At 41.1% G+C, this 72,089-nt stretch overlaps 1 long non-coding RNA gene across 2 annotated transcripts; it reads right to left on the minus strand.

The window, feature by feature from the left end:
• Positions 1 to 29,642: 29,642 nt before the first annotated feature.
• LOC114056583 lies at positions 29,643 to 35,260 on the minus strand. 2 transcript variants are annotated; one of them, XR_003571037.1, is made up of 3 exons: positions 35,168 to 35,260; positions 31,884 to 32,005; positions 29,643 to 29,888 (listed from the first exon to the last, which is right to left on the minus strand). It is a non-coding gene; the product is annotated as an uncharacterized LOC114056583 (long non-coding RNA). The 2 variants fall into 2 exon arrangements; XR_003571038.1 differs by having other exon boundaries at positions 31,884 to 32,031; positions 35,168 to 35,247.
• Positions 35,261 to 72,089: the final 36,829 nt, after the last annotated feature.

The raw sequence follows: 72,089 nt of genomic DNA on the forward strand, positions 1-72,089 counted from the left end.
GACTGAGATTGCTTCCTGAAGGCAAGAGGACTGGAAACAGGCTCTGGAGCAGTCAGTTTTGGTGTGGATCAGTTGTACCCTGACACGCTTTTACGGGCTAGTGGAAAGGTCAAAGAGAAGCCCCGGAAGATGCAGTGAGTGATACATATTGGCAGGAATTGTCTAATATATATGTTTTTGGAGTACCATCCAGGTTTTGGTAACTGTGAGTAAAAGAATGGTCTTAAATATAAGTTCAAAAAGTTGAGTTCTTGAGGTTAATGAGCTACAGAGCTGCACTTGTGCAAAATGAGATCTGAAAGAGAAATTCTTTGGCTTCACATGAGCAAATATCTTGATTTTTTTTTTTTCTGATGCTAATTGAGACATTTCAGATAGAAACTTCTAAAGAATCACAGACAAAGTATAACTTTATCTGTGCTCAAAAAGTTTGCAAGTAGGGGCTTTGCATCTTGCTTTGAGCCCTGGGCCAAATGTAAAAACTAAAATGACAAGTGGACATCACTTTAAAAACAAGCCATCTTTTGATCATGAGATGTGGTGGTGACCTGATGAACTGTGGAAAACAATTTTCACAGAAGACCTCCAAAATATGCTGTTGCAGCCTCTGGATCACTAAGTTACCAGATGCACAGTTACAGAAAATTAATAGTCTTCTTTATGGAAAGAACTGAAGTCTGTTTATACTATTTATTGGTGCTTTGTGGGAATGTGTGTTTATTATCTGGCAATGGTCCTAGCTCTTGCTCAACTCACTCTACTAATAGTGTTTTTCCTACCTGCTCATGCAGTGAACTCAGTGCTAGAGTCAGACAGTAAAACTGTTGCTTCTACCCCATGCATAATCCTGAGTAGCAAAAGAGAGGGTGTCCAGCAAAGCAAACTGATCAGAAGTTTCATCAGCTAGGAAAGTGATATACAAAGTGCCTTCACAGTACAAAGCCTGCAATTGTCTATCCATGTCTTCACAAGGATCACAAAAAGAGTATTGGAGGAAAGCAGTGAGGCAGAGTGTGACCTTCTTACACCAGCTGAAAGCTGAGCCCACAGGCTTTTTTTTGGCATGACATTGTCAGCAACACACTCCAGTGCCTTTTATCATGATTGATTAATCAGGTTCTAAGAAATTACGTTAAGCCAGAAGGGGTAGAATTTTATTTGGGTTTGGGGGGTTGTTTGGTTTTGGGGGCATTTTTTAGTATCGTTGTTTAATCTATGTCCTCTGTAGGACATAGAGGACATTAATCAAAACATCCTTTCATGTAGCAAAGCTTAAGTGAAAACTTAAGCACATCATAAGAATATTTGTAAGTATCTAATTAACAGCACATTCCTTCTGACAGCATTCTCAGAAGCTCTTAATCAGTGCTGGCTGCTCTTCTGCCATTACCCAGTGGGAGAGACCAGCTCCTGTCCCAAAGCACTGTGGGCGCTGTCTCCAGATGTGACTCCCACTGGCCTGTTCCTGGGCAGCTCTGATGGGGTGGTCAGGTGGGGCTGTATCCTTGCTGTTCAAAGATCATCGCTGATAAGGGATATGCCAAGTTTCTGGAAGGAGTAGAGGCCCCTGACAATATTCTGGCTTGCTTCTGTTTAGGATTTTCCCTCTTTATATGAGCACCATTTAATGGAGCATACCAGGCTCATGCCAGTGTTCTCAGTCTGGTGAACTGGTGAGGGAAGAGTCATATGTGTTCTCTGCCACCCTTGAAAGACTATCTGCTTTTTGGTACTTTTATAAAGATATGTTTCACGAAGGATAATTATCCTCTTAAGTCATGGGTCCGTCACTAAAGTGGAATCTTCCACTGTTTGAAAAGAAATGGGATGAGACTACTGGGAATAGAACAAAAAGGCAGAGAAAAACTTCAGACATCTGAATGCAGCCAGACCTTTGCCAGCTGGGGAATGATCTCCTTGAAAAGCTTTTATTTCAACAGTATGACAGATCCAGAGAAGACAAAAGGGTTGTTAATTTTTTTCTTTTCTAAAGAGTTATGGCTGTTTTCCTCTGTGTTCTTTGTTTGTTTTGTTTTGGTTTTTTTTTTTTTCCTATGACTCCCCTTCTTGTACCCCACACTGACCTGTGTAACTAACCAGGAAATCAGCAAGTCAGGAGGTGGGAAATGTAGTATAGTTTCTGGAACCACAACAGATTTGAAATTGATGTTGATGGTGCAGTGTCAGCAAGCTTAAAACTTACACCCCTAATGACTGATTTTGGTAGATTTTTTAATTTTCAGAGTTATTTATAAGGACAAAGGCCAGTAACATTTTATTTTTAAGAAAATAGGGATTAACTTTAAATTTTGCCTAAAGTAGACTGACCCATCACATGCCATGTCTCTGTGTTTACCTGTCTGTTTCCATGAATCTTTCACCAACAGTTGTGAAGAAACCACTTTTCCTGCTTGAGGATTCTGAAGATCTGTAAGCCGCATTTTGGTCTTCAAGGTTCTTGTTAAATTATTCACATTGGGCTGAAGCCTACTGGTTTTGTTTTAATTCACATCCAAGGGTAATAAAAAAAAAATTCAATACTAAATTTGTAAATATTTTTGCTGCATTGCCAATCTATGACATGTTCAGGTCTATGACAGACTTGTGAGGAGAGCTGATGTGTGTCTCTAAGCAGTGCATGGAGAGTACAGGTATTAAAAATCACATAGGGACATTTTTGTTGTGACATCTAGTATGGCTTTCTTCCCTTCCTCTTCCCATATAGATGATGTTTGCTAGTACTAATGCAAAAATCATGCCACTTACCATGATGTCCTCTTGGTAGATCTCCTGCACTGACTCTCATGCTCTGAGTTAAGTTAAATACTAGCCATTTATTACTGTGTAGTGCATTTCCAGCAACACTAATCCATATGGATATGAAATCCAGAAGAGAAAGTGCTTCCAGATATGCTATTAATAGATGTAGCATTTACCAGAACAAACATCCGAATAAATAAATAAATATTGATATAAATATAAATATAAATATTTATTTATTCTTCATCAGATTGTTTATGTGGTTTGACAAACTTAATTGATTGCTCTTGCTCCAATGATGACTCAGTTCTGTGCTCGTTTTGTGGCTTCTTTTAGTTGATATATCTACTGGTTAAGCAAGTGCTCAAAGGCAGTAGAGGGACACAGAGTAAAAGCCCCAAGTCATTTGGCACCAGGTTTCTGAAGGTCTCCATGTATTTAAATGGGAGCCAGGCACCTAAGTACTTAGAAAAAAGAATCTAGGTCTAACTTCTTAGTGTACTGATCACATATAGCAAACACTAATTTTCCCTAAATTCTGAAAGCACGAGGCAAGCTCTGTGGATAAAGTAATGCTAGTGGTGTGTTTGGAACAAAAATAAATTACAACTGGCAATTAAGCCACTGCTGGCAGTGACCATCTAATTGAAGCGACTTCATTTGTTACACAAGCCACACAGGAGCTCATTGCAACAGACTGTAAACTAATTGCTACACTTGTGTAAAAAATTAGGGAAATAATGAGGTCTTTGTTTTATTTTGGATGCTTCTACTTTTGTGTACCAAATTTAAGAGGGACTGCCATGAGAAGGCCAAAAGATTGGGGCAGAAATAGAGGCTTTGATGGAGGAATCTGTGCTTTTAACTACGCCTATGGTGTAAAAGGACCTTGTCAAAGCCTTAGATAATATTAGCAGGAATCTACAGTTTTAAAGTTGGACTTTTTTTTTTTTTCCTGTTGTGCTGAACACTCTCTGTTGCATTTAAAATGTATTTTGTCTTCAACAGAATGGTTGGGAATCTCTGCATAAAAGAAGGAAATGTTGGTGGGTGTTGTACATTGCACGTATGGTTAGTTTTTATGGTTCTTGACCTACAGCTGAAATTCCTCCTCAGAGAAGAAGAGTCACAACCTAAAACCACAGCAGTGTGCATTCAAACCAGGCCAGAAATAGGGACAATGTTTCAACCTCCTCTATCTCATGACAGGTTGCTTGATGCAAGGGTGCCTTGAGGAAGACAGCAATTGCCTCTGCTGCCACATTCATCTTTGGAGAGTCTCATGTTTAAACACATTCTTGTCAGTTGTTTTGCCAAGAGGCAGATCTGTGCTTCATATCTGGAGAAAACCTTATAGCTTTTCTCTAGGATTTCTTTTTCTGGAAAAATAACATGCCTGGGTAAGATAGTTTTTTTGCTGAGAAGACAGGAGGTAGAAGGCAAAAAAATCTCTCAGAGGTATTGGTTGTTCTTCAGGAAAAAAGGTGATGCTTTTGCTGACTGGTTTCTTCATTCAGATCTTCTCCAGCCCCCTCAGAGATGGGACCAGCCCACTTCAGCAGTGCTGATGTTGTTTTATTTGCTACAGCTCGGTGCTGAGATGCACCTGACAACTTTGCACATTTGCCCCCTGGAAGTTCTGGTAATGCTGACTAAGGTGAGGAAAGTTTGTATTGAGCCTCAGACAGACCAATTGAAATTTGAAGCCTGTTTCAAACATGTTTCTGCTTTTTATCAGGAGTTGCTTCGGTGCCGAGGAACTGAACTTCCCTTCGGAGTACTTTTCATGGGCACTGTAGTGATTAAATTATATAGCCATATCTTTTGAGCTGGAATCAAAGATTTTCACATCTTTTTCTTGTTCTGGATACAAGAATAGATCTGGGGAGTGTTCCTTTGGCCATTACATAACCAACAGTGGCAAAGATGGCACTTATTTCTGGTGATTAGACAGTAATTGCACTTAGATGATTCTAAATAAAAAAACTTTAATAGTTCTTTTCAACAGTAATGAAAAAGTTAATAGTAATATTGTGTAATTTACTTGTGATGAGAGTGTACACTGAGGGTCAGTTAGTGCTACTGCTCACTTGGGTTTTGGCTCATAAAATGAAATTATATGACTATATTATGTCTCATCTGGCTTTTAGGATTCATTGAGCTAGAATCTAGTTTCAGTTTCCTTAAAATAATTACCAGGAATTTGCATAGTTTGATGACGTTAGTCAGGATTTATGCTGATGTAACTGAGATCAGTTTCAAGCTCAAAGGTTTGCAATTACGGTGCAAAAGGATGTAAAAGTATTTGTGGGTTGATTATTTAGTACACGGTTTGTTTTTGGCCTCTCCTTGTAGGTCAGCAGTGACAGATTGCACTGTCAGACGAGCTCGAGACTGAGTGAGTTAAAGAGCCTGGGCTTGCAGTGCTGGATTTCTCAAGGAAAAGGTTAGGTGGTAATGGTGAGGTTACTACACCCTATTTCAATATACATTCCTATCAGGGAGGGGACACTGAGAGACACCAACTAAAATACAAGCTGCATCGAAAACGTGAAGTTTCCTTGACTGTAACTTTGTCTAATTTTGCCTATGATGGAACATTTTGAGGACGCTTTTTGCTCGCCTTACAACTGGTGAGAGCTTTGGCAGGAATTATATTCTCCTTGTGTATACTTCTAAGCAAAGATATGCCAGAATGTCAGCATCCCAGCAGGATACTGTCTGAACACAACAGTAAAGCAGTGTCTGGAAGGGATTGGGAGGACAAAAAGAGACTGAATGCAATTAAATTGTAATAGGATGATGATTAAAATTCCCCTGGCTTCTGAAATGAGTATATAACTTCATCTTAACCAAAACCGTGTGTCCATTTTTCAAGACAGTAGTTAAGAACAGCTGAGTGAAAATGGTCATTCATATCTTTGACTAGCCTTACAAAGGTGCATACCTGAGTGGTAGGAAATCTGCTATCACCTTCTCACTTAAGAAAAAAAGAAAACCATCAAAACCAAAATACCACCCTATTATCAGTCCAGAGTTTCAGTGGTCTCTTTTTACTCTGATACAAATCCGTAAATTAGAAGTAAATGTGGATGTCAATATTAAAACAAAAAAGATCTAATGCTCTGAAGAAAGATTAGGTTGCAAGACACAACAGGAATATGTAAATCTCACAGTACTGTGGACCTTTATTGTACATTAGTTTTATTGGGAAAAAAATAGTTAAAAATAAGACATTTTATTTCATGTAGAGTGAGAAAAGTTTTCACAGTGCTACAGCAATTTCTGATTTAGAGCCCATAATGCTGTGAGACATCTGGATACTTTTTTTTCTCTAAATAGGTTGACCCTTCTGCAGTTCTCTTGAGTGAAATTCTGGCTTCATTAAAATCAAAAGCAAAATTCTTATTGACTTCTGTGGGCCAGGATTTTGTCTTGGCACACTTTCCATAAGAACCTTTCGTCTTTCAGACCATGGCTCTGTGGAGCACTTAAACATATGGTTACCTCTCAGAATGTCTATTTGTTAGCAGAAAAACGCTCTTGAAAATACGTTCATCATCAAGATAGGTAATACTAGCACCACTCAGAGACATAAGCTGAGAGAAAATACATTTTGAAGGAAATGTGCCCACTTTATTTATTTTATCCTGTGAACATTTTAGCCTGCTTGTAAGAATCCAATGGGTGCACTTTTTCTTTAGATTTGCCTAGTAACTTTTCATTCCTGTCTTCCGTAAAAGCAGGAGTGCTTTGATGAATATTGCTGTGGAGATAACTAATTCCAGTAATTCATGAACTGTGTATTAAAAGTAGAAGAAAAAAGGGAAGCTAAAGAACCAGAAAGTTAAGTAACCAGATTAAAGGCATGTGGCTTGTAAAAAGGTTGTGCTGTTGCTGTAGTTCTTCCAAGGAAAAATTTCACTAGTTGCCGTCTGCTACTTGTTTTTTTTATGCTGTTCAGATTTATAAGACAAAAAAAGGTGAAAATATACATATATTTGCTGCTACTTTCAACATTCTGCAAAAAAAAAAAAATGGGGGGGGGAACATTTAGGTCAAAAGTTACTGTTCTGCTGAAGAAAGGGAATTGCAGATTGCTGAGGGTATCAGTATCTGCTTCTCTGAGTGACTGGCAATAAGTGGATGTTACAGCTGAAGAAAAAAAAATGAGAACATACTGCACCTCAAGTGAATTGTCCCAAATATCATCTTCCCTGCTTCAGCTTTTTACTTCTGGTGAAAGCGCAGTGATTTCTGGAACTTATTCTCTGACAAGCCACAAACTGTTGCTTTGCAGCCCTTGAAAAGGAGTTTTCAGGAGTATTCAACATGATGCAGAACCAAGGGCAGTCACAGGCCTTGCTACAAGAGACTCAGAGGTCACCAGATAGTGCTTGTCTGTGAAAGCTTATGTGTTCTAGTCATATGGGTAGGGACTGTAGGTCAGCAATTGTCAGTGGCCCATACCTGGCCCAGGAGTACAATCAGAGCTGACTCCAAGGAGCTGCTGTGAAGAAAGACACTTAATACCATCAAAGGTCTACCACTGGTCACCAAGATTTTAATTAAAAATATATCTATATGTGAGTATAGTCATAGTAAAGGCAAATTTTAAATGGTGCATCTCTTGGAAGAAATGTGAATATTTTATTTAAATTAATGAAATCTGCAGTTCTGATTTGGAAACAGCTTCACGTATCCCTTCTGCACGTACAGGCCTTTGCATTGAGAAATCTGTGGTAGAAGGAATGACTGCTGTAATTTGCATACATCTCATTAGTTTGTTTATAGAATGCCCTGAAGAGAGACTTTTTGTTTGAGTCAGTATGAGCAGATGGAAATAAGAGACCTAATAATAAAATGTGTACTTAAGAAAGACATAAAATTTTACATGAAGGCAGAGTAAATTGAACATGGGTCCCAGTTACTTTTAAGACAGGAACAGTTTTACCAGTGTGAACAAGAGAAGAATATGGCCCAATGGATATTGGTAATTTGATTTTATGTACAAACACAGAGACGCTGGGAGCATACAGTATTGATAATTAGGGCTTCAGGGTACCAGATATATTGCATATCTCCTCAGAGCTATGGAGTGCATGCATGTTGAAACCAAAAGTTAAAACAATACAAGCAGTGAGAAAATTTGTGAAATCTACGTTTTCCTCAATTCCCTGTAATAACATGCCATTTAAATTCTAAGAAGACACTCCCCTGACATTTCCATTAACTGAACCCAGTCTCCCAGGAGGAGGTGAAAGGGAGGAGAATGGGTGTTCACGTTTCCTGTCTGCAGTGAAGCATTTTCTCATACCTATGACTAAGGAGGGAATTTTGCAGCTGAGGCTGTTTTTCCTGTCTGTCTACTGTGTTTCTTAATACACGATATGAGAAAACATTGCTTAACTTTGGTCACTTGTCCAGGGGAGAAGAGAGCGAAGGGAATGCACATTGGCACCAGTGTCTGGTGCAGGTGTGAGGGGTGAACTTGTGACTCTGCAAAATTTTCCCAAGACTCAACCAAGTTTTTGAGTCCTTCTGTATTCATTTTGACTTTTAACTTCCTTTCAGAACAGTGATTCTGTACCAACTTTGTTGTGTCTTGTTCTCCTGCTCATCCTTTTCCTGTGGTACTGAGTTAGTGCAGTCTGTGGCAAACTGCTGCTGGTTATTTCAGAGCCTTCTTGGATGCAGCATTTCTCCTAGACACTTCCTAGGCTCTTCACAAATCTTTCCTACTGCCTGTACTCCCTGTACCTGCATTCAGATACCCTGGAGGGAGGATGAGTATAGACCCCTTAAACACTCATCTGCTTTTGAGAGGCTCTTTGCAGCCGTTGGAGGCATCTCCAGTCCTACCCAATGCCTGAAGTATTGAACCTCAACTGTCTCAAACCAGTGTATTGCTCAGATTGTCTTGGTTTGTCCAGGGGACATAGTTACACCAGTGACATAGTTACACCAGTAAATTCTAGACCAGATATAGGCTGTTTGAACACAAACTTGAAGGATTTATGTCTATAAGAAGACAAACAGAAGAAAGCAGGCTTTTGAAATGTGTTAAACCTTAAACATCACTGCAGAGAGGCTGTATTTAGATTCTGAGCTTTTGAATCTGAACTGGGGCAGGTTGCCCAGCATGGTGAAGTGTCTGCTCTTTGGTGTAAGCAGATTAGCTGTTATACAGCCCCATGTAAAAACAGGGAACATAGTCTATTCTTAGTGATGGCTTCCCCTTTAGGAGTAAGAAAGATCCTTAACAATTCATGAGCAACCAAACAAATCTTCTCACATGTGGCTAACGGCACAGCTCATGTCTTAATAGACAAATTGTCTCCTGGATACTTCACAACCCATTCAAGATTATTTATATTCTCTCCCACATGAGATGACAACATTTTGCTGATGGTCGTTACAGCAATGGCCTACCTGGAATAGCAGTGTGAAAGAATCTCTGATCTTTCATTTCGCAGACGGCAACCAGAAGCAAAGAGCAGACCCAGCTTGCTGGGCCAGTGTTATGTCTCCACTTGGTCCACAGCACCTACTTTGAAGGTTCTGTTTTGCACAGTGGTCTTCTGAACTGTGTACAAGAGCATGAGGAAGGCAAACCTGTTTGCTGTTGGACTTTGAGCAAATAGAAAATAGGAGGACTTTAAAGAAATTGTACTTCTGATGAGTTTAAATAAGATAAATATTGCATAAACCTGCTGGCTACCTTAGTTATTTATGAACTCACAGGAGTTTAATTCCTGAAGCAGTTAGAACTCAAACCTCAAAGCTTTCTGTAACTGAGCCCTGTGAATTAATGTCATTGAATAATCAACCTATCAATATTTTCCTTTGGCTGCAGAACATATATGCAAAATTCTGGGAGTTTTATCAGAGAGGACTTGAAGATATGGTATATATGACTGGGTATTAAGCACATCTTTAAGTACTGCTGGTGTCAGGCAAGCTTGACAAATATATATGAAATGTGGTTTAATGTCATCTACAAATTTTGTCTGAAAAAATAAGAATGATAATCAATTTCTGACAGTATCTCTGTAACAGCCAAACTATAAATGTAGGGCCAATAAAGCTTTGTTTTGAATTCCACTTCCTCAGATATTTCAGAATGGGGAATTTTACATTGTCTGTTCTAGCTATGGTTAGTCTTGAAGAAAAGAATGTGTTCTAATTTTCTGTAACTCAATGTCAGAAATGGTGAAGTAGGCTAAGTAAAATTATTTGAAAATCTACCAAGACCCATTTCAGGCATAAAACTGAATGTCAGATTTTAGAATCTTGTTTAACTATAAGACCAGTTCTTCCATATGCTTTCAATAATTCCAAAAAATGCTTTTTGAAAATAACTTCAGGTTATTCTGCTTACTCTCTGGAATTCTTTATATGAACTTTGATTCAAAAATATTGCTGTTTACAGAGAAAAACATATGGAAAGAGTTTCACATATTTTTTTTTTCTGTGTCATAGCTGGGATAGATTAGCATGACTTGGGTTTAAAAAAAAAAAAAAACAACAAAAAAATCCAAAATAATCCACCCCCCAAAAGAACCCAAGCAAGCCCCAGCTCCTTTACAGTAGTACTTGCTTCCAAATGAATGGATCTGATTTCCTTTTTAATATTTATAAGGCAAGAAACTACTTCAGTTTCCTTCTGTTGAAGTTTATTAGGTTTTGTCACTCCAAAACCCAGTGTTTCTCATCCTTTGAGTTACAAATCCTTATTGCACTTTCTAGCAGGGCTAAGAGATTTTCATTCTGCATTGCATGCTGTGCTTTTATCAGCTCTCAGTTTGGAGCTGTGACTTCGGTTCTGCAAGGTTTTGCCCTTTTTTCAGCCTTCAAGGAGGCACAGGGAGCAGGAGCATGACCATCTAAACTCTCAGCTTATGTCTCACAGCATTGTAACACATGACTTTGTTACTCTTCCATAAGTTATACACTGCTGTCATCAGAGCCTGACCTCAGGTTGACTTTCAAGTTTACAATATTTATATCTAAAGAAGCTGAATCAAAGTAAGATCGAAACATGAAAGTAGACAAGCTGCCGTAACCTGGAACGACTTCTAAATATGCTGACTCACCAGGCACCCCATTAAGAACAAGGACCGAGTGGATTTTTCTTGTTCTTAGTTCTGCTTTAGAAAACCTTTTCAGAGCTTGTTTTCCTTAGTTTGTCTTCACAGTCAAGCTCTGTACTGTTCTGACTTTAGAAAAAAGACTCAATCTTCAAACTCAGCAGAAGAAAGAGAAAATTATCCCTTTTCTCCCCCTTAAAAATATATATATGCAAAGCTTTGGAATATAACAAAGTAAACAGTTTAAGTCAGCAAGCAATACCAATTGCAAATTAAACTAAATCTAGGCCTTGTAATAAAGCTGTTCTTTAAAACGAATTTTTAAAAGCTTAAAAATAAACGAACAAACACAACACCCAAATCACTAAATTGTTCTCTGCCCCGTTGCCCCTACCCTGCTAGTCTGAGAAGTGCTTTTGTTGTGTTATGGGAATTTGATGGGCTGCTATCTGTGCAAGACTGATTCTCTCCAGCACCTGTCTTTGCTCCACTGCAATGGCTGCACAGGGTCTGGTGCAGAATCCTAATGGAGATGCCCACCATTGACTTGTTCACACACACCAGTCAAGAGCTTATTAAGTGGCTCACTGTTCTGAGTTACTTGTTTTCAGTGCATTGCTTTTGCAAAGAAAAAAAGGTAGGAGGTGAGGCTAAGCTGACTGACAGAAAAAATGGAGATCCTAATGCAGCAGCTGGGATATGAAAAAGAAAGTGGGTTAATCTGCTGAACTACTGACCAAAGTGCGCCTGCATTTTGTGCCCAGCAAGGCCTGGGTCCCTTGAGATTGTTTACAAGCTGGGATCTGTGGCCTAGTCTGAGCTCATCTTAAGAGGCATTAGCAAAATTGAAGACTATTCTAACCAAATGATCTGTCAGAAGCCATGGAGTTGCTGTCTGTATCTTATGAGGTCAGTGCAAACCCAGAAACACAGTAATGGCAGCCTTAGTTTAGAAACTTTAGCTATTTATTGTTGCCACAGTCCCAAGTCGTCCTTTAAGGAACATTTTGTGACAGCAGGTATCAGAACTTCACCGCAGTCAGAGGTCCAATTAGGAATGGGGAATTCTGAGCTTAGTGTAACTCTCAGCCTATCTATTTCTATTAGCCCAGCAGTTTTTAACTCTTGTTATTACATTTTGCATCTAGACAGACTTCCTGGCTTTTCATGAGATTTCATTCTTCAATCTAGATAATGCAGGAGATGTCTGAGATGTAACTATTGAACTCATGAGAAAACAGGTTTTAAAACTGAAAGCATTTAAGTCAAGCAGAGTTAGTGATATAAAAAATGAAGGGCAGTATGCTGCCAAAACCATATTGATGATTACAGGTATACCCTGCATAGGGTAATATATACTTAGAAGCAGGATGTAAGTATTTCAGTAATGTAGAATGAAAACATGCCATTTGAAACTGCTTCACTCGTCATCCCTGGGTTGATGTATGCTTCTGTAATAAAAAGCCCATACAAAGAAATTCAGCCTGCATCTTGCCCTGTAGTTCAAGCTTGGCAGCTGACAACAGATTAGATTTTTCAGAAAACTTAGGAAAAGTTGGGTTTCAGGTGCAGGAATGTCAGGAAATATCTAACTCATGAGTACAACTTAAAATTCTTCAGTCAGCAGCAGAGAAAGAGAAAAGTTCAGAAGGAAATTCAAAATGAATGAGCAGCCAAAATGGAGAGGGAGGCTAAGAAGGGAAGCAATTTAAATAGATCAGAAGGATTATGCCAGAGTGAAGAAGGTATCTCTTATACAGCAAAACTTTTTCCTCCTCCATTATCCTTCTGCATTATAGTATCTCTTGTCAACTAGTGAGGGAAGGAAGAGGAGGTGGTAATGAAAATAGCTGGCTTAGATTTCTTTTTTTCTCTTTAGATGTTTGATTCCCGCAGCATTGCCTGGCTCATGGAAATTGGTACTGACAGGCTGAGCAACAGTGAGGGAACAGGAGTTAATCTCTTGAATGACCTCTTAACTCAGGTATTGCCAATATAGAAATTAATTAGAGGTCTTTCAAGTAATTGAGATCCATTACTATTACTTAATAGACCACAGTGCACAGAAATCCTTCATTCTTTCTTGAACTAATAAGGTATGTGTTCCCATAAATCATTTATATGGCACCATAAATATATGCTCTGTGTGCCAAGTGGTGCTGGCTAAGGTGGCAGAGGTGTGTTTCCTGGGAGGCAATGGGAGCTGGCAGGGACCCAGCAGATGCAATGGGAGCTGCCTGTCTGCCTGCAGCTGGCACGGGCAGCATGGCACTGGGGCTCTGAGCAGCCTTTTCAGCGGGCTTTCAGTAAAGCACTTCCTGTGTAGCCATAAATATGCATTAGGTAGGGGATGTGGCCCTGCCTTTGACTACGTTAGCGAGCCACCACCGTCACCCCCATGTAACTGCCCCTCAGTCTACTGTACTGGAAACCAGGCACTGCAAACTGCCTCCTGTATGAGTGCTTCTCGCCTTGGAGATGTTAGGAATGGTATAATTGACAGCATTTAGCAGTTAGACAGCACTTTTTACCTTCCAAGCTGAGTATGAACATTAAGTAGTAAACATGTTACCATAAACATGACAAATGGAGATGGAAATAGCACAGTTGGGGTGAAATTGATAAGTGACTCAGCTTGAAACTTTGGTGAGCAGAGATATGATCCAAGCTCAAGCTGCACTGACTGAGAGAGATGCAAAATGGGATCAATAAGAAATAGCAGACTACTGCTCTGCAGTTGGGTGGTTTCTAATTCAGTGTCAAACTTTGATCTCAAATGTACCACCAGTAGCTGGTGAGGATGGGGCAGGAATTTAGCTCTTGCTTTTTACTCATTCAGTGCTAGCAGGTCACTCATGCTTCTTTTTATGTCAGCGTGGGACTTCCATCACAACAAAGTGTGCCCCAGCATTTGTGACTCTTTACCAGTTTTATGTAGGAGTAAGCTGTGGGAGACAAGAGCTGTATTTGCAATCAGGACAACTGTAGCATGGTGCCCACAGACCTGAGATGTGGTCTGGAAGCAGTGTCAGTGTGGCACTGTAGAGCTTCAAAGAAACTGCAAAACTGACTGGGGAAGCTCTGTGAATAATGAAATGGTGAGATCAGACTGTGGCTGAACTTCTGTCAGTGCCTCCAATTGTGGGTTTAACGCTGGCTCTGACATGTTTGCTTTGCATTGCATTTCCATCCCAGGGAAGAGATTCACAGAAGACCTGGATGAAGGTTGTAAATGCACAATTTCCATGTGTTTTGGACGATCATTCCACTGTAAACCTTTTGGGGTTTAAAAACAGACCAGAGAAAATCTTTTGAACTAGTAAGAGTCAAAATTTAAGGATACATTCAGGAAAAGGAGTATATATGCCTACCCTGCTCTTTTCCTTCCCTTGAAGGTCACTCGTGGCCATAAGTGTCAGCATTAGGATGCCGATTTAAATGGACTCTTGGTTTGAAGTCTTATGGCCATTCTTTTGTTTTGGTGTGAAGGGATCCCCTAGCAGTGAAATTACCTGTGAGAGGGCCTGACCAGTCATCAGGTGGCAGCAACTGAGCTACTGGGGGCTTTTCAGCCATTCTCAGTTTTCAGTGGTGAGGAATGACTACTCCCTGTCTCTCCAAACCTAGCAACTTTTCTTTTTCCCTCAAGAGCTCCTTTCCAAAAGAGCATTAGAGATGCTGTTTTCAAACACTTAGCAATGACTTTGTCTATTGCTGGCTTCTGTACATGTCTGGCATCATTGAATATGTGCCTCTCGAGCAATTAAACTGTAAGCCAGAAGGCTAGGATTCAGAAAGATATCCAGATATTCAGAAAGATATGTTTTTTCAGAAGGGGCACTGATGCACCCGAGGAACCAAAACTGGGGTGAGCATTAATGCTTGTTCCAGCTTTCAGGAATTCGACTAAAATACAGATTGCAGGTGGGGATCCAGTAGCTGGTTTTCCTGGCAGTGATTTAGTGGCTGTTAACAGGCGTGTACAGCTAGATTTAGGGGTTTGTTTGGATTTTTTTTTTCTACCCATAACAGTCACATGTTTCTCCAGATAATTCATAAAACACATTAAAAAACATACATCTGAAAATGAAGTTATACAGAATCCCCTCTGACATAGCTCTGGCTCATATGTGTGTTTCCAGCTGGCTCTTCAGAACTTTATTTATCTGGGCTTTTTTCAAAGTAATGTGTTAATTTTTCTGTTTTGTCCTTCGGTGTGCTTAATTTGGCTAAGGAACTTACCGATGAAAGACTATTAGGACTGGATTTATCAGATCGTAGAGTTTGTCCCTGAGATCCTGGAGCTCAGGAAGTTTACCTGGTGAAGGTAGATGTTTTTGGTTCAAAGCCATATTTTGCCACAGGCAGAGTAGATTTATATTTGTCTCCCATTTCTTGATAGCAAGTCCTTAATAATCAGGAAATAAGTACTTCAGGACTTCCTTCCTACAATCTCTATTGATGGAGCTAGTCTGCAGTATTTTGTTTTGTATGAAATTTTAAAATAGTCATGGAGACAGAAAGCAAATGAGCAGGGAGTCCTTTATAACCTGGAGCTGAGACATTCCCCTGAGAAAGAAAGGATGTGGGTTGAAGCTCTTTCCAGCAGAGGGGAGATACCCCCAAACGAGTTGATATTTTTTAGAAGAAATAAGGAAAAGTAATACATTTCTATGACTGGAAAAATTTTTTTCAAGATTGAAAGTATTTGGCAGTGTCAACCCAAATGCACACAACTTTGAAACTGCTTTCCTTTTTTCCCAGCAAATTTTCTAGATTTGTTTCTTTTTTACATAGTTCTAATGGAGAAATTGATGTGTAAGTGCTGAGTGAGTGGGAAATTCTTGTTACTATCCATTAGCATTTGATTTATGCATTTCTAAATAAGTACTGTACTCTTACAAACGATTCAGACTAATTAGCAGACGGGGATTTTGAAAAGCAGATGTTATTTATGAAAGACGATAGACAGGAACTTATGGAGAATAGTTTGTAACCAAAGAATAGAAGTAGAGAGACCAGCAAACAATCTGGTGGTTTTTTAGTTCTTCTACTAAATTTAGAAGGCAAAGCTGCATTTTTTCCAGTGCTGTCAAAAGTGAAGTGCCTTATAAAATGGAAGAGATTTAAAGTAACTCACAAATAAATAGCTGCTGTAGCTAGAGGGAAGGAATCGCTTATAAAAAGGAAGAAAAAGAAATCCTACAGTCTGAAAGAGACTTAGCTGAGTCTAAATATGAACTTTAGGGTCACTGAGATTTTTTTCTTGAAATCCTACATGCCACACTGTAGAAGCCAGAAAAGGGAGATTCACTTCAAATCCACAATGTAGTGAAGGTGTTCCTTTAGCATTTTAATTGAGTCTTGGTCACCATTAGTAGCCAATCAAAACCAGTGAATCAGATTTCTGACATAAACAGAAGTGTTGAGTAATATGCCTCAATCTTTCTGGTTAAAAATTAAAACATTTCATTGGAAGGTCTTTACAGGTAAGCATGTAGATGGGATTTTGGAGCTGTCATTTCTTTATCTGCCACAAGTATTGAAACAATTATTCTTTATTTAGATATTTTTCATTTTACAATTTTAAACCCTGTCATTTATATCTCATATAGGTCTCAAAGGTCTCAAAATTAGGAAGATACAATGCTAACAGAGTAGTCATTATTGTGGATGCCTTTGCCATAACAAAGAGGGGACAGAACCAAAAATTGTGAGGCTTTCTAAGCAAGGAACTGTGCAGATGCCTGATGAGAAAGGGTTTGAGTAGCTTAGAATTCAGTAGATAGGAGAAAAAACACAGCTCTTGCAGTGGACCAAAACAAAGTATCCCAAAATTATGATTTTCCTTATGCTATGAAAAACCATTTTTCACATTTTATAGAGGCGTGAAAATCCCCTTGAACCATTGACACTACATTTCTTTCTGTCTTTCTTTCCACAGAAGTCAAAGTTTAAAATTATCATGATGGAAGCCAGCTTGCATTTTCTCCTGTTGATTGAAGTGGGAGCAGGAACGGACCTTCACTTTATGATTCAGACAAGTCTTGACTAATTGAAGCTACAGACATGTATATTTATAGCAAAGGTCAGAAGCTGAATTGTAATACTCACTCATAATTAAAGAACCTGAGTTAAATTTGGTAAGAAAATATCATCTCCTACCTTGCTGCAGCAGCTAAGCTTTATTGAAAAGCCTAATGCATTTTACACCATTACAGAAAATTGGAGCTTGAAGTTTTGATTCATGTCCCGAGCTTAGCTTGCAATTAGCAGTCCTCAGATAATGTACTGCAAATCTTCCTAATAAACCTACAGAGCCTGTTTTTTGTTGAAAGCATTGGGTTGACAGAAGGCTGTTTTCCTCAATGCTGGTGCTTTTACAAGCTGTGTATGCTGTAAACATGTTGTTAATGTGACAAAATTGTTTACTTGCTCAATAAGGAACCAAACGTTAATGACTGGGAGAACCAGCGGTGTTACAGCTGAGTCAATAACAACAGGGCCCAGAATGCGAAAGCAGTAGGTTTACAGTACATTGAGCTAAAGAGACAGGCCACCCTGCAGATCATCAGACATGGCTGGCTCTTGAAAGGCTTCTTTCATGGATTTCTGTGGTAAGTGGGTAGTTTGGATAAAAAAAAGGTGAGTATGACAGAACACTACTGGTGTAGGCTTGTAGATCTGTACAAAGCTACTGGAAGAAGTGTCTTGTAATTTTTTGGTTCCTTTAAAGGCAAGATGAAGTACAAACAAGCTGACTGAGAACATGCCTGAGTGGGCATGTTCTCAAGATGGGTCTAGATCCTAGGACCTTAGTTCTTTCCCTTTCTAAGAAGGAAAGCTTGTTCAGGCACTGGTAGCTACATGACGGGGATTATAACTTTTGCTGTCTCCTTAAGGGAACTCCTGCATCTGTCCTACATCTCTGCCTGTCTGTGGCTGGAGAGTTTGCCCTTCACACTGCAGAAGTAGTATTGTGAAATTTGATTTGATATCAAGGTTGTACCCTTGAAATCTCAACTCCTATCTCCAGCTCTATCACTGTCTAGTAAAGTACTAACTTGCTTGCAAACCTTCCATCTGCAAGACCCAGGTCATAGTCATTACTCCAATAATACTGAAGGGAGAAATGCTCCAGTGAGCAAATTATTAGAAAGATACAGAATCTGATTTGGCAAGTCTCTCTTGAAATTTGTGGACTCCTTAAACTGGCCCTGGCAAGACTATTTGAAGTAAATACTGTCCAATGGAAAAAAAAATATTTTGCCTCTAGTTTATCATTCTGTAATAATTCCAATCAACTTTCTTGACAACACGATGCTGCAAGTGATTAACATTTTGCACTCCACCAAAAAAATCAAAAAGTTCCTCTATTAGTACTCTCTGCTATGCAGTAGTTCTATTAGACTGGTTTCCTCAGCTTCACCCAGCCTCTCAGGTGTTTGCTCCATTTTCTTCTCGCTGATTTGGCCAGAACCCCCAACAAACTTCCTCTCCTGAAGCACAAAAACAATAATTCAGCAGAGTAGTGCTTGTGAACATATATCATGATAAACATTCCGCTTGGCATTCAAAACAAAACCCATTCTTCCATTGTTATCAAAGTATTTTTGGGAATTTTGTCAGTCCCACCTGGAAATGTACCCATGTTATTTTCTCTTTTGGTGAGCTCCTTAAATATTTCCCTTATTTGACCACAAGTAAAAACCAGAAGTATCAGTAAACTCATGAGAAAATCTCTTCTCATGTTGCCTCCAAACAAATTCCACAGCCCATGTGAATCAGCAAGATTTCTGAAAACTGCTTAAACTTTCAAACCTTTCTCTGAGTTCACTCATCTCTGCAGAGCTCTGTCTATCAGAACTAGGAAACCTGAGAGAGTAGAGAGTGTTCCTTTATTACTACTGTTAATAGTGCTATTAGTAAGTGGGAAAATGGTTCTGATGCATTTGTAGAATTTTAGGTAGTCTGAAAACTACACACAGTGCGAACTAGGATAAGCACACAAAGGCATCAGAAAAGGGCCATTTTGGATTAGTAGGTAGAGGTCAGTGATGTGAAGTTCAATGAGGCAAAGAGCCAGATCCTGCTTTTGGGTCACAATGACCCCCTGCAATGCTACAGGCTGGGGGCAAAGTGGCTGGAAAGCTGCCCAGTGGAAAATTACCCAGGAGTGTTGGTTGGCAGTGGCTGTACAGGAGTCAGCAGTGTGCCCAGGTGGCCAAGAAGGCCAGTGGCATCCTGGCTTGTATCAGAAATAGTGTGACCAGCAGGACTAGGGAAGTGATTCTTCCCTTGTACTCAGCACTTGTGAGGTTGCACCTCACACACTCTGTCCAGTTCTGGGCCCCTCAAATCAGTTACAACCTGGATCTAAAAAATACAGGATTGTGTGTATTTATAGATTGATCGAACTGACAGTAGGGAACTCAGATGTTAGCATTTAGGATTTTTTTTTTTAACCCCCCATGAGCTTATAAGTTTAAGCTTGATAACGAAGAGGAAAGGAGAAAAGAAAGACAAGTCAAGCCTTTCAAATAGTCAAATTTCAGCTTCAATCAAAGAATGAATAGTCTATGTGCTCCTCAGAGAACTTCCCACCACTGGGAAGGGATGGAGGGATACCACAAAAACTATGAAGAATTTCTTGAGAGCTGAGGAACAAGTATACCCTGCCAGCAAGCCTCCAGAGGCACTTTGATTTTGATGCCCATCACAACAAAAAAATACTTGGTTCATCCATTTTAGGGAAGCAGCATAAAACTCACAGACAGAAACAATATTAATAAGACTTTATTATGCAGTAGAGATGAAAGTTTGGCATAGCAAATAAATAGTCCGTATCAGGTAAGGTGAAAAACGGAGCCACAGCTCCAGAAATTCTCAGGTTCTTATGTAGTCTTTAAGCTTTTTCATGTCAAAGGGAAAAATGAAGCTTATTTAAAGGTCTGCAAGTTTCAGTTTTCATGAAGCCAAATTGAGATAAATCTGAAAATTTTTATAACTTTAAAAGAACACTTACTAAAATGTTCCTGCCATTCACCATAATATGGAGTGAGTCAACTTGTTCCACACAGTGACCTTAACTTTTCTCATATTCCAGCAGATTTTATACAATCCCAGGAGTGTAGGTACAGTCCTGTGTATCATAGTCATTCTGACCCACCACTCTTGTTTCTGGCAAAATACTACTCGCTAAATACCATGTCTGTTAAGTCTTTCTTAGTTTAAGAGCGAGCTAGATGCACATACTGTCTAGTTTCTTGTAGAGAACCAATGAATTACAGTTTTATTTGTATTTTCAGAGACAACAAAATTATCGAAGAAAGCAACTTGGTGACTATAACTGAGATAGTAATGAAGATAAAATGATGATGTTACTAACATATTTGAAGAAGCCTGGGGGAATTAGCATAGCTTGGGGGAAACTGACCTGGAAAGAAATACTCTTTATGATTGAACATGAAAAAATTGTATTTTTACCAAGTATGATGGAGAAATGATACATTTCTCTGAGTTTGGATGGATAAGTGGGGTGGATGAGTTAAGAGGAGCTGAAAATTGAGTTTGCAGGGCAACTGGGGAATGGATGAATTCATTTAACCTCTTTTTCAAACAAGCTTTTTGCAAAAAATGGGTGTTTCTGTTGTTATCCAAAATTTTAATACCTCCCTTTATTTAAAGTAATTCAGTTTTATGGTTACCAGCTAGCTACAAGTACAAATAATAGTCTGAATTGTCCTTGGAGCCACTAACTGTATCTTTCTGTCTGTTCCCTAAGAGGATGCCCTGGATTTAAAAACTATGTATTAGCACAAGTAAGAGAAAAACCACCTTATTTTATGACACTGACACTCCTTTCCTTCAGCTTGTTCAGAAAGCTCATCTCATTCCCTTCAGTGGTATCCCACCAGCTTCCTTGTGAGTTCAGCACTCCATTTGGCCTATCCTACTAGTCTTACTGGGCCCCCCCATTTCTGGGCTGCAACACCACCATCCACGAGAAGCTGGGTAAGAACTGAAGCAATATGACATTGCTTAAGTATCAAGCATCAGTGGTCAGTTTTAGCTATTTGTCTTCCAGGTGTTTGTTTTGATGGATGCTGTTTTAACTTTTGGGTTTGTAATATGGTCTTCGTAGAGGTTATTTGAAGCTTTTGGTGGAACAAAGAACAGAAGGGAGTAGAGCTGCTGAGGAACAGGCACTTTGTGGCTAAGAAGCAATTTCCTTATTATTTTTAAAAGTCTGCTTCGAATAGCTATGGGAGAGCTTACAGACAAAATGATTGAGCCTGTTTTTTCTGTGATAATTGCTGATGAGGAGGCCTTGGAGTCAGTGATTTTGATTTTCTCTTGTCTACATGCTTGTTTCACAAGTAGTCTATGTGAAGTCCACAGAAACATGCCCCAGCAGCATTTTAAGCTTCTAAGTGTACTCAGCTTCATGATACTGGAAATGTTGTAGAGACCAGAGCCAGAGAAGTCGTGTTGCAGGCTCACTAGATAGGAAGTTGCAGGATCACTAGATTCAGACCAGAAAGACACAAGACATCATCGTGGGGTTGATTCCCTTCCCTATCCCTATTCATGAGTTGAGATAAGGAAAAGGAGAGTGGGGTCCTCCCACAGAAGACAATTCTCCACAAACTTCCTCTATGTGAATCCTTCCCATGGACCATAGTTCTTCACAAACTTCTCCAACGTGAGTCACTCTTCCACAGGGTGCAATCTTTCAGGCATATCCTGCTCCAACATAGGTGTCCCACACAGGTGCAAGTCCTGCCAGCAAACCTGCTCCAGTGTGGGCTCCTCTCTCAACGTGTCTGAAGGTCCCTGTCAGGACCCTGTTTCAGGACAGGTTTCCCATAGGGTCACAGCCTCTTTTAGGCATCTACCTGCCACAGCATGTGGTCCTCTACAGGCTGCAAGTGAATCTCTGCACCCTTGTGGACCTCCATGGGCTGCAGGGGCACAGCTGCTTCACCATGGTCTTCACCATAGGCTGCAGGGGTCAGCTCCAGCACTTGGAAAACCGCCTTCCCCTCCTTCTCCACTAACCTTGATGTCTGCAGAGCTCTTTCTCTCACATATTCTCACTCCAGTTGTCTCTGGCTGAAACTTCATCTGCACAATAACTTTTTTTCCCTTCTTAAATATGTTATCCCGGAGGCACTACCAGCATTTCTAATTGGCTCAGCCTTGGCCAGCAGCAGGTTTGTCCTGAAGCTGGCTGGCATTGGCTCTGCTGGATGTGGAGGAAGCTTCCAGCAGCTTCTCACAGGAGCAATAGCCACCCCACTACCAAAACCTGACCACACAAGCCCAAGACACATCCATTACTGTAACTGCTGCAGGTTTGACTACCCTCTCGCTGAAATGTTTGCTCACAGGATGAATCATTTACTATTACTAGAAATTACACTTTCCAGTCTGAATCATATATTTGCACCTCTGAGGTCTCCCTAGGCAATCAGATGGAAAAGCCACTGATGCATTAGCAACAGGAGGAAATCATGGGCAAAATTCTGACCCATTTACAGAAAACGAACTGCTTATAGCCAAAATAGGCCACCCTGAAAACAAAACATGAAAGTAAACTACCAGAAAAAGTAGAATGCGTCAAACTATTTATTCAAACAGTTCTATCAGGCTGTTCCAGTTCCCATCCATATTCACTTTCCCCTAATATGATTATAACAGTCCTTTGGTCTCTACAACTTCCTGAGGAGGAGACATGGAAATGGAGGTGCTGAGCTCTTCTCTCTGGTGCCCAGCAACAGGACATAGAGGAATGGATCAAAGCTGTGCCAGAGGAGATTCAGATTGGACATTAGGAAGCATTTCTTTACTGAGAGAATGGTCAAACACTGGACCAGTCTTCCTAAAGAGGTGGTTGATGCCCCAAGTCTGTCAGTGTTTAAAAGCCTTTAGGACAATGCTTTTAATAACACTCTCAAACTTCTGGTCAGCCCTGAAGTGGTCAGGCAGTTGGACTAGATGATCATTGTGGGTCAGCTCCAACCGAAACAGTCTATTCTATTCAAGTGTTCTTTACCAGTTGTCGGCAACACAGTTTTATGTGGAAACGGGCATGAACCAGAATTTCAGATGCAAGTATTGTTGGGTTGTTGGATCATTCAAAAGAGACGTGGAAAACATTTCTCTGCTTATCGCAGCCTCTCATCTACATGGCTTTGAGCACTCTTATTTAAAAGTTGATATAGACCTACAATCTGGACTTTGTAACCTATTCAGAAGTAATCATGGATGTGAGAAACTATACAATTCAGAGCAAGCGATCATCCTTTTTTCTAAGTTGCAGCCAAGCAGCTAATTTTGCCCAGTGAGAAAAGGGTTTTCTGAGGCGATGAAAACCTTTGGCAGCCTAACTTTCCAGATGAAAATATCCAGTTCCCAGGAAGCTTATAGTGAGGTGTTGAGATCATTCATCAAGTAGGCAGCATGTTACCTGTGGTCTGCAACAATCCAGAGCCCTGAAATAGGATAGCAGCAATACTGAAGGAGCTGTGGTGAAGTCTCAAAAGTACCAAGAAGAGGCTAAATCAGCCAAAGCTGCAAATCTCTATGGACTGGAGGGGAGAGGAGTGGCAGCAATAAGAAAGTCATGATGACAACCCCTGAAGCACGCTGCAGAACAGAGGAGCTGTGTCAGAGAGGCTGTTGTCATGACATTTCTTTGGATAAACATCTGGAGTCCTTGGGCTTACTGACGTGGTGCTGCTCCAAGAGCCAAAAACTGTCTCTGCTTTAACTGAAACCCTATTGCTTAAAGAGCATTCAGCACCATCTCAGCTCTGAAACTATGGCCTTGAATGAGTGTAGTGTCTCCATGAGGAGGCATCCCTTGTATGAGATTCAATCACATTTAGAAAAGAAAAATAGTCTTGTGGTTTAATCTGAAATGAGGTTCTTTGCCCTTGGCTCCTAGAGACTGTAATTCTGTCCTCTGGCAGATCACTTTGGAACAATCTGATTTCAGTGGCACATAACCAAAACAACTGCCTTGGCCCCCAGGCTGTGGATGTGGGTAAGAACCAGAACACGTTATGCAGTACACAGAGGGAAGGGCACAAGATTACCTCTCTCTGACTCTATGAACCTGACTTTTATTTTTCTTTGCACCCAGGTTAAAAACAAAAACAACAAAACAAAGCATCCACTGATTTCAGCTCCAGCCTCCAGAAAATGTACAACCTTGTTTTTCTGTGTTGTTTATCTCTCAGAATACCAGCTCTAAAATTGCCTGTTCCAACTTTACAAGTGCTTGACATCTCTGAAAACTGTCTGCTGGGGATCTGGAGTCGAATAGAGATGCACATTCTAGAGGAGACACCTAATCTTGGTCTTAAATGGGATTACGAGGCTGAATTAAAAAGCTGCTAGTTTTAGTCCATTAATATACTTAGTGCTGTGTGCCATACAAGTATTTATATGGCTTTCTGGGAAGGACACAGCTCTGTCAGTGCCACATGTAAACTGCAATTCAGTAGTTTTGTCCCACTGGTGTTCAGACAAGAGGAATGCTTTGTGTGTGCTCTAAGTGGATTTAATTCAAGTGTGTTGAAGAAAAAGCTGAAGAGTAGAAAAGATCATCCACTACTAGGAGAGCAGGTTATCTTTCTTCTAAAATGCTTTCTTTATTCAAAAGTACAGAGAGTTCTGTGTTTTCATTACATCTTTGGTATTTGTCACTGAGTTTATCAGCTTGATTCTAATTTCTCTGTCAGGGTTTGGTAAACTGTAGACTGTTCATTTAACTCAGCAGCTTTGAAAATCATTTCGTGAATACTGTGTATGAGTCACTGCACTGAAGGGAAAAGGATGAAAAAGAGTAAGTGTGGTGGAGTTCTTAAATGTGAAAGGGCAGACAGAGGCACCCCCATATCTTCAGCAACCCAGGGACTCCTCCAGGACTAGAAGACCAGTACTCAGGAAGTCCGCAAAGACAGAGGCCAGTAGAATCCAACTTCGTCACATCCAAGTCTAATCAGGTCATTTATGGGAGCATCTGGGTTTGGCAGCAGGCTTCTTGTCATTAAAGAAAATTGATCTGATCCATGAAATGATATCCAAGAGAAGGAAGAAGACAGATTCCCCCCCAGACAGCAAGTCTTGCTCACAAGTTCCCACATCTGCAGTGTTCCAAAACTTGGGAGCCCAGTAGGACCAGCTGGAGCTTATGAGTATTCATTCTTATATCCCTGAAAAGAGATAAACCATAGTACTTCAAATTTCCTTCTCCTAGAACAAAGCGTCCTCTAAAGTTTCTCATGAGGGTTTCCTCATCTTTGAAGAAGAAGTAGTGTATTTTGTATGGAGGTGTTTAACCACTGCTTATTGCTGGTTATCATTCAGTCTGACTTATCTGGCCAAAGCATGTTTCTGCCCTTCTAACCTACTACACATGCCCTAGCCCTAACCCCCAACCCTAACCTAAACCCTAACTCTTCTTCAATTAACCTCCAACACACGAGTTCCTTTCCTTCTGATCTGGTCACCAACACTTTTTCTCCTTTAACCATAAGGATTTTTTTATATGCATCCACAAGTCAACCACATTTTTCACTTTGAAATGCTGTCTCTCTTCAGATTCTCCTTCTTTTAATTTTTGTTCTTTCTGGCCTTTTAATTTTTATTTTGCTGTGTACATCAGGCATATTTCTGTTCTATAATACTGCTTACATTGCTATAAGCCACCCCTTGTTTTAGGGTGCAAAGTCTGTGGGCTAAAAGGGAGCATACTGTGGGGCAGTTTTCTGGACTTTGTTATCCCAACCAAAACATGCATTCAGAAATAAAATCAGGCAGCAGAAAGCAGCCCAGTTTGTGCTGCGAGTTAAATCAGCTGACAACAATGACCCTTTTAAGTCCTTTTAGGCTCTTCGATTTTGCGTATCTGTACAAGCTTTTGTGTACCTGTGTTTTTCCAGTTGCAAAATAGCTCCTCTGTCCAAGGATGATGAAAAATTCCACTCTAACTTTTGAGCTCATAAGTAAAGACTTTTATCCTCAATTACAGAAAAGGTAAAGAGATGGCCACTGCTACCACACAAGAAGTATTAATGTATGTCTGAGGCACATTGGACCCCTAGGTAGAGAGACATCAATGGAAAAAGGAAGTTTAAAGACAGATGACAAGATTGAAGAAAAGCTAATTGCCTGAAGCAGTTAAACTAGGCTAAAGATGTGTGTTGTTGAAATTTTCATCCCAAGGAAATTTTGCCCAAGGGAGACCTTAGTCCTCAGCATGTTGTTAAGAAGGGGAGAAACCTCAAGGGAGGAATTCAAGGAACAATTTGGGAATCTTAATTCTAGTGAACTGCCAGGGCCAGATGGTGTTCATCTCAAGCTGTGAGGGATCTCAGCTCCAAAACTGGAAAGTTTCTGACAAACACATGCAACATATTCCTTAAAATAGGAATTCTTCCTGGTTGCTGTAAAGGTGTCACCAGGGAGCATCACTTTCAAAATGCAATGAAGAGTGACCTTGGAATTTGCAGGTGAATGCGCAATGACCTGCATAGAGGGGAAGCATTTCAGGCCAGTCAGAACGGAAACATATACTTAGAAAAACAGAATTACATCATCTGACCAACAACACAATTTCTACTGAAAGTCCTCTGCTGGTCTTTGAAGTTATTTGAAGACTTTATTTAAAATTTTGGGAAGAAAAATCTGACATATGTCATCCAGGGTTTTAGGAAGTTTTGATAATGCTCTAACATAAAATTCCCTTTTTCTTATGCTAGACAGGTAATTTTTTGTTCCACATTAAATGCTGGCTAGGCATCAAATATTTTAAGTCCTGGCTGGTTTTCAAAATGTAGGTTGCCTAACAATGGCATGCAAATATATTTGCAGGGATTGTATGATTTTTTGGTGACTTTAAAGGTGAGTTGAAGATGTGGACATTATGTATCATTATCCATGTTTTGAAAATCTAGAGAAGCACATGAAATTTAGAAAGACTTATTTCATTCTTACTTCATTTATTCACTTCAGTGCACAAAACTGTAGATAAAATTTAACTGCATGCATACAGACTCATATACAATAGGAAGAAAAACCTAGTTTTTCCAGAGATGGCAATGAACTCAAACAAGGAATCAGAGATCTAAGAATGGTTAATGACATCTGTTCAGCCTGCTTCAAGCAGGCAAAAAGAGCAATGAGCAATACTTGCTTTAGGTTCCCAGAAAATGAAAGCTATAGTCACAAGCAACAACATTTGGAATATCCTTAAAATAAATGAAAGGAAATAATTCTGCAGAATTCAGTGCTAACAGCATGTCATAAAAGGTAAAGTTTGCAAGATCTAAAGGATTAGATCATCCTGCTACCATTAACAGCTTTACAGCAGACAAATTATATGACCAGTATTAAATATTGAATTCTGGGTTATAAACTTCACTTCTGTGAGGTGAAATGAAGAAAAATACTTTCCATAAAATTGTACAGTAGGAGAGGCTTAATTTTAGTTGGACAGAGATTGCCTTCCTCTAATACAAAAGAGTGACTTGAACTGGTAAGTCACTCTCCAACTTTGCTGTACAATTCTGGTGACCCATCTTAAACTTTTGTATCTCCAAGGAAAGCAGTGGCGGTCTGTTGGCTTGCACTGATTCCACGTGTTTCCTCATTAGATGGTGGTATCTTATGGAGAATGGAAGTTCAAACGAAGTCAAATGAAACTGTCGGCAATCAGAAATATTGTCTGCCTCCTTCACCCTTTTTATATTATTTATATATTATATTATTTATATATTATATAAAATAAATTTAATTTTATGCTTTATGGTAATGATTTCCAAGGCAAATGTAACCCGCTCTGCTAAGTGTTTTCAATGACCTCTCAAAAGCAAGATGTAGTTACTTTAGAGTCTAAAGGTCAACTTCAGTCTCAGAGTTTCACAACTTTCCAAAATACTGAATTATATTTTAATATGCGATAGAAAATGCAAAAGTATAGAAATTGTTTTTAAAATGAAGCTGGAAATAAAAAAATAGAAGAGAGAATAATTTATATCAACCACAAAAGTCACTAATGTAACTGCTATTTGCTATTGAGTGTCTGATTGCCCTTTTCCTCAGCGTATTCCCACTTCTCACTAGGCCTGAAGAAGTAGGCTTCCCTCCCCTCCCCTCCCTTCATCTCCTCTCCCCTCCCCATTTTTTTAAATTTTATTCCTTGAAAGACAGTTATAAGACATTTTACAGCAGAGTAGCCTATTGATGTAGTAACACATGTAGTTCTTATTTACCACACATTTACAGACATTTAAAGATTACTATAATTTTAAATCATTTATATCATATTAAATTATACCTGCTGAGATCTGATAAAGACCTACTGAAGCAGGTAGGTCAGCTGAAAAAATTGCTGAAAGCACTTTAGGGGTTTACCAACATGTGATGTGTCAATATTCAACCATCATTTGGTATTTAGTCTTAGTTTAAAGTCACCTTTGAGAAAGACTTTGACTAAAATTTTCAGATGCAGCAACATCTGTTTGTTTAAGTACATATATATATTATGTATATACAGCATATATACACATGTATATGTACATGAAAAATACAGACTTTAAATATTGCCACACCTGGTTTCAAGAAAAAATTAGCAGAGGGGCTTACCTTTGGGATTTTAGGACAGAAAGAATCACTCCCTGAAGGAAAAGTCAAGCAAAATGTTTTGCCTCAGTGACACGTGTTCTGAACCTATACGTACAGTCTGCTCTCTCTCTCTCAGAAAGTGCCATTTCTCCATATAAACAGTGGAGGACAAAAAAGTCCGCAACAACCTTGCAAATCATTAGTTATACTAGTTATTAGTCAGGTGTTTGTATGTGAATAGCTCCTGGGTTTTTCTATCTGGATAGGTAAGAATACAGTGGTTTGAGGCAGCAGGCGTCCCTGATGTGATCATGCATTAACAAGTCTCTTATGTCTGGAAAAATAGCAAAGTAGTCAACAGAGACATAATTGTCCCTGCTATTTTTTTCCCAAAACCTTACCTTCCAGAAATTAAAATTGCTTTCTCTAGACTGACATAACACAGTAAGATATCCTTAATATTCAGTCTCAGTAGTAACTAATTTGTCTCAGTGGCTAAATTAGAAAGCACCGCAAATAAATCATGTACTATGTTTAGAGCCCTTCTGTCTGTCATGATTAAGACTGTTGTGATAAAGGTAATGGATTATTCCTCTTCACTTGTTGTAATCTCTGAGAGTATCAGCAGCCACAGGAACTGATGTGACCAGTACAAACGCAAGCTCTGACGTAGTAGTGACTCTGTGAGGCTGATTTTCAGGTTGAGGAATAGTCTGTGTGGAGCAGTTGTTTTGAGTTGTCCTTGCTTTGTTTTGAAATCCACTCCAAAGCACTCAGCACAGCTGACAAACAAGCTCATTTTCTGGGTGTGGTTCCCCAGGGCTTGGTAAGGACTACTGCGAAGTTCTCAGGGGAAGTTTTTTTGGAGTGCTATCGATAAGCCAGTAAATTGTTTTCACTAGTTTCTTGGTGCTAAGGGTGATTTTCAGTCATGTGCAGCCAGGGTTAAAAAGACCTTGCTTGCCATGAACGAAAATGACATGAGTGGATTTCTTTTACTAAGATTTTGCTCTTGGAGGCGGTGGGGCATTATTGTTCCACTTTACCCTTCCCTCTGTATCTCAGTCAGCTGGGGTCAGAGAAGCATAAAAAATACAAGAAAGGATAAGCAAAATCCAAGAAACCAGTCAGGTATTTAATACATAAACAGGCTTATATCACAAAAAGGGAAAGAGCCGAGACGTACACGTATGGCTCTGGTTTCCTTCCAGAGGTTTCTGAAGACCAGGAGTGCTGTTGTTGTTCACTGAGACAGCTGACCTGGACCTCTGCCAGGGAAGGGGGCAGGCAGAGGAGGGGGTGTGTGTGTTTGTCTTTCCCTCCTCAGAATGAAATATGTCTTCTTTCCTCTGCCATTGGCATTATTTGCAACCGTGTCTGTTAGCAAAATCACCATCTCCCCTGTGGAATGATGAGGTAGTTCAAATTCCAAGCTTGAAGGGATGGGCTGCTGCACAACATTTATTTTTGTTTTGCTTTGTGTTTTGATAAGGTTTTTCTTTTCAGTGCACGTGGGGAAGTGTTCTAAATATGTCTTTTATTTCTGTCATGGCAATACCTGGAATGTTCCCATATGATTTTCATTTGCATATGGCTATAGAGTATTTCTGATTTACTCCATTTGGTAGCCTTTAGCAGGCTCTGATCTGCCTTCAAGGACAAAAAGTCTTTCAAAAATGTTGTGTCATCCTACAAATAGTCTCTAATTAGTTTAGTGCCTATTTAAAACTTAATAGTTTACAGTACATTTAATAACCTATGAAAAGTAACTGGTTCTTTTTGAACTAATTTACCACTGCTACACTCACAGACAGGTTTTTTTAAGGATAGGATAAATGTGTACGTGTAAATATATATAATAGCCAGATACAAATGCACATATTCCAGCATTCATTTTAGAGCACTGAAACATTTAAAACATTTGAGAAAAACCACCAGACTTTTTGGCACATAAAGACTTCTTCAGACAAGCTGATATTTTTGAAACTACCTTTTCATTGCTCCCCAGGGGTGCTTAAGTACTCTCCATGTTCAGGGCATGGGGGCAGTGGTCTGCAATCAGTAGGATAAGGGACAGAAAGTCTTGCATCTGCCACTGTTTCAATGAGTGCTCGTGTGTGTGTGTCAATACTTTATGCCAAATCAGTCAGCAAAGGGATGATTTTTGCTTGTAATAGTTTGCTGTGTGCCGTTCAAAACAGCACAGCTTCCACTGCTGTCCTGTTCAAAATGAGCTCCCACTCACTCAGTGGCACTCCTTACTCTAATATACATGTTCTTCTCAGCACTCATCACCTGCAATCTGGATTGAGCCACTAAAGGCAGGTGTCAGCAAGCAGCAGTGTGGTGGCTGGCTGGGCTCCAGGGGCCATTTCTCACAGCAAGTTATCATGTTCCCTTGTGCCTTTTGGGAACACACACATCGTAGTGCATGTTGAGTCAACATGTGGCTCATGCTTAGTCAAATCCTGTCTCTCCACTCCCAATCCCTTGTGTGAATCTGTGTGGTGAGGAAGATGACAGGCCTTACGTTCTCCCTTTGCACAGGTATCAACCCAATGCTCAGAAAATGGAAGCAAATATTTTTATCAAGGTCACTGTGAAACTGCGTCGTTCCTCAGGCATAGTTGCCTCACCTCATGTATGAGCTAGGTAAGCCTGGAGAAGTTCAAGGTTGTCTAGGAATACACCATTTCAGGGGAATCAGACTCTATCAACTATCTTGTCACTTTATGGTGGCCTAAAAGGAAATTTGTGTCTGAACAGTATTTCTTTGTAAGAAAATCTGTCTGAGTGAAGCAGCATTATTGCCCTTCTCCAGACACAATTAGCTAGGCTAAGAGAAGCTGGCTCACTGCTTTTCTACTTGCTTTTACACACAATAAGAAGAATTACATTCAATAACTGTTCCCTACAAGAGTAACATGTACAATATTCCTTACTCATTCCTACCTCTGTAGTAATGAGGTGAAATAGTCCATATCTGAATGGTCTTAATACATACTAAAAGCAAAACCAAACCTAATGTTAATGACAGCACCGGGTTGAAGGGAGATCTGAGCTGCTCTAGGCCACAAAAGCTCTGCAGAGACCCTTCTAGAGTCTTTCTTTTAGCAACTGGGGGACACATGGTTTAGATTACTAATGTCACTGGGCCCAGCAAACACTGTAGAAACTTGTCCCATTCCTCGCTATTCAAGTAACTGATTTGACATTCAGCAACCCTCAGAAATGAGGCAAGCTTAGAAACACTCATTCCTAACAAGAGCTAAGCAGGATGATGAGGAGCACTAGCTGTGAAAAACACCAGGAAAATTGTTTTCATGAGTATTTAGACCTCTGAGAACTGTTCCTCTGAGAACCTCTGAGAACATGTGCTCTGTTTCATGTGCTTACCTTGCTAAATGCTATACTGGAGGCACACTTGGTTGCATCAGCTCCATGGCATGGGTCCACCTGTGATGTGGAAGCAGTGTTCTTCTATAAGCAAGGAGAGCTGCTTCTGCTATCAGCCACACCTGGTCATTAGTGAGCAATTTTGTAGCTGTAACTGTAAGGCACTGACATTTATTTAGTGATAACAGTGTTTAATTTTACGTAGGATTGCTTCAGAGCCACAAGTTCCGCAGCACCTACTAGAATGGGATGATACACATATTCATGTGTTTCCAGAGAGGAGCACCAGTGTGACACCAGGGTGTTCAAGGCAGGGAAGAAAGGGGGATTAGGAGAGGAAAGAATTGGGATGAAGAAAAGCACTTTGAGTTTTTTCCCTTTATTACAGGCAAAGTTCATAAAGTATTCAGCACTTGAACTCTGAGTATGTGGTCAGAATTTCCTCTCACTTCTGAATGACCTACTGCACAAACATTGGCTTGTTGACATATAATAGCTGCCTTCAAACAGGATATTATTCAGCACTCTAAAATAATCTAAAACTCATTAAAAATAGCCAGGTTAATCCCCATCACCTGTGAGTGAGGAATAAAAAATAAATTATTCACAACCCATTACTCCCCTAGTAAAGCACCACAGATTTTTGTGACTGTTAATGTGGCTGGAATCAATTAAATCACTGTGCATTCTTTGAGAGTCTTAAAGTATTTTTAAGTTTGGGCTTAAACATGGAGAGTGACATACTTCTCCCAGTAAGAATTCACCACATGTGTTTTAAGGTGTTTTGCACCAATAAAGCCTTGTTTAGAAAATAAACCCATTAAGGGCAGAAAGGAGAAATATTTCCATTTAAAGAAGAAGATTTGGTTACACAGAGTTTGTTTTTTTGTTTAGATCATACCAAGTGAGCTGGTAGGAATTATGAGATGTGGATATATACATACAGCTTACTGTAAAGAAACAATTGCATGTGGTTAATTTATATGAGATAAAAGCAACATAGGCCATAGTTGTGGAATACCAAAATCCTTCTGACATGAAGAAATATTAATTGGACTTATTTCAGTTTAAACTTTAATTATTTATCTTTAAAGAAACAGCCTACAGAAATGTGTAACAGAGCAAAACAGCTATCCCCCTGTACACCTCTTCATTGTCATCAGGACTGGATCACCCACAGCCAGGTTTTTCACCTGCCAACAATTAAGTGCCTCTTCCTGTAATCTGCACAACCCTTCAAAAGATACTTATTCATAACCTGTTTTCAGTTTTTTATTGTGTGTCAAACGGAGGCAGAAGACAGAAGTGAGCCAGAAAAACATCTTCCTGAACAAAGGGGGCTGAAAGGTCAATTGTTTCCACCCCCCCCCAAAAAAAGGGGTGGAGCGGTGGGGGAAAACAGTTTGCTTTGTAGAGGCAATAGAAGTTCACACTTTTTTTTCCCTTTAGGATATCCCCCCTTTTTGGAGGTGACTGCACAAGCTAACTGACCTTTCTGGCATGATATGTGCTGGATAAGAGACATATTTGGCCGTTTCAAGCCTCCTCTTGTGCATGTTCAGTAGTAAGGCAGACTTCACAATTACCGAGAGGGTCTCAGTTAAATCAACCTTTTGTGATGAGGCAAAAATACTTCAGAGGCAGCCCTCTGAGGCTGCTGGGTCTACTATTGCCTTTTCCCCACCATTCCTGACCTCTCTGCTCCCATCTGCTCTCCAAAATGTACTTCTGAGAGGTGAAAGGGGATACTTTTGTCTGTGTGTTTTACTGTTAGTGATAACAGTAACAGCTAATCCCACAGCATTTAAAACACAACGATTCCAGTTGTACATCTTCAAAGCCAATATTAAGACATTTCTTTTGCCAATTAAAAGAACATAGATTGTCAGGCGTCTTTGGAGTCAGGTGTGTAGCATGTTGAAATCTGAAAAGAAAGCATTTCACTTTCAGCCCTGACAGTCAATAAAGCCATTCTGGGTTTTTCCAATCCTTCATATCCAAAAAGGGTATTACACTGAGCTAGTGACTGGCCTTGGAGAAGGAAGGATTGAAAGAGCACAAACTGACACCTTGCGTGACGCTGACTCAGTGGGCCAGCTAGTGTGCATCAGCTTGGCTAATAGCTGCAAATGGGTTCCTCTGGAGCCAGCTCCTTGTTTCATGTATCTCATAGGATTATAAGCACACCTAAACTAAACTTCAACAATTTAGGATTTTGGAAACACTTTTAATTCAATCTTTTACCCTATGAAACCCTACTGCTGTTAATGCTGGAGATATTTCAGCAGTTTGTCTGAGCAAGAGCTCTTGCTTATTTTCTTATTCATTCCTGATCATTTTGGCTTCCTTTCATTTGTTTTGAGAGGGCAGACAAAATTAATCCTCACAGGCACCAAAGCACCTCAGTTTCTGAAAGGCCAAATCGTTTCCATGACTCCAGTTACTCCTCTTGAAGGAGCACGAATGAGAAGGATTGCTGTGGGGAGAGAGGTTCTGGCCAGGTAGCCCATGTGGTAGCAGAACAGACAGCAGACAACAAGAAGGCAAGGGAGAGCAATGGTCATCTGTCATGAATACTGGCATTTATGAGGGAGAGTAGTGAATGGACTGGAAGGGAAGAGTGGTGTTTTTTGTGATGGTGGGAGAGGGAGGATGCAGGTGAGCATAGATGTGGTGGCAAGGTGGGATCTTTGGCTAAGCATGAGAAAAGAATGTGAAGCAGGATTGTCTGGTTAAGAAAAGGTGGCTTTCACTGAATTTCTTTTTCTTTTTGTGCTGTTATATCTAAGTCATCCTAGTGGATTTTGTCATTGAAATTTCAAAGCTTTACCATTTGAATCACCTAAGAATGTTATCTCACAGATACACCAAGGCTTCCTGAGTAGTGACACTCACCTACCAGAACTCCTGCCGTCTACAGACTTTCACTCAGTGTGCTGGTTTGCTTATACCATGGTCTTTACTTGAGAAAGACTTGATCCTTTTAAAGCATGTCAAGACAACACTTCTAGATTTGGTAATCAGTTATTGATTCCCCTAGATCCATACTGGTTTTCTGTAATACTTTGTAACACTGTTTGTACCACTTCTGGGTGTATGTCTGGGTGTTATAAATAACACTGTTCCAAAACCTCTTTGGTTTTGGCACCTTTTTAAAATTTTCTTTTAATTTTATATACCTAACATATGCCATTTTTTTTTAACCGTGCTTCCTGAAGGTAAAAAATATGTTTTTATTATGGCAGACATCAGGACAACAGCATCTTGACCACTTGAAATCTCACCTGTTTGTTAAGGGTTCTTCTAGCACAAATTCATCTTAAAAAGTGGGGAGCACGGTGAGAATAGTGGTCTTGAATTTTCTGTCAGCTACAGAATCCCACCGCAGAGACTTAGTAACCGGTGAGGTCAACAAGGGAGGGAAGTCCTGGGTGGAGTTTTAACCATTTCCAGGCGCCAAATAACTGACAATTCTAGACAGTGTTTGGAGCAACTGCTTAAAGTGACAGCCGTGATGCCACCATGGTGAATTAAAGCAAATGCATCTAATCATAAAGCCTTGTGTCTGCTCCAGAAGGGTGACCACAAACACCAGGACTTCTTTCCAAGCATGCTATGCTATGCTTTACTAGTAAGAGACATTTAGTAAGGGTATTTTGCCTTTTTTTTTTTTACTTAGCACAAAACCAGGCACCGTCAGTTAGCAGCTAGTTTACAAGACTTGTTTTAAGGTTTGGGTTTTTTTATTTCAATGTGTTCTTCCTGTTCCTATGCAACTGAAGAGGACAATGCAATGGAATTGACTTTCTGGGGTATCTTAGGCTGAGAAACACAGTGGACAGAAGAAGCACATGTACGTGCTTGTACCTGGAAACAAGATGAGCAATTTCGCAGCTGGATCTGATTAATAATTAAACAAAATAGAATGATACAGACTGGGGCATATTGTGAATAACCTCCTTTTGAGTGGAGGTCACTTTTTCTGTTCTGTATTTATGTTCATCAATAAAGCCACATTTGCACATTAAAGTGTTCGTGTGAGTTTTGGGAGATCAAAACTGGCATGGATTACAGATTTTTAAACACAGCCATTCCTAGGAATAAACCAACTGAAAATTTCATGTAGAGAAAACTCAATTAATGATAGGTATGGCACCAAATGTCTATTGTAAGGACACTAAAATCTATTCAAATTATCAAGTAATTAATCTTGTTTAAATTAAACTACACACAAGATGCTTCTGAATGCTACCACTAAAACTACAGACTGGGAATTAGGGAATATCTGATAGTTCATTTAAATGTCAAGAAAGAAAGAAGAGGGATGATAAGACAGGAAAAAAGAAGGACCACAGTTGTTTTGGTTAGGTCTTGGGTTGGTCACTCTTCAATATGTTGTTCTGAAAACCTTTTCAAGGGAAGAATTGGCCTCATTTGTGAACTCTGTGACCCTCAGTGACAATGGCAGGATTCTGTTCCTGAAATTCACTTAAAAGGTAGGAAAGGCTTCTTATCGTAAGAGGCAAATTTTTTTTTTTTTTTCCAAAACAATGCAAATGGTGATGTGTCACTCTCTGAAGGATGAGGTGTTGATACAAGCACATATCTACCTCATTTGATGGTGGAGTGGTGAGGGAATTGAGATCATATTCTCATGTTTAAAATAGGAACTCAGAGTTATATGAAGCTAAAACTGTATATTTTACCCTCCATAGTTCTTTGGTCTTAAAATTGAGCATGGTTTGCAATTTATAATTTATGACCATGTTCCAGCAAACAGTTTACATTATTAATCTCAAACCCCAGGTATTAACAAGAATATTAAAACGGAGGAGGCATGCTCACAGTTATTGTTGCAGTGTTAGCTTTAATTAAAGTAACATAGGTAGAGTTACAGTGCTAGCAACGATAAAATAAGTAAGCTATTAGAAAAGAAATCATAACAACATTGTCTGTCCTGGGGTTATATATATACATATATATGTGTGTTTGTGGTGGGTTGTACTTAATTCTATTTTTGATTTAAAAATTTGCTCATCCAGATAGTCCCCAAAGGCCAGGATTTCCAAAGTTACAGCTACAAGTTTCTCTGAGTGACTGTAGCTGACCCTGTCACCATTATGGCGGTAAAAGTAATCAACAGCCAAATGCCTACAAGCTGCATGTACTTACTACACAGCAAGCTCCATGAGCCAGGATAAGGCTTTATAGTGTCAAAACCACCTTCATGAGCTCATAATCTGGAAGGTGCTCTTAGTTTCATATTGAGAATGAGTCATGACCAACACATCTGCTCCTTAGGCTGACCACTGTAGAGCTGAGTTTTTATAAAAGAAAATTTAAGTGATCACATCATTCTGAATACAGTGTGCCCCTCTTTTGCTTCCAATCTATTGCTATTATGTCAGTGAGACTTAGCTACTGTAAGCTGCAGGTTGCTTCCCATAGTCTGAGGACAATTTAGTAATTTATTAATGTAATGGAGCTTAAACAGAGGATTCAGTCTTTTCAAGCTGAAGCTTGGTAACACTGAGCACTTTCATTTCCTCCTTTCACAGGTATGATCACTGCTCAAGTGCTCTTTGTGGAAAATTCTTCATACCTTTTTATGTGCTCATAGTGAGAAGATCCTGGCCTGAGTCTATCATCAACTTAATATATTAGAGATATGATTTCATCTACATAATTTGTGTGCCTGCAGGAAGTCATTTTCCTACAAGTACCAGAGGCAGTTCTAGGGAGCCATACCTTAAAGCCTGCCTGCACCTTTTAGTTTAAAGATACAGAAAAAAGGTAGCAATTTGCACCTTAAAGATAGTACTTCAAAGGACAGAGAGAAACCTTTAGTGTCAAAAGTCTCTCAGGACTTTTATTTGTGTAATATCATTTGTTTATTCTTGACATATGTTTTACTTTGTATGTATAAAAATGTGTAGGTTTGTACATATACATTTGCAACAAAGGATGCTGAAAGGATGAAGGTCTATGGATTTCTATAAAGAAACTATAAAGAAAACAAAACACCTAGCATTCATACTATTGCCATCTCAAAGTCAAAAATACCTATAAGAAAACTAAGCAAAAATGTTGCTAATTTCTCTTAGTCTTGGCTCAAAAACTAGCTCTGGAGTTTTTCAAAGTCTTCTATTAATAAAAAGTTTATGTAGCTTTTTATTCATCTAGTAAGTTCCAATTTCTTCATGATTTTATTGTAAGAGGTAACTGTTAGAGGGCCTCCACAACCCTTATTCTCTGGGGAAAGAGATCACTGCAACCTGAGCTTCCAGCCTCATCCTATTACCAAACATTAGGTGTTGTGAAATGAGACAAGTACATTCACAGAGGTTTTGAAAGATGTGCAAATGAAATGAAGAAATGAAACGAAGTAGATGAATGAGTTCAGAGAAACAGCCCTGCTATAGTGACCCCCTGGACCAATCGTGATTTGGTCCTGCTGACAGGTGGGCCAGGACCAAGGCCCCTCCACCCCAGACATCACCAGCCTGCAGCTCCAGTGGGTCTGTGGGCTAGACTGCATAAGGCTGTTGCTGTTCTCCTGTGACAAAAGTGCTCCAGTCTCCATTCACAGAATACACAGCACACAGTTTAGCCTTAACCTACTCAGCCTAGGATTTGCAGCAATCTAGCTATTTGAACCTTGGCTGCAAAGGCTCCACAAGGAATTAGCTAAGTTGGGTGTGATTCTTGAGCTGGCTTGCTTGCCTGTGACCCATATAAACTGCAGTCTCAGCATTCCAGCAGCACAGAAAGCTGGAAATCACTGTATCTGCTTCTAATGAATGGAGGCTCTGTCCACACTTGGCAAATTTCTTCAGCTCTGCCGGTTAGACTAATAAAAGATATTATCTCTCTCTATGAGTTTATATCCTCGCTTATATCCTGAGATTATCACAGCTCTGCCACTTGGAGGTCAGACAGAGTAACATTTTGAGATTAGGTAAAGCTACAGTGATACTAGAAGAAATAACTTGAGAATTATGTTCTTAAACCAGCGCAAAGTTTAAGGCCGGGGAGGGGGGAGCTGACAGAGCTTTGCAACTCCTAAGTGTGATATGGTTTCATTTACTGACATGATGCACTGCCAGAGGTTTTCTACCAGTGAACTCCTTTGGCATCATGCTATGGAGTGTTTGTTCCCAAGATGCGTGCTATGCCTGGTCTTGGGCAGGGGCAGTTGTTTCTTTTATGAAGACCTGCTTATTTTTGCTGGACTTTGAAGCAAGCTGGTCTTCTTAGAACAATAGTGGCATGATCTCTTGAAAGCATTTCTGTGGACTGAGGGGAATTTTGAAAGCTATTGTGTGCATTTGTTGCATGGATTTTACCTCTCTCTACTTCTTACTGGCTAAATCATAAGAAATTGAGGATTTTGTTTCATACTCTTCACTGACTCAGTCATATTTTCAAAGCTATTTATTTTTAATATAAACAAACGAAACAACTTGCCTTGCCTTTTCATATCTACAATCCCCTCTCTCCTCCATGTATGCAAAACAGTGCAGCAGCCTAACAAAATACAGTGTGTGGTGTTTCCTGCTGTGACCCAAAAAAACCACTCATGTGCTGTAGTCCAGCCATGCTGGTTTGCTGCTTTTGGCTATGGGCAGTGGATGCTTTATGGCAGCTGACTTTTTTATTCCATATACTCACATTATTGTGTCCATCTTCCCTGCCAAGGCAGTTTCCTCCTTCCTTTGTCATTTTCCCACATCTTTCCCAAACTTTTTTCGTTTCCCCTTATCCAGCCTTACCTTTTGTTTTGAAATGCAAAACCAGCTCACTGCTTTTAAATCTTTCTTTCTGTTTCTCTTCTGGTGCACTTTTGTTGGATTTGATATTTGTTAAGTCCCCTTTTCCTTTTATTTGTCATATTTAATTTCTAAAATACCTATGATTTATGTGCTATTTGCTCTATTTTTGCATTGCAGTCCTGTTCAATACTTTTCCCTCTTCTGTTTTTGTCCACTTGATCTTTGGTAAGACACAGCAGTTTGCAAGCATTACAGTAACAATTCAGCTGAATACACAGTATTATCTGACTGGGAAATGGCTGGATTTCCAGGCATGTTCTTTCGTCAGGCTGTATGTCTCAATATTCTGGTAAAAGTCCTTATAGTACAATGTGTCATATAAATGGCATCCTCCTTTTCCATTTGTTATCCATTAAAAAACAAAAACAAAAAACCCAAAACCAACAAAAACGAGAACCAAACCAAACCAAACAAACAAACAAAAACTCATAATAATAGCACAAAGAAAACCCTGAAGAAAATCAAAACCAGCTGTCAGTGAGTTTATTGCAAGTTAGCAATAGTCAAACCTCACACAGAGCAACAACTTGTAATATCTGTAAGATATAAAGTTTTTTCCAGGTGTGCTTTCCTTTGAATTGGATTTGGCAATGGAAAGGGGATTGGTGGCTAAAATCATTTGTCTTGTTATGGTGAGTTGCAGAGGTCTAAGCCACGTTCAAATCTTCTGCATGGGGAAGGGTGCAGGAGGACTGTTTGTAGGCACCAGGACTGGGAGTTGCCTAAGTTGAGTGGTACACTTTCTTGAGGTTGTCAGACCTCAGGTTTCATTGGTGTCTCTCCAATCCTCTCAACTTTTAATTTTTTTGTATAGTACTTTAAGTTAACAAAACAAAACCTATGTCTCAAACTTTTTATGTGTCACAAAACTGCTGGACTAGACTAGAGAGATTCTATCAAGCATGTGTAATAAGTAAGGGGAGAGAGGGGAGAAGAAGAGCAAGGAAGGTGTCATCACAAATACATTCCAAATTTGTCCATTAATACATAAAATATTCTGAGATATTTATAATAAGGGTGCAGATTGAAAAGTCAATCCAACTTATTAGAAAAACTTTGAAATATTTTATAAAACATGAGCTTGAATTTATAAGTGGTGGGAAAGTTAATCTCATGCCAATTTTCATTTGATTGCAGAGCAATGGTGTTATGAACTCTGCAGATGCAAATCAACAAGTAGTATGGACATTGCACTTATCTGAACTGTTTTACTCACAAATTCTGAGCATGAAACAGATTAGATTGTAACACAAAAGCCCCCTGAAACTTCAGTTAGGCAATAAAACCAGAGATCAGTGGAAGGAATGTCTGGGTCCTAGCTACCCTACATCCTGTGTCATTTGCACTGGTGCTAAATCAAAATGAAAATGTGTCAGTTTGGATTATTCTGTCCACTTCTCAGAGCTGCAGCAAGTAATGGAGGGTGTGATATACCAGCAGTTTCTACACCAGACTTTTAGATTCATTACAACCTTGTCCGTGAACTGGGCTTAATCTTGAAAATGGGATTCTGGATCTCTGTTTCCAGAGTGCAAGATGCCCTAGGAAATAAAATTAGAGCTCCCTGTTTATCAGTTTGGTTCCATTCAGTTATGAGGACCAAGAGAAGGCAAAGTGAATTGGCTTTCTTTTGCCATGTTCTGCAAAGCCCAATCAGACATGCAAGGAAATCAAAGCCCCCTGGTAGTAAAATCCTTGCTGGCCTTACTGGCAGGAGGAGCAGAGGAGAGGCACAACATGCCAGTGGCATTTTGCTGTCTAATCTCAGTGAGATCCAGGGCCACTGAACAAATCTGTGGAACTGAAAGTCTGTTCCTGAGTGACCAGATAACCAGCCTCCAGTTCCCTTTAGCCACTTCTTCCTCTTTCATCACCCTGAGTTTCCACAGAAAAATAATTTCATACAAATTTTAGAGGAATATCCAGTTAATCAAAACACAGCAGGCTGCCAGCACAGCCTGAGCAGAACAGTGCTATCACACACCATGGTACTTTCAATTCTGCTGCTTCATTCTCTTGACAGAGATATTAACAAAAAGAGGAAACAGGCTATTACCGTGACAAAGGCTTTGACAGCACAGGGAAAATGGCATGTTAACTCAGCACCAGGCAGGCTGAAGCTGGCTAGTAATAACCATGCTCCACTCATGACACTCGAAACCTTCCTCATCACTGTGTGCATGGGTTTGTCTGCTGTGGAGCAGGGCACATTTTTCCCTGCAGCAATACTCACCTGAGTGCTTAGACATAGCAGCCAAGAGCCCCACTTTTAATAGCATGGGATATTAAAAAATCATCTTCAGTCTGTTTTGTATCAGATCTCAAACCCTCTAAGTTACAGCCACTGGTGTCTGGACAAAGCAAGTCAAAAGTTAAACTGTAATGGACAGAGGGGTGCTTTTATTTTAATGGGGAGTCAGCTTGCTCTGTACGTGCAGAAGCACTGTCATTTGCTTTTACTGCAAGCAGATGTTGGAGTGTGTTTAACTTGGAAAAACCCATGAGACCCAGAATTAGCTACACAAATAGAGGTAATTTGGAAAATTGGGTATATTTTAGCTGTTTCAAGATCCAATTCAGATTGCAACAAACAAGAATCAGTTTTCTCTGGGGCTCTAAGAAAGATCTGATCATTCCTCCAATCATTTCTCCCTTACTGAGACCTGCTAATGATTGATGTTTGGGAGGCCACTTTCTTTGCTCTCTGCCAGTTCCATGCCTTGAATTGCTGCAGCAGTAGCATGCCATACTTAGCCTTGACATAGTGGGTTTAGCTACAGGTGCACCAGGCAGCAATTCTGCACCCATGATCTGTCTGTCAAACCTCTGTCATTAAACTAGTCAAAAGATGAGCGATTACAGCTTTGGATGGTGCTCCGGCCGTTTTTGAGCTATAACTTTAATTCCTGTTGCTGTTCTCTGGAGGCTTGTATCCAAAATAATTTTCCTGACCTCCTCTCTTACAGTCTGTTTAGGTCCTGAATTCCGTAAGCCAGGAACTGCCCTTCTGCCCGTGGGAATAACTGAGCTCACTGTGTTCTGCATCAGTGTGAATAGTAACACAGATGTACACCTTTGCATGAAGGTGTAGCATCTTCTGTTACATCAGGACATATAAATGGGAAAGGTAGACAAGACTTGGAATATTTATCAGGTCTGACAAACAACAGCAAAGAAACCTCAAGGGTTTAAAAAGTCACGTTCTTTGGAGGGTTTCCAACTACCCAATCATTTTAAGTGATTTTTCTGGAAAACTGAATAAATGTGAGCAAATTCTCTGTTTTGTTCTTTTCCTTAGTAATTGAAATTGGTCTGATTAAGTCAACCCAAGCCCAGGCTGCTGGCCAGACCCTCTTCCACCACCTCATATTCCTGCTTCTTCCACTGTGTAGGCACTGGTGCAGAGACAGACATCTTGAGATCTGGTTCAAGGAGCTGATCTGTCTTGAAACAAATCACTAGCTCCCCGCTGCTTGTTCCTGACGTCAAAGTAGCCCCATGTTCATGTTAACAGAAGTACTTATATGGCCATTCAGTGGACCAGGTTCAGAAACTGATCCAGCTGAAAAATAAGCATGAAAACATAATGCGTTTTTCTCCCAGCTGAACCAGTTTCCTAATCTGATGTGCTGAGCTCCTGAGAAAATACAGTTAAATGTAGAACACAGGACAGGGATAAGAACGAGATCATTAGAGAAAAGGAGAAAGAACCTGAAGACGTGCAAGTTGAGCTGCATCTTTGGCGCTAGAAGCAGATCTAGGCAGTGGGGGAAAGTAGGGCATTGCGGCAGCCCTGGTTCATCCTGGGATGAGAGGGGACTCTCCTGCAGCATGCCTGTGAGCAGACACATATCTCATCGGGAGACCCAATAATAAATAGTTACACACTTAGACACAAGGTTTTCAGAACAACCCTGGATGTAAATAGAGAGGTGGTGATCTCAATCAGGAGCTCTGAATAACACCTCCTTTTCTCCCTGCCACTGCCTGGGAATCGCACCTGTGGGCTTGGGGAAGGAGATGTGTAAGGACTCCTGCAAGGGGGCAGGCTGTGCTGTGGCTCACAGATGTGACCTGTCAGTGGCTTTTCTGCTGTCCCCATGGCATGATGGGCAGTTGTTGTTTCCTGCTTGGGCACACTGCTGATGGTTTTAGTGGGTTTTCTTATGCTGCAAAACAGATAGGAGAGAGAGGGAACATGATCAGAGAAAGGTTTAGAAAACATAAGGAAGGAAGAGTTCCTTGCTATAGATGGGAACAAATGCTTTGACCAAGGGAGGATTTTGTCTGATGCAGTGTCACCACCTCCCCTCTGCACCCAGGGCTCTGTGGGGCAACACTGGACAGTGGGCATGTGCATGCTGCCCATGGAGTCTCCTCACACCCTCAGTTCTCCAAGGAAACCTCCCAAGGTTTCCATCAGCCCTTGCAAGGAACTTGGGCTTGCAGCACTTCTGAAAAAAGGAACCAAATGGCTTAATTCTGGGTATTGCCTTCTTTTGGCAGCTGCACTGGATGCTGATGTTGCCCTCTTAGTGTCGCCCCACTCTGTCCCAGCACAACATCCAGCGTAACAGTCAGGAAGCTCCAGTTCCATGTTTTGTAAATAAAACCCAAAACCAAACCAAACCAAACCAAACCAAAACAAAACAAAAAGCCTGCCCCCCTAAATCCTCCAACAAACAAACAAACAAACAAAATTCCACCAACATAAAAGATTGATCTGGCTTTTAAAGATTTTTTTTTCAATGTCACTCCTAAGAAGAGAAAGTTTAACTCAGGTAGATAAGGTGAATGACTGCACAATTACAAGAATAACAAAGTAGGAGCCCATAAAATCTACTATAACATGAATGTTTATCTGGAAAATAAGTCAGGGTATTTTCCCAGATGGGTAAAATTCAGGAGAAAACTAATAGCACTTTTGTTTTATCTACTGTTTACTTATACCACAAAAATAAAATATAGCACAAACAATATTGACTGTTCAGAGACATAGCTGCAGCCATCAGTATAGGAAGAAAGATTGGTAGGAAACTTCTCCTTTCTTGAAAGTAAGTTTGAGTGTCTGTAAAGTATTTAATGATGCTGACATTCAGATGGGCACAGTGAAGCTTCAACGCAAATGTCTTCTGGAGATGAATGGAACTACTTATGATTCAGAAATATTATTTCAGCATACGATAGGTCCTATTTTCGGACACCACATCAATTGCACCTTTTTTTCACGATAAAGATTTTCCTCACAAGCAAAAGCATAAAGGTTATACAAACCATCCACAAAAAAGAAAGTTTATATATTTAGAAAAAAAAAATGATGTCAAAGAAAAGCAAAAAGGTTTACTGAGGAGTTTTATTTTACTCTGGATGGAAGTTTTGGTTAGCTATAATAATTGCTCTGCTAGCAAATATATTCTCTCTGCTTTCCTGCTGACACTATCTCCCCTATTTTATTTCTCTGACCTTCAACCTCAGACTTTGTATGGTTTTGCTTTATGCTGTGGCTGCTCCAGGTTGTTGCAGAAATTGTGTGCCTGTCTATTTCTGCTTAGTAATCCTGTGCCATCTGGAGCATGTTTACTCCTTTTTTTTCCTTTTACATCCCTTAATGTCTGTTTCTTTATTGAAAAGAAACTATTTACAAGTTTCTCATACAAAATATAAACTCTAAGAGAGTCCAGAGGAGGGCCAAGAAGATGATCAAAGGGATGGAGCACCTCTGCTATGTAGATAGGCTGAGAGAGTTGGGGTTGTTCAGCCTGGAGAGGAGAAGGTTCTAGCGAGACCTTATAGAACCTTCCAGTACCTAAGGGGAGGCTACAAGAGAGGGGAATCCCTGGAGAGGGACTTTTTGCAAGGGCATGAAGTGATAGAACACACTGAAAGAGGGTAGATCTAGGTTAGATATTAGGAAGAAATTCTTTACTGTGAGGGTGGTAAACCACTGAAATAAGTTGCCCAGGGAAATTGTGGATACATCATCCCTGCAAGTGTTCAAGGGAACACTTGGATGCTGCCTGGGGCTTTGAGCAACCTGGTCACTCTGGGTGGCATCCCTGCTCATGGCAGGGGGGTTGGAAGATGATCTTTAAGGTCCCGTCCAACCCAAACCTTACTTTGTAATTCTATGATTCTAAAGTTGTTGACAGAAATTGCCCTGACAGCAGCAAGCATTCATTGTCCTGCCCTGCTGACTCAGGGTTACTCACCAGTGCTGGAGGGTGTGAGGCTTTCAGAAGAAAAGGGGACACGCTGCCTGCAACCTTCACCCCAGCAGCCACTGCCAAAGGATTTTGAGGTGCTCATTTTAGGTGTATGGAGGAAAGTTGGTCTCCTAACCTCTAAGAAACACTGTGAATGCGGTGTGGATACGTACATGTTACAACGGGGAAAATGTCTTTCCTTAGGATAGTTTGCCTATGCAAACAAGTTGCAAAGGGGTGTAAGAATTGCCAGAGCTGGCATCCACAAGAAATGTTGCTTTCAGGTATGCCATGGAAACTTGAACTGAGCAGCTAGTCTATATGCATATCAGAAAATAAGCAACTAAGGTGCATTTTGTTTTGATTTGTCTTTTTCTGAATATTCTATTTGGATTTTTTTTACACAATCAGATCATATAAAAGGGATTGTATGCTGATGGTCAGGGAAGCCGTATTTACATGATCACTGAAATTACTTATTCAACAGGAAGGCAATCTAAGAAATTCATCATTGTTTAAATTTTAATTCAGTGACAATGTAACCTCTGGAAAACACTGCTCACATCTATAATTAATAGATTGTTATGCTCTGTAGTTTAAAATTTGATATACTTTCCTCAAACTCCATGAAGAAGTGCTCCATGTGATCTCTTTCTGAATTCACAACAGATGAAAATGGCCTGGTTCATTTTGTACAAGGAGGTTCATTTGTAGGGAAATGCAGATCCAGTTTGCTGTTTGCTGTCTAACATAATTTAGTCAGAGCAGCCCTCCCTTTTTCTCCTGACAGCAATTCTCCCTCCAAAAGGAGGTTCTGGCAGTCTGCTTTTGTACAGAGTAGACTCAAATGTAATTATGCTGCTATGACAACTCAGTCTTATAGCACTCACAGTCCTTTTTCTTCTCATCTTTGTAGTGCTGCTATGAGTAGAGACTGATTCTGTTTTCTTCCAGTATTAATAGAAATGCACGTCAGTGAAGTCTAAGTTGTACTGGTATAAGGTCGGAGTCAGTCCCACTCTATTAAGTACTTTTGTCTTTAAAATTATGTAGTGAAAGGAAGGAAAACATGTAAGGTGCTCCGTCCTTCCCTTAATGAAAGTCATGTTAGTAATCCCTATTCATACATCTGCATGGGGAAGAAAACCTTCTCTATTCGAATAACCACATGGACAGAGAGCAGCCACAGACACAACTCTCCCCTCCTCACCTTCCCTCAGGAATAAGCCACATCATTTCTTCAGAACCCCTTGTTGCAGTGTTTAGTTCTTGCAAAGGGGTCCTGTCTATGCTTGCATGCAGGCTTCTCCTGGGGCTGGGATGGCTTACATCCTGAAAGCGAGTCACTGCTATGCAGGGAGGCCAAGCAAGGAAAGAAAATAAACTCCAGAGAAACTTCTCCGAACACTGTGCAGTGCCTCTCAAGGAAAGTAGACCAAGGGGCTGGGCTATTCATGGGAAGAGCTGATAAGGGGAACCTGGTTGGAATGATGACACTGGTCACCCAGGATGCTGGAGGAATTAGCTGTTCGGGGGGGAAGAATATCTGAGGAAATGTTTGGTAGCTGAGGAGTGTTTTATAGAGAATGGGTACATGCTTTCTATTCCCTCCTGTCTATGCCCAGTCCTTGTATGGGTCTGATCATGCCATGAAAGCAGAAGCTCTGTTGTAATAGGTTTCAGCTTCCCCTTAGACTTCCTCATCCAGCCTTTCAGGCAAGCAGCAGAAAGTGTCTTTCGAGGGTCACCTCAGCACAGGCATACTAAGGAAAAATGCTTAAGGCCAGCCCTGAGGGAACATGTGGTTTTGTCATCAAGATATCTCTGTTAATTGCTACCAAAGCCAGAGGTTTTCCAAGTGTTTACCTTTTATGAGTTATGTCCAACAAAAAGTTGTAAGTGTAGCCAACATAACTTAATTCACAGTGACACCCGGGGAGCGGTGGCAAGGTGCCGGAGGTGTGATGGAGAGCATTTTAGTTTCATGTGGCTTCCTGAAGCTCCCCAGAGCACACTGAAAACAGTCCAGACATTTTTTTCCTTTTTATTTAAGGTAAAAATTATTCCCTTTCCAGCTGTGAAAGCAACTGCATAGGCCAGAACAGAAGGTGTTTGTGGTAAAAAGACACACAGGCTTAGTCAGACTATGTTGATCTTTTTTTTTTCCTCCCTAAATTCTCCAAGGAGGAGATATGCCAACATCAGAGAGCAGGAGAGACCCAGACATTCTACTTATTTTCTTACTCCTGACCCAAGCCCTGGAGGAAGTAAGGACTTATGTCACGTGATGTCCTCTCTCTGTCACTCAGCCTGGGAACTGAGGTCAGAAAGACTGTTCCTAGTTGGTGCGACTGAGACAGTGATCAGACCCAGTGAGGGGCACGAAGGAGTTTGTGGGTCACTGCTTCCGAAACAGATTCTTGTCTGGAAGCAGTGACCCACATCATACCTGTTTCAGAGTCCCTGAAGCACCATGGCCCCCACCCCCATGTGCTTTTTTCTCTCTACCATGCAGTCACGTTGCAGTGGAAATGTATTTCCCCAGCTTCTCCTTCCCCAAAGCACCCACCCAGAAGCTGCCATGTCAGATCTGGGGTTAAACAGGGTGAACATGCAGGGTCTTACAGAGGAACCCACCTATGGGGTTGCAATAAATCCTCAAAAACAAGGTAAGGAATAGCAAGTGTTGATTTCTGGGCCTGTGTAAACTGTGTAGTTTGCCACCTTGCCTGTGCAGGGCTGTTTCTAAGTTTAATCCTCCATAGCCCTGGAGAAGAGGTGGGACCTAGTTCCCTATATGAGGGAACTGTGACAGCCACAATGGGTCCGGACTTCTGTCATGCTCTCCCACCCTGAGTGCTTGGTTCTGGGTGATCCTGGGTGCTACAGAACCTGAGCCTCCTTCCCTGGCTTCACCCTTCAGGAAGGTCTGTCAGCATGGGCATCACGTGCATCCACAGGTGGCCTGGCAATATCAGACACAGAAAAGCTGCTTTCAAAATGGCATTCGGCAACCCTTTCTCTTCCCCTCTGCCCTTGCCTCAGAAACAGAGAACAGACACCACTGCAGGTGTTTTTCTTGTCTCATTTCAACTTCTTTGTGAAGTGGCAGTGTCAGAGAGATGTGTTTCCTGTGAAGGAACACCTCCTTTTCTGCTTGCTCCTTGACATTTCAGTGGATGAACTAAGAGGATTCTGGCCTCTCTTTTAATCAAGTAATACAGATTTCATTGCACAGGCTGGTCACTCTAGAGCTCACTACAGCATACGAGAGATGTCTTGTCTGAAACACAGACTTAAACCCAGCACTTACTGCACAAACACTGTTTCTGTCTGAGGCCCAGTGTTTACTTGTTCATGTGTTTCTGGCCTGCCATTATGCTGACTGCTAAGCACTTCTTGGACCAGACCTTCTCTGGTGGGTGGTTCTTTCTCTGTCTTGCTCTCTAGACTTCTTGTGTTTTGCAGACTAGGGGTTTGTCTGAGATACTCACAAAAACCAAGACAGATCCTTGACAAAGTAACGTTTGTTGTGGGAATTGTCCATGGCTGAGTGATATGGGGGGAACTTTCTGTGAGCTTCATCTATCTAGCAAGGGCAAAAGGACTCTAGCCCATAGATTGTCAGAGTTGATCAGGAGGGCTTTAAACTAGGTTTGAAAGGGGAAGGGGTTGAAACCAGGCTCTCCAGAGATGAGCCTAGGGGTGGAAAGCCTGAGTTAACAGTGAAATCAGCAGCCCAGCTGAAGTGCATGTACACCAATGCACACAGTCTGGGTAACAAACAGGAGGAGCTGGAAGCCACTGTGCAGCAGGAGAGCTACGCTGTAGTTGCCATCACAGAAACATGGTGGGACGACTCACACGACCGGAGTGCTGCCATGGGTAGCTACAAGCTCTTCAGAAGGGATAGGCAAGGTAGGAGAGGTGGAGGGGTGGCTATATGTGTTAGAGAGTCTCTTGACTCAGTAGAACTTGAAGTCAGTAGTGATAAGGTTGAGTCGTTGTGGATCAGAATCAGGGAGAAGGCCAGCAAGGCTGATATCCTGGTGAGAGTCTGTTACAGATCACCTAATCAGGATGATGAGGGTGATGAATTATTCTATAGGCAGCTGGTAGATGTCTCAAAATCACTAGCCCTTGTTCTTGTGGGTGACTTTAACCTGCTGGATGTCTGCTGGGAACTCAACACAGAAGAGAAGAGACATTCTAAGAGATTCCTAGACTGTATAGAGGATATTTTCCTGCTTCAGCTGGTAAACAAACCTATCAGGGGTGGGATCCCACTACCAGGGGTGGGGCCCCGCCAGACCTGCTGTTCACAAACAGAGAGGGGATGGTGGGAGATATAGTGGTTGGAGGCCGCCTGGGCACAGTCACCACAAAATGATAGAGTTTTCAATACTCAGGGATGCAAGGAGGGCCATCAGTATAACTTCTACCCTCGACTTCCACAGGGTGTATTTCAGCTGAACCAGAAGACTGTTTTAGAGAGTACCTTGGGAAAAAGCCCTTGAAAACAAGAGGGTCCAGGAGGGATAGACATGCTTCAAGAAGGAAGTCTTGAATGTACAGGAGCAGGCTGTCCCAGTGTGCTGAAAGGCGAGCCAGCAGGGAAGATGGCCATCCTGGCTGAACAGGGAGATTTTGAAGGAAAATAGGGGAAAAAAGAGAGCTTAATGACTATGGAATAAAGGGCCGGCTACTCATGAAGAATGTAGCAATACAGTTAGGTCGTGTAGAAAGAAAATTAGAGGCACAAAGGCACAATTTGAACTCAATCTTGACACTTCTGTTAGGGATAACAAGAAGTGCTTCTACAAATACATCAATAGCAAAAGGAGGGACAAGGAAAACCTCCATTCTTTGTTGGACATGAGTGGGAACATAGTCACCAAAGATGAGGAAAAGGCTGAGGAACTTAACACCTTCTTTGCCTCAGTTGTCAACAGTAGGACAGGTTGTCCTCAGGACAATTGGCTTCCAGAGTCGTTAGACAGAGACAGAAAGCTGAATAGCCCCTCTGTAATCCAGGAGGAAACAGTTGGTGACCTGCTGAGCCACCTGGATCCTCACAAGTCTATGGGACCAGATGGGATCCAACCTAGGGTGATGAGGGAGCTGGCAGAAGAGCTCTCCAAGTCACTCTCCATCATTTACCAACAGTCCTGGCTCTCTGGGGAGGTCCCAGACAATTGGAAGTTGGCAAATGTCATGCCAATCCACAAAAAGAAAGGGCTGCAAGGAGGACCCGAGAAACTACAGGCCTGTCAGCCTTACCTCAGTGCCTGGCAAGGTTATGGAGCAGATCATCCTGAGTGCAATCGCTCAGCACCTACAGGATGGACAAGGGATCAGAGCCAGCCAGCACGGGTTTAGGAAGGGCAGGTCCTGTCTGACCAACCTGATCTCCTTTTATGATCAGGTGACCCACCTGGTGGATGAGGGAAAGGCTGTGGATGTGTCTATCTGGACTTCAGCAAAGCTTTTGACACTATCTGCCATATCATACTCCTGGAAAAGCTGCAGCCCATGGCTGGGACAGGGACACTATGTGCTGAGTTAGGAACTGGCTGGAGGGCCGGGCCCAGAGAGTGCTGGTGAATGGGGCTGCATCCAGCTGGTGGCTGGTCACCAGTGGTGTCCCCCAGGGATCAGTGCTGGGCCCAGTTCTGCTTAATATCTTTATTGATGATCTGGATGAGGGAGTTGAGTGTACTATTAGCAAATTTGCAGATGGCAGCATCTAGGGGGGAGAGTTGATCTGCTAGAATGCAGGAGGGCTCTTCAGACGGACCTCGACAAGCTGGAGAGATGGTCTGATTCCAGTGGGATGAGGTTCAACAAGGCCAAGTGCCGGGTCTTGCACTTTGGGCATAACAACCCCCTGCAGCGCTACAGGCTGGGCACAGAGTGGCTGGAGAGCAGTCAGGCAGAAAGGGACCTTGGAATTTGGATTGATGAGGATGGGATGATGAACAGGATGAACAGGATGAACAGGAGCCAACAGTGTGCCCAGGTGGCCAAGAAGGCCAGTGGCATCCTGACCTGGATCAGGAACAGTGTGGCCAGGAGGAGCAGGGAAGTGATCCTTCCCCTGTACTCTGCATTGGTGAGGCCACACCTGGAGTGCTGTGTTCAGTTCTGGGCCCCTCAGTTCAGGAAGGATATTGAGGTGCTGGAGCGGGTCCAGAGAAGAGCAACCAGGTTGGTGAAGGGACTTGAGCACAAGTCCTGTGAGGAGAGACTGAGGGAGATGGGGTTGTTTAGTCTGGAGAAGAGGAGGCTCACTCTCTACAACTACTTGGAAGGAGGTTATAGCCAGGTGGGGTTTGGTCTCTTCTCCCATGCAACCAGCAGTAGGACAAGAGGGCAAAGTCTTAAACTGTGCCAGGGGAGGTTTAGGTTGGATATTAGGAAGAAATTTTGTGCAGAGAGTATTCAGGCATTGGAATGGGCTGCCCAGGGAGGTGGTGGATTCACTGTCCCTGGAGGTTTTTAAGATGAGACTGGTTGTGGCACTCAGTGCCATGGTATAATAACCACAACGATATTGGATCAAGGGTTGGACTTGATGATCTGAGAGATCTTTTTCAACCTGATTGATTCTATGATTCTATTCTATGATTCTGTGTTCCCATTGATCTACTGGTCAGATGGTTTGCCTGCTGCAGCCTGCTGCTGTAGAGGTTCCCAGAGAACCTCTTTCCTTGGAGAAAGTCTTAATGCATCTCCATATGCATGGCAGCTGTTCTTCTCTGGGCAACCAGTGTTCCCAAGCTGATTTTATATCATGTCCGTTTTACTCCCAACCTCCCTTTCCTCTTGCTCATACTTCTCCCTACACCTCCTAGTTCCGAAAGGGGCATTAACCTGCTTTACCTCCAGACTGTTCTTAGCTCTGAGGGCACTTGCCCTCAGTATCCCTGTGTGCCTTCACTCTTGGTAGCAGGTCCCTGTCTGCTGTGCTGCAGCTGCAGGTAGAGCTGCACCTTGGCACCATGCACTGATTGCTTCAGCCTGTTAACCTGAGTCGTTCCTCGGAAGTAAAAACCCTGTTTCTGTCTGAGATCAGAATACCTGAGCATGTTCATTACTGAAAGTATTCTGTGTTCACAAGAAAAATAGGCATATGAAAGCTTTATGCTCTCACAGTTCTGATTCTTCCACAGTCTTGTACCATCAATCATGTCCCTGCAGAGACTGCAAAACAATGCCCAATGCTGTCTCTTGTATTTACTTTGTGTAGATGCTAATGATTGTGGGAGCAAAATGAAGTGGGCCTTCCCAGAGGAGATAATACCATTTTGTTCTAAGAGGCAGCACATAATAGATGGGATGTAAGTGCACTTACTTTCTTGTTTGTGCTTCTCATTTCTTCTTTACTGTTTTTTTACAGAATCAAAGTTAAGAGTGACTAATACCAATTGAAGGTTGTGTGCAAGACAAAGATTTTCCTTTTTGAGGGTTTTGTAAGAGAAGAAATGGGAATCACACTCTTCTTCTCTGTAGCTCACATCACAGTCTCTCAAGAGGAGGTAATTTTCTTGTAGGTGATGCTCATACTTATCTTAACAATAGCAATTTGAGATCCATAAATGAAAAGTCAAGTGATCCAGCATCATAAGAACTTGGAGCTCATTGGGATTCTTGCTTAGTTTCTTTTGTTGGCTTATATGTAGTTGGACAAACAATGTTTCCTGGTTCTGATTCTATGGCTCTGTATTTCACAGCTACCATAAAAGCAGGTACCCCAGTGATGGGAACCATATAAATACCTGGATATATGATAAAAATATTGTTGCTGAGCACTTCAAGGTGTGTTTTGTATGAGGAAACACTTAATCTGAAGAATAAGAGGTTGTTAACTTTTACTATACAGCATATGCAATACTAGAATTTATTAGTCTATTGTTCAGTAGAAGCACAGTAACTGATGTGCTGGTTTAAGGTTTTTTTTGTTTTGTTTTGTTTTGTTTTTTTTTTAAATCCATGACATAAAAAAAGTTCCCAAACTTCCTGCCTCAGTTTTCCTGTTTGTAATATGTGAATGCTGGTGATACTACATGAAAATGCAGTAAATTAAACAGTAGAACACAGGTGGAACACGATTCATGTGTGTCCTTGAAAAGATTTGGGTTTTCCCCACATTAATAGAGGACTGATTTCTAGTTTAGCTGCAGTAAGGTAAGGGCTTACAGCAGACACCACTTATAGCACTTCCCATATGCTGCATTTGAGAGTGAACAGGAGAGTTGGTCCAAGTAATCTGTACTGTGGCACTCTTCAAGCTGTCAGTAACAAATAGTTAATAGAACACTGTTGTGTGGATGTCCAAAGCTGTTCCCAACCAAATAACGTGCATGAGGGATTGATACAATTGCTTTTTGCGTGTACACAGGCCCTCAGCAGGCTAGAGCTCACACACCGCCAGGGGCAGTCACTGCTGTGGGGAGCTCACTGCTGCTTGTGCAGTGCAATGATGAGGGGAAACAAATAGTAAGAATAGAAACAAAGGCAAAAAGGTGGTGTTACCACTGAGACAATTCAGCAACGCTGTCTCAGAGAGCTGAACATTCATTATTTGCCAGATACAATAGTAATTAGTAGAAAGTATTGACAACCTTTTTTTTTTAATGAATGTCATCCAACACAATTTTAGATCATTGCATTTACATTAAATTTCTGTTTTAAATTGACATGTTTAGCCCATAGCTGCTTTCAGCACTCTAGATGAGGAGAATGCCATTTCTTTACCTCTCTGCCATTTGAGGGAAAAGCAGTTGTTCTTTACACAAAATCTCTATGAGTGGCAGCAAGGACTTCCTTGTGTGATGTCTGAATTTTTAAAAATTTTGAAGTGCCAGCTTCTTCTGCATAAAAGCTGCTTATCCCTCAGTTGCAAGAACTTCAAACAGTTTGCTGACAGTATCTAGACAGCCTCAACTGAAATAACTTGAGATGGCTATAGCTTCTCTTGGCAAGTGGGGGAGATTAACAGCAAATTCCCGCAGTGATGAAGATCATTATACTGAAGTCCCTCTCTGCTGTTGATCTCTCCACATCTTTAGGCACAACCACCACTTCCCACATAGCTCTGCCTTGCAGTGAGTGTGTGTTGCTGTTGTGCAGATCCATCTGCAGCAGCAGCAGCCTGTCCTTCTCTGCTCTCCTAATGCTGGGACTTGACTCAGCCAGGAAGTGCTGTTCTGCAGTGGTGCTTACACATGGCCGGTGATTGTGTCACACTGCTTCATGGTAGTTTGCAAAGCTAAAGTGCTTCATGCCTCCAGAGCAGTAGAGGAGCACAGTTCATTTATGTTTTGTTAAATTTGCATGAGAGGCAGAGAGATGCATTTTTATTATTTTAGTCTGGATGTGTGCAGCACAGACAGACAGCTTATTGAATTTTCTGTTTATTTTTTCTATCTCTCAGTGAATAAATCTTTTTCACTTATCAGCTGTATGCGCATATTCTCAGGCTCACCAATATTTGGCATTTCAGCTGACTCTTCCCTTTAAATTTCACCTACCTATTTCATATCTGAAGGATCTACCTTTACTGCAGATGATACTCATAGACATAAAATATAAGATATACATTGATACCACAACCCCTGTTTTCTGGGATCTGAAAGGAAAAACATGCTAAAGGAATAGGGGCCTGCAGCAGATGAGAAGCTGATCCCTGTGACTGCAGTGTGTATAAGACGCCTGAGCATCTGGAAATATGAACCCTGATGTCTGTGTAAATAGTCTGTTGCAAAAACAGTACCAAAGTCTATTGGCTCTCTATCTCTCTATCCATGCCCTATTTCTACTGGAATAAGCAGAGGCTACATAGTGGTTACAGGCAAGGAGTTTTTCACTGAGGGCTCTTGGAGACAGATTTTGGATGCTGTTATAGCACAATTTCCAGCAGCAGGTGTTAGTAAGACTTAGCCATTCTTTCATGACTTTCATCACTCTGCATGCACGCACAGGCAATGGGTGGCAAACAAGCACTGCAGGCTCATAGCAAAGTGCTTGTCTCCTTTTCAACATGGTGCAAGCACTGTATGTCTAAGAAAATTAAAACTCCTTTCTAACAACAGGCTCAATAGCAAAAGTTTGTTTGTATGGATCCCCAGTTTAGAAACTGTGTTTTTACCTGGCTCATGGGGAAGTCTGCTTTTCCACCACAGGTGGAATCAAGATAGGCAGCTTTCACAAACCTCATGAAAACTTTACTTAGTGGGCAGACCAAGAACTGGTTCAAGACTGAACACAGAACACACTTTTTGAAAGGAGTAAAAATACTGTGAGGTGGGACACTTGAAGCTGTGAATGTCCTGCCACTGGAAACTTTCAAGACCAAGTTGATGTGTCCCTAAACAACCTGCTCTAGTAGAAGGTGCCTCTGTCCATGGCCAGGAAATTGGAATTAGATGGTCTTTAAGGTCCCTTCCAACCCAAACCACTCTATGATATCTTCTGGTTTTCATGCTTGAGCTGATAGTCCCTGCCTGACTCAGAGGTCCCTGCAAAGCTCCAGCAGACTTGCTGCAAACTGTTGCTTTAAACCTAGAGAAAAATGAGCACCTGCAGCCTCTTGGGCCTTTTTTGGTAACAGGTGCTGTTTGTCAGCATGCTCTCTCTTTCAGCTTACGAGTATTCCTTTCCTTTTTCCACCTTGAGGTTACTTTTGGGTCCTTTCTTTTTCTATTTTCATGCCCTCTGTGACTGAAAAGAATTGTACATGAGAAAAGTGGAGGACTCAGCAACTTTCTTTCCAGCACCCCTGTGTGGCAGTGTGCTGGGAAACCTTCATGAAGCCCTTTAGCTCCAAGTGCCACCATACTTCTCTGCTTTATCTTCCTCCACCCTATGCATGCCATGAGGTTATTGGTGCAAAGGTGGGCCCACAAGCAAAACCTTCTTCCCTTTGAGCAACCTACTCTAGTGCAACGTGTGTCTGCCCATGGCAGGGGTTTGGAACTAGATCATCTTGAAGGTCCCTAACTTCTATGATCCTGTGATTTCTTCCCTCTTTGCTGGCAACCCTATATGCAGACAACCCCAGGCACAGCTGTGCCAGTGCCAGCACAGGGGAAATCTCTGCACTGGCAGAAGGTAGTTCAGTAGAATCTTTCCTTGCCAAGCCCTAAAGCATGCCAATCACTGGTGGAAGGTAAGTTGAGAAATGATTTTCGTCTCTGCCAACTCAACATATGAGATGGTGATACTCTTTGTGGTATTTTAGAAGTTAAGAAATATTATGTGTACGCTGTGAGAAAAATCCTACGTGGAAATGAGATTGTGTGTAATGTATGCTTTCCTTTACAGGACTTTTTGAATTATTCTTTTTTGTTTTAGGAAGTCTGTGGAATTGGAGCATAACAGAGGAAGATAGGACAAGCTGAGAGGAACAAACTGAAAGGAAAACCTGCAAGTTTGTGGTTATCAGAGCAAAAGGCAAAAAGTTAGGATTGTATCTATGTGGTTGTTAATCTTTCACCAACTCACATTGGCTATAATGGAACTATTGGTTCAGTCTGTGCCACTACCATCAGACCCTCACTGAAGGGGAAGGGGACATTAGAAAGCTCCAGAAATTCAGGGAGGTGGGAGTGAGACAAGCCAGCGAGGTCTTGTACTGCTCTGCATATAAGTTTACCCTCACAACCACTTCCACCACCTCTGTGTCACAGTCTCTTTGAGATTAGCCCAACTTCACCACCAATTCACATAAAACTACATGAAAAAAAGCCACATTTCTTTGCTGAAGCAGCTACCTCTTTAGTGTTCAAAATGGTGGCTTCATTTCCATAATGTTAGATGGCAGCATCGTAAGCTCTAACGGCACATGTATCAAAAGTTGTCAGCTTTTCCTCTCCTGCCATGAGCCTTGTGATTCTTGCTGTGTGCTTTATTTTCTTGTGGTTAGCCAAAGCTTGCTTGCAAATTTTTCCGGTTTAGAAATGTCCATCATTTCCTGTGCTCTTTAACAACAGAGGAATGCCAGCCAAGTCAGGCAGCCTTTCCACACAGCTCTTTTCTCATTCACACCGAGGGTGCTCTCGGTAAACAAGGTTGCTGCCTCTCGCTGTCTTGAAGCAGACTGCAACAAGACTCTGCTTTATGCCTGTCCCCTGATAGGACTGGGGGATTGGAAGGCTAGAGGGGAAAACTGGCCTGAAAACATCAAAAAACAAACCAAACCCAAACCCCAACCAACCAAAGAGAACTCCACAACTTTTTCACCAGTTGTTAAAAAAGATCCTGTATACTTATGTGGAAATTTTCCTATTACTGTTATTATTTCAGCTTGTAGTTGGCCATGGGAACAATTCCAAAGAAACCAGTACTCTGGGAAACCTTTTGTTTTCCAGTAGTGCTGTTATTCAAAAGCAATTAACATAAAAAACATTAAAACTGTCTAACTTCAGAGACAGAAGAATGGAGGAAGGAAATGTGAGAGTGTGTGTGTGTGAGCAGGCAGGAGGGAATACAGCTGTCTGGGGTAATGTAAGAGGCAGAAGGAGGAGACCAGGGGGCTCAGGTCTGCATAGGATGAGTGCAATTGCCAAGGAGAGTCAAGGTGGTGAAACCCCACACTTGGGGGATGCAGGAGCTGGGAGGACTGCTGGGGGCTGCTGTGACCTCTGAGGGTAGCATAAGCCAAGGAGAGGTGTGGGGCCTGGGCTAGTGGGAGTCCGAGGAGTAAGGGTGGAGGTGCCCAACTGTCTCCCCATTTTTCAGGCCAGGTATGAAATGTGTGTTATGTTTTTTGGCAGCTCTGAGCGCCTGTTGTGATGAGGTGCAGCTGTGGTGTCAAGACCAGGCTTGTTCTCAGCAGCCCAGGGCAATATTTCTGAATCCTCTTGCTTCCCACTGACAATGCTGGGGCAAGGCATCAGCAGCAACAATGTTAAGAGTTTTATTTTTATTCATCACAGTGCAAGTTTTCTCCACCATTTCTCTAGTGAATTTTGAACCAGCTGGATGATTTCAGTCTCACTCGAGAGGGCAGAGGGTCAGTAGATATTAAGGTATTGTCTATTTGTGTGGAAAGGGAGATCGATCAGGAATTTTCAGATGCCCCAAGGTAGAGCTCTCTGCCTTTTTAAAGGGAGTACAATTATTTATTTTAAAGTCTGAAATGTACCATATGAAACCTAAAGTAAGGCACTTCCTTTTGCAAGAGGGGGGCCGCAGCTATAAATTTACAAATTATCTTTTTAGGTTTTCTGACATTTCTATCCATTTTTCCTCCCCTTGTGTTACCTCATCTCTGACCCTGTTCATGTCCACATGTGTCATTCTCATCCAGACAGAAACGTGGAGGAGATCTCAGTCCTCCTCAAGGGGGACGTGAAGGACTTGAGAGTCAGACAGATGTAATGTTGCAGGCAAGAGATCTGTGGAAAGGAGAAGTGGCATAAAATATTGGGAAGGTTGAGATCACTGGGAACGTGAGAGATGAACTGGAGTTACTGGGGTGAAAAGGAGGGATGTGGGAGTTGATTAAATGTGTCCCAGAAACACATTTGAAACAGAAACCCACGAAGACCTTTGATAAATAGAAGTCTGAAATGCAAAAGCTTGTTCTAAACTAGTCAGTAGTCTTGTACTCTGAAAAACACAGAGAAATGGGGCATAAAAAGGCAAAAAGTGTGTGAACAACAGGGCCAGCAGATCTGAAAGCAACTTCTAAAAAGCACGGCTCATGTCGTGCCGGTGGAAGGGGAGGAGGTATCTGAGATTGTCCTTTTCCTGCTGCAGAAGGAGGCTTTTCAGGTTTTCAGGGCAGTGCTTCTGTGCTGGTATTTTCCTGTAAGTTTCCCTTCCGTTCAAAGGGCAGCATAAACTTTTAATAGATCATCAGTAGTTGGTACAGCAGTGTCCCCCCACTTCCATCCTTCTGACTTGTTTCAAGATCAAATTTTAATTGAAACAAGATGTGGCAGGCAGCATGAGTGTCTATAAATAGGTTCTAAACTGTCATCTTAAGAGCAATGTATGTGACCCAGTTCAAATACCAATATGAAGGAAGAAAAATTGTTAAACACATACTCCCATTAGACACAGGAAGGTCTCCTTGTAAATTGTTTTATTCTTTGACAGATACGTATTTAGGCTGTTTCCAGCAAATGATAACATATTTTCTGCTTTGGTGCCCAGTAAATGCATTTTGATAATAGAGTCCATTTATACTACACTTTGTATTGTCATTGAATTTATGGCACAGAAAATGTACATTCTTACTAGTTTCTCCTTCTTTCACAATTTTTAAAGAGTTTAATTTATTTACTCTATTACCTGACATGCAGAAGAAATTTTGTTTGGGCTTTTAACCACATCCTTATTTAAAATATGTAATTTTTGATGATATAATATTCTACGATGACCATATGACTTATCTGAAAAACCAACTTAGAACATTGTAGAGGTTGTGAAACCAATGGAGCGTTTTTATACTTCCAATTGCATTTATGTAACATAGCATTTAAGTTGTCTGAGCCTCCAGAAGATTACCTGTATAAGTAGCAAAGGCAGACAGGATTCAGCTTTTGTTATCCAATCTCTTTTCAACATATGAAGAGCTCTTCCAACGGCTGCTTACGTAAAGCAAGGTTTGTCAAGGTTATATATTTCAGTGCTTGACTCTTGGCACTGCATATTTCTGATTTGTTATTTGCCTTACTTTCTGAGGGACTGCATGTATCATCCTTATTGCTGAAGTTCTGCAGCAGCATGTATATATAAATGGCCAATCTTCGCGAACGAAGAACCGGGGAAGGTCTTTCCACCTTCCAGCCTGCGCATTGGATTTTTTAGGTGAGACACAGTGTGCGCGGAACTGAGCCCACCCTTTAATCCTGAGGTTCATCTGCTGGGGCCAAGCGAGCTTGGACAGTGGCAGTGAGGTCCTCAGGATGTAGATGGATTGCCTTACAGGCAATGAGCTCCATCTGCCCGGGGAGTGGCCCTGACCGGGAATCGAACCCGGGCCTCGGTGGTGACAGCGCCGCGTCCTTAACCAGCAGCATGTACATTTTGAGGAAAATATTTATTTGAAGTATAAGTACATGTTCACTATAAAAAGTACAAAGCTAAGAGTGGCTGAAATAAGAGCCCAATATATATTTTTTTAAGTATGCTTATACAAGTTTATATAAATGAAACACAGCCTTTTAAATTTTATCCATACTCGTTGAGCTTGACATGGTATTACTATAGATAGTCAGCACCCAGAGCCAGCTACCATTTAAAAACCAATAACAATGGTACTGTGTTTCCAGATGTTTTATTAAAATAAACTGCTCCTTATCTGTTCTGTGAAGCTAGAGAAAGTTTTACCCTGTACAACAGTGCTAGCTCTTTATGCTGCAGAACTTTCCAAATATTTTAAAACCGGGGGCATTCAGGTTGGAAAAAAGTTCTTCACTGAAAGAGTGGTTAAGTATTGGAACAGGCTGCCCAGGTAAGCGGTAGAGTCACCATCCCTGGAGAAATTCAAAAAACAAGTAGATGTGGCACTGCATGGTATGGTTTAGTGGGCATGGTGGTGTTCGGTTGAAGGTTGGATTGGATCATCTAGGAGATATTTTCCAGCCTTAATGATTCCATGTGTTATATTTGCATGAAATCCAAGTAGTTACATTACATCAAGGTGAAGAAACAACACATTCATAAAAGCAGGCTGCAGGACTTAAAATTCAAACTGTAAGTTTCTTTTTCTTTCCTTTTTTTTTTTTTTTAAAGTTAAATGGTGGATTTAGACATAACACTTACCCCAGTGGAATCTGTGAGTTTTAATATCCTAAGCAGTCTCTAGCATGAGAAGTCATAGAGCTTGTATTACAAAATGAAATATAAAGTTGCCTCAAGCCACAGACAGAAAGCAGTTTGTTTTGAAAAGGTTTTTGGGATGGGCTGACAGTTTAGTTCATTGACTTTACTACTGTTAGAGTTTGGGCATTAATCTTGAAATCTAGTGAATACATCTTAAAATATGTTTTAAAACTTGTTAGCCTGAATACCAGGGTGTACAAAAGCAGGATAAGGGTATTTGGTGGTGGACAAGAAAGAGGTCCTCTGCATAAAAGCACATGGTATGTCTCCTCTCCCTCGAACACTAAACACACATTCTTCAGCAGCAAAATGCCAAAGACAGAAATCTCAGGGGAAAGCAGTGTGCTCCTGTTTGACATTCTCACTACTGGGAGAATGGGAACCACATCAGAGGACCTCAGTTGCTTCCACCTCATCATGGTTCTTTGTGGTGACAAAAACTGATAGGAGAGAACTTTGAGATAAGTGAGGCCTGAAGTTCCCAGGAACCTAGAAGATCCTTGGGTTCCTGAACGCTCTTGTGCACCTTACTCACCTGGAGTGCTGTACTTAGCCAGCCACAACACAGTAAATATGTAAAATAATATGAGGGATGTACCATATGAAAGTCTCTGTGAACCTTCAAGTTGGCATTTATATTTGAACATAGTGAACTGACCTGTAGGCACCTTTTGCAATAAAAAACTCAAAGTATATATGTACAAGGCAGGACTTGGAGTAGATGCGTTGGGTAAAACACCATCAAGACAGATGTATCTTCAAGTGTAGGAAGAACTTGGGTATTTTCAAATCTGAACTGCATATGTCTAGCCTTATATGAGGCACTTTCTTTTGCAAGAGAAAAGAAGATTGCTGAATTTTCTAAATTTGCCTCTCCCTATATCTCCTTTCAATGCCTTTTTGAATATTCTGGGTAGTCCTGGCCTCTATAAGACTCTGGATAGGGAATAGAAACCATATTTTTTAACATGGGTAACCAACCTCACAGCATATTTGAATCCTGAACAAAAACACTTGGAGATATTGGTGCCATTCAGCAACACACAGGCAAAAATTGCTTTTATTGAACCTCTTCACCAGATGGTTATAAGAAAAGACTGTGAAAAATGTTGTCCATTTGTGGTCAGAAGCAGTATCAAGTATAACACATCACCCTTACTGAATACTTCAGTTACTGTACTTGGCAGTGAATTTGCTTTAACTCCAGAAGAGCATTGCAAATGAAATCTTTAGAAGACATGTGAACCACTTGTGCAATACTGGACTTTTTGTTCTTCATGCCATAGTCCTGCTCTCAATCCCAGATTCACTGTGCCTACCAAGAAATACACTCTCTTCTGGCAACAGAAAATTTAAGCAGTTCCTAACTACAGAAGCCAGCATAGCAGCTAAGCTATTTGGGATGAAAACAGCATGGGACAACTGCAGTTCCAGGAGGATTTGGCTCGAGGATCATGTGGGAAGCCTTTCCACTGCCAGACCAGTGATGAAAAAGAGACAGGGGGTGAGGGGCACACAAGTTCCAAGTTGTGAATCACCCCTTGTGTTGGCCAAGAAGTCTGCAGACGGAAAGAGGAGGGAAGCGACCACTGAGGCTGAACATTGCAGCCTCCCTTTCCCTACTCCCCATTAGGAAGAACTGTGCTTTTTTACCCTCTCTGATATATGCCATTTCATACAACATTCAACCTCATTAATTGGAGCATTTCCCTCCTGCATCCTAATCAAACAGTGCTGGCAAAGCAGAATTAGTATTTAGAGTGATTTAGACATGCTGGCCGAGTCAGTCAGTGAATTGCTTGCCTCAGGCCTGGCAGGTAGAGATCTCCATCCAATTTTATCCAGGATAAAATTATTAACAGCAATGAAGTACGTGCAGACCATCCAGAAAAGGAAGGAGCCCTTGTCACTGAGAGAGAGCTTGACTCTTAGTTTTTATTTTTCCCTCAAATACATTTCAAACACTGGTACTTTCTCCCACTGGAGCAAAATACTACCATATTAACATATTAAAATGGGTGTTACACCAAAAATCAAGAAGAGGTGAAAGAAACAGCAGAGAAAGAGGAGTTCAAAACCAAAACATCATCCATCTGGAGATGTCCCACATCCTAGCAGGAACATCTTTCATCCAAGGAGTTTCTACTGCAGAGGACAAGTACCTGAATGTCCTGCAACAGGAGTCATCATGGGATTTTGCCTAGGTCTGCAGTGGACGTGTATGTCAGCCACAAAGCAAGTGGGGGTTGTAAAATTCCAAGTCTGGGTTGTAATTTTCCCCAAATATAGTACAGAAATGAGATTTTCCTCATTTTCGCCTCTCCTTGTTGCTGGGACCTGGGCTGATTTATCAAGAAATGCTCGGGAGCTGCACAGGTACTCATGGAATGAACTTTACTAGAATTTAATTCCAGCAAGGGCCCTGCTTTTCACTCTGTTTCCTGATCCCTAGAGAAAAAATGGGGCTAGCAGGAGCCTTTGCAGCAAACTTGACCCTGCGTAATAGGTGGAACCACCTGTGTCTGTGTCACAGTACCCACGTCCAAGTCAAACAGCTCACTTCCTGGAGTCCCCGGCCAGAGGGGAATGTCGCGGTGCGTCACAGCTTGGAGCGGAAAGCGGATAGTGCTGTGGAGAGCACACGCTGTGACCGGCTCGGATGTAGGCATTGCTCCGGTGAGCTCATGGAAGCAGATGGCTGTACTTGATCGCAAGAGAGAGGCTCGGAAGTGGGGGAAGGGGCAGGTTTTTTTCCCGGAAACCTATCTGTCTGGCAGATATCAAACCCAGCATCTGTGTGTTCTGGGAGGTTCAGATAGACGTTTTACACCGCTGATTCAGCCCCTGGGCTCCCCAGCTGCATGGCTTGGGGTAGGTTTGGCAGACGGTCCTGTGTGAGCCTATTGCGAAAGGTAAAAAGTTATTTTGTCAGCTCTTCTCCCTTCCACCCCCCCCTTGCCAAGATAGCAAACCTCTGGTTCCTTTTTCAGAGACTAACTGAAGTTAGTTTTACTCCACTAAAACTTGACCACCGTGGAAAAGAGGGTATAAAATATAACAGTTAATATAACAAAATTACTTTTCTCTAGAGAAATACATTGCAGATTGGATGACAGTCTTGTTTTCTCTTTTTCTCCCTTTTAGCCATGCACAAACATTTCTCCTATAGTAGGGTTCCCATCACTGCAGTTTCTGGCAACCTCCATCACACAGTGCTGTGTTGGACAGCTGGCAGCAGACTAGCTTTCTGGGACAGAAGCATTCCCTCTGTATGGAGAGGGAGAGGAGAGGTTCAACTTGCCTCTCTGCTTGTCTAAATCAGCACACAGCTGATGATTTAGACAATGGTAGGGCACACTGAAAAAGTGTGTATATGCTTTAATCTAAGATCATCAATATGGTGTGTGTAAAATACTGGATTTAGTGAGCTATGCCAGTTCTGGATGGAAAGGAAAAGATGTTGTGGTATTTCTACCTAGCCACAGTTTACCCAGCCTGGCTCCCTGCAGGATAACTGGATTTTAAGGTGGGTTTATGAACAGACATGCCACCTCCTTCCTCTGAAGTTCAGTAGCTGGTTGACTACTTTTTAACGTGAGAGTTCAGAAAAACATTCTTAAACTGTGATGTCTCCAGAGGTCTGTGGTAAGAAAACAATGTTAATTTGCCCAGTCTAGAAGCAGAAAGACGAAAAATGAGTAAAGTACACTGTGTTCTTTGTTCCAAATACCTGGAATTAGTGTCCTTGTTGGAGACAAGTACAATAAATGACTTTAATGTTTGAGGGTTTTTTTGTCTCGTTTATGGAGCAGTGCAGTATTTCTGCCACAGTACTGATGCATGGTACAGCACAATCTTCCTATTTTCACTTTTTAATGGGCAGTGACTCAAATTATTGTAGTTAAGGCATTGGGTGTGCACTCACGTTTTATTGCAGTTTCCAAAGCGGAGTGTGTCATATCAACTTCTAGAAAAGTTCAGGACAGCTGCCTGTGTCATGGAAAAGTAAGATTTGATTAACAGAGGATGTAGGAAGCCAAAGTAAATACTAGAAATGTGTAAAGCAATTATGGTGGTGTACGTTAGTACGTATGAAGGGATGTGTAAATATGATTGCTTGGCATGATTGACTTTTACATCAAAAGGAAAGTCATTGTGTTACTATGGTTTTAGTTGGAAGTCCCTGCTGACAGTGTTGGAGCTATTTCAATGTCCCACTTAACTCAAAATCTCAAATATTGTGAAGAGTTAGACCTGCATTCTCATCTTTCCTGAATTTCAAATATGAAAGGACAGGTAAAAAGAGAGGAAATGTGAAACTTTAAAAAGTGTGCCTGTCAGGAAAAAGCACTGGTGTGTACATGCAGCACCTCTCAGTTGAACCACATACCTTGTGTTTAAAAAAAATCCCCCCATGAGAGGTAGATGAGATGGTAGCAGTGTAACAGGACCATTTAAAAGGCAGAAGGAGTGCTTTGTGAACATATGAGTCTTGCACAGCATTTGACATGTTCGTACCCCTTTCCGTGTTGCTGACACACAGAGCTGCAATACACACATTGCAGACAAAGAACAAGGTGAAAAGCTGCAGTTACTTAAATCAGTCACTGAGACACATCCAGTTAACTTGGATATGAAGAAAGCATGAATTACCATATTCTACTCTGTCATTTAAAGATAAATGTTTTACAGGGCAAATCCCATCATTATGTGTACACATTAAAAAAGGTTGGGTTTTGTTCACTTTTTTTTTTTTTTTTTTTGGTGGTGGGGGTGTTGCTTTTGCAGCAGTCATAAGACTTTTAGACTTTCTAAGAAGTGGGTCCAACTTGTGGTTGAATCCTGCAGACGATAGTCTTGCTGATCTCAGGATTTTCCAAATATTAAAACACACACGTCTGGATTTCTCAAAACCCCACAAAACTTCAAATACATCAGACCTATTTCACCTTTCCCAACGTATCCAAGATGGCCATAAACCACCAGAGCATCCTGGCAAGATTTCTTGTAATAGATAGTCTTTCAAATAGCTCCTAGTGGCTTATTAGCAATTTGACATATTATATTTAAGCAAACAAAATCAGAGTTTATCCTTTAGCTTTTGCTTAACTACAATAAATTATTTATAAGGTGCAACCCTATGTAGGTGCAATAGTTTTTCCAATTATGTTGTTTATATAACAGAGTACCATTAAAAATGTCATGGGGGGGTGTCTGTATGGAGATGTGTATAAAGTTTGAGCCAAGAAAAATTAATCTCCCAGTAAACCCTGGCACTCTTGTGGCAAGTGATCACCATGCCAATCCCCAGCATTGCTTCCTACAGCAGCCTGAGGCCAAGGTGTGGAGGCTGGTACCTGCTGGCTGCACAGCTCTGGATGTGGACTGACTGGTCTGGATAAGAATTAGTTTTATTAGAATCAAATAGAACTCCTTACCTAGAGACAAGTCTGAAGTGCTTATGCACTACTAAGTTCCTGACAAAATCTTTTTGATGCATATATTTACACTCAGGGTTTGTATATGTATTTACACTGGAGTTTGTAGATATAGTTACAGTGTGACAAATATCCCTAATCTAGACAAGTTGGCAAGAAAGAGGCAATGTAAGAACAAAGTGCCTGTGTACTTGCTTGAGTGAAAATCTGCAGGGTCTCAGTGTGTGCCTGTGCCTTTTTCATTTACCCAAGTTGGTTTAAATTTCTTAAGCTGTAACTGTGAGCCTTGGGTAGCCATACAGTTCAAGAAACAGAAATATGCTTGCTGAAATACAATTGTACTATATTAGAACAACTGCCTGGCCCCATGGCAGGACATTTTTTATTTTCAGGTGAACTCATTCCATTTTAAGCTTTGCTTTGCTTCAATGGGCCTTTTGACAACTGTAGAGGATGCTTCTGGCTTTGGCCCACCCTGGCATTTTGTTTATCCTCTGCAGAAGTCTGCCTTTTTGGTAACATAGGCCATTACCTTTTCTCTTGTGGTTTCAGCTTTTCTTCTTGCTTTTCCACTTGGGATTTTTCTTCTTCCAGTGCTTCTTTTCTCTTTTCAACAAGCAGTTTCTGCAGATCTGCAGGTGAATTCTACCCATTCTATATAAACACCTTCCTTTTATTAAACTGGTCATTTATTTTTCAGTCATCTTTCTTCAGATGAATAGCACAGAGCTCTGTTTTCAGAGCAGGGAGGGGAAGTGAGAGGTGGAGGGAATCACATCTCCCAGGGAAGGTGCTGTTACTAATTATGTCTCAGAGATTATTTCTTCACGGCTCAGGTATAATTACTACTTGATCAAACTGATATGTGCTATTTAGGACAAAATAAAGCCTCTCTTTCTATATGACCCAAAAAACAAGCTGTCACTTCATACATTTATTTTTAGGGGGCCAGGAAACTACATCTGTAGTTCTTACACATCCTATAGCCCCTGAAATCTTTCCCACAGAGGCCATCCCTGTAGCCTCCCTCCTACCAAAACTTTGCCACCTACAGCAATACAGAGGTGCAAAGGAGGTCATTTAGGACACCTCTTAAATGCTGGATTCTGGTTGTTTTCTGAGAACTACTTAGAAATGTATGTAGTAGAACAGGATTTGTAACCTTGTCCATGTCTTATCCAGTTCCTGTTCTCCTTATCCAACCACCCAGGCTGAGGATGCTTCTCCCTCTATCCTGCCTAGTCCTCTCACATGGGCTCAAGTCTCTTCTTTCAGCTAACAGATTTAAACCTTCTCTCCCATTCTCTGGAGAATATCTGAACTTCCAGGGCTGTATAACTGTGTGTAACTGTTTTGCAGTAGGTGCAAACCCACAATTCTTAGAGTTGGAAGGATTAATTGAGCAACTGTTAAATGCAGTGAGCAGAGCATGTGTGTAGAAGTGGGAAGAACAGGATTCCACTGCCTCTTCCAGAAATCATCCCTGTGGGTGATGCATAGTTTCTATGGAAGATACAAGCAGACCTTGGTATGACAGTCACTGCCTAAAGGCTCTGGAGGGGTCTATGTGTCCCAGTGGAATCCTATACAGGAAATGTACAGGAAGAATGGCATTTGCACTCTGTCCCAGTGTAATCCTTCAGAAGGACATCTCAAGGTCCATGGAGAATTCAGCTTCCAATTCATTATTAGGTAAACTATAACAATGTGGAGAAAGTTGCTGAAATAAACTGTTGAAGGGGGGTGTTGAAGTGGGGTTGGGCATGCTGTTTCCCAAGGGTTAAGGAAGCATTGGGCCAAACCAGGGTACTGATTCAGAACATCTTGTACTTCACTAAAATGAAGGTAATAATTCTCAATTTACAAAGCTCTTGGGAAGGGCTCACATAACACTGGAAAGGACTTGCTGGTAGTTATATCTTATCTGTCTGATTTTGTACAGTCTGGCACAAGGGATGCAGCATGACAAAAAATTCTTGATTGTTAGAGGCGAAAAACATTTGGTTGATTGTGCTTCACCATCAGTTTCAGTAACAAAAGCCTGTTTAATAGGAAGAGAACAAGGCTTGTACCTATTAGCTTCTGTCACTTGTGCACACGAGACTGATGGCAGCCATTGACTCCACATCACCAGCTATGACATATACATACCTTCTTGAAAGGCACAATTTGAAGTAGTGATTTATGCTCCATTTAAATTCTTTATTTCAAATATAAAGCCACGATAATGCCATATGTGTTACTTCAAAGGATTACGAATCACCTGCAGAATGATCTATAGAAGATTTCTCTTCAACATATCCTTATATCGTCAGGGCAATTACTTCTGCAGTCCCACTTCCAGTCCTCCCACCTTAGTCTAAGGCCAGGTCCTGTTAAAATCCCTGGGATTCTCTTTAATTAAGGTTATTACCAGACCCCACACTGCCTCTGTTTTCCCTCATGAAAGAACTGCTATTCAGGCACACTCCTAGAGGCTGCTGCCTTCTTCCATTTGCTGGAAAGCAGGTGCCTACATTTGGGTCCTGAGCTGGAAGGCTGACTCCCATCAGGAGATTGCCTGCACGTATTCATCCCCACCATGTCTGCCTATCCAGTTGGTGAAGGATGCAGCTGTAGACACAGGATAGGAGAGGTTCACTGTGTACTGCCAGCCCTACTGCCAGCCTGGAGGTTTCACACAATTAACTTCTCTAATCGTTGGGCCGAAGCTCAGACCATAGAACACTCCTGTATGTAGGCAGGGTCACTCCTTCATGCTCTTCCATGAGCACGCAGGGGTTACCAGCATCTGTGCTATCTAAGAGAGGATTTGGGCCCACAGATAATTTATTAAAACATCCTTAATTCCGTCCCCTCTGTGTCATCTTTACATATTAGTCATGGAACTAATGACGAGACATACAGTATGTAGGCAATGTGTGTGAGTTTATGGTGTCCTTTCAGAGGCATCCCTTCCTCCTGGGAGAAGAGAATCAAGGGAAACTGCTTTGCCTCAGGATATAAATGAGATCACGGACAAAATTCAAACCTCCCCATTTAACCTTGCTTACTCAGTGCCCAGTACAGCCCAAGTATTGGCCAAGCAGACCAGGCCTTCATCTCTGCTTACAAGGGTATATTCGCTGTACATTTGTCATATCTATACATTTGCATTCAATGTGCACATATACCATTTATTTTGATACAATGAGGTAGGAAACACTTTCTTCCCATGCACAGGTTGATAACTGTCTTCAGAAATTCCAAAACCTGATGCTGATACCTTGCCTGTGTGTGACCTGTTCTGAAACAGAAGTACTCACACACAAGACACCTATTCTTCTTTACCCCAAACTATGCTTTGGATTCAAGACTTGCAGAGAAAAGGGACACTATTCTCATGGGCTATGCCTGGTTAGAGACTTTCTTCACTTGAGAGAAGAATAGCTTTTACATCCCAGATTTGGGACATTGGAGAAGACTTTAGAAAGTCCATGAATCAGATGCAGTTTTCTGGGTGCTGTACTGGGTGCACTGGAGTCAAGTAACAGAGCCACAGCAGTCAGCATGTGATAACTGATGGGAGCTCTTGCCTAGAGGAGAACATGCTGGTAAACAGTAACCACAGCCAGCCCCAGAACCAATTTATTATCTAATCCACTAGTATTATGTTTTTTATGTACAGATTATTGATTTTAGGCTACAGTGTCAGAGACAGCAATGTTCTGTACATGTCACCTCATAAGTCATAAACTGTGTGCAATTACACAGGCACTACTAACCAGTATTTTAAATAGTGTTTGTTTATTGTTATTATCTCTCCCAAGAGATTAGTGCCATTGCTGTCTTAGGCTGTGATTTACAGTAGTGTAATCACCTGAAAATACTGGATTTGTTAAGCTTCTCAGATAATACAAAAACAAGTCAAGCAATACTTACCCAACGGACTTAAAGAAAATGTTTTTCTTTCCTCAAGGTGTATTATTTTATTACATTCCAACCATCCACTGGTCAACAGGCCAGGTGGTCTGTCATTGGAAGACACATAATAAAATGTGGGAAATGAAGGAATTTTATGAATTGTAATATTAGTGGTATGATCATCTTAGTGTGTCTGAAGTGTTCAGTAACAATACATACACCGATTGACTCTTCTTGTTTAAAAGTCAGGGTTTTTCTCCCAGAACCTCACATCAAGTCTGTGAAAGTCTTCTTCCTTTAACTTATTCAGAAAGAAAAACTATGTGCTATTTGTTTTTAGTATATAAACCATGTACATTGTTAGAGACTGTAAGAGGCCTTAAAACCAGTTGCTAAGTTTTCTAATAAATAATAAATTATTGTTGTATGAATTTATTAAAGATTACTTAGCCCTTCAAAAGAAGATTGTAATCAAGCTTTTCAAGCTTTTTTCTTTGACAGAGTAGACTTAGAAAAACCTTTTTCTGCTTATACTGGTTACTTTTTACCTTGATATTTTTCCCTAGTAAAAGACCTTCACTTTGCTTACCTTCATTTTTTTGTAATTTGGTGGGATTTGACACTTACAGGCCTCTGTCAAAGGAAATCAAGACACATGTCCTTGCATGTGCCTGCTACTCCTGTTCTCCACTGAAGCCCATATATAGCAACTCCATAGGGATCCTGAAGGTCCTGATGGGAGAAAGCCAGGAAATACAGGATAGTGAAATGCAGGGGCTCCAAAATGAGCTGGCCCAAGGCCTCTCTGAATTGAATTTTGCTGCTTTCCAGGACATGGGGCCAAGGTCATTCCTAGTACAGACACAGTGAAGGGAAGGGCTGGGGCAGAAAGTTTCCATGGGTGCACACCTGCTGTTTGAACCAGCAGTGAATAATAAAGGAAAGAGCCCTGGAGCTACTGCACCCTGCTTTCCCATCCTCTAAAGAGCATAG

This window comes from Empidonax traillii, unplaced genomic scaffold (genome assembly GCF_003031625.1).
Source record: "Empidonax traillii isolate 1590-97213 ecotype Southwest subspecies unplaced genomic scaffold, ASM303162v1 scaffold98:size2021230, whole genome shotgun sequence".
In the NCBI taxonomy this organism is placed as follows: domain Eukaryota; kingdom Metazoa; phylum Chordata; class Aves; order Passeriformes; family Tyrannidae; genus Empidonax; species Empidonax traillii.